The 72089-nt window shown below is 41.6% G+C and overlaps 1 protein-coding gene across 1 annotated transcript; it reads right to left on the bottom strand.

The window, feature by feature from the left end:
- Window positions 1-15981: 15981 nt before the first annotated feature.
- SH3BGRL2 (SH3 domain binding glutamate rich protein like 2) lies at window positions 15982-65782 on the bottom strand. The gene is made up of 4 exons (XM_074895952.1): window positions 65525-65782; window positions 41421-41606; window positions 23157-23237; window positions 15982-21088 (listed from the first exon to the last, which is right to left on the bottom strand). The coding sequence occupies exons 1-4, from the start codon at window positions 65567-65569 to the stop codon at window positions 21074-21076; spliced, it is 327 nt and encodes a 108-aa protein (XP_074752053.1). The 5' UTR covers window positions 65570-65782; the 3' UTR covers window positions 15982-21073.
- Between the last annotated feature and the right edge of the window lie 6307 nt (window positions 65783-72089).

Below are 72089 nucleotides of genomic sequence, written 5' to 3'. Positions count from 1 at the left end.
GATGGTTAATAGGGAACAGTTCCCTTTTTAGTTTACCAGCCAGCTCATAAATGATGAACACTACTCTGTCACTCTCTAAACGCATACATGTTTCATCATCATTCAATGTAAAGAGGAAAAGCCAAGTTAACTATATATCTGTCAACAAATATTTCACCTTAACTGCATGTGTATTAAGAAATGTCTGTTGAATGCAAAGATTATTTTTTTAGCAACAAAAAGGATGTTCAAAGCCTCATGAAAAAGATCTTATTTTTAGAATACCTGTTGTTAATTTTTTTATTATATTTATTTTTCAGAATGGGTGATAGCACTATGATTTTTCCAGTGATTGACTGAAGTTTTTTTCTATCCGTTTATGAGACAGAAGGCTCAATGGGAAAGTGTAACAGTCTGGCAGATCACGCCTTGGTCATTTCCCAAGGGTCCAAGCTCTGCCTCTCCTCCCCATGCCCTCCCACACCACGTGTTACTGCAATGCAGTTTCACCTCTCTTTGCTCTAACCTCCCACACAAGTCTTTTGGACATAGACCTGAGGGAGAGTCTGGTGGGTTATCCAGTGTTTCCACCAGCATCCCAGTGTGCTTGGGATGTGTCCATGAGCTTCAGCACTGTCTGTAGTGTCCATGCTCCTGCCAGCAAACATCCCACCTCCTGCTGTTCACTGACTGATTTCATGCTTTGTTGTCCTTTTTTTTTTTTTTTTTTTTCCGTTCCTGCTCTCTTTTTCACCACCTTTACCTCCCTTTCTCCACCCAGTATCCTTCCAAACAAACCCCTTTGTTATGCCTATTTTGCTACAACCATTTCCAAATTTGGTATTTCTGATACCATTACATATGCAGTCTCAGCGTTAAATGGCATTAATGATATGGCTTCCTAGGTACAGCTGCCCTTGCAAGGATCCATTCCTCAAAAGAGCCTCCAGACTCCCCTTGAACTATCCAGGTCATACTGGTTTGAGTTTGCTTACCTTACATGCTCATGTCTTGATTCCTTGATTCAGCTCCAGGTAAGCTCAAGCACTGTCTTTTCCCATATGCAAACTGTGTCAAAGCTTATCTTGTAATTCTCACTCTATTTTTGTGCTCACAGCACATCCTGCTCTCTGTTTTCTGCTAAGTTACAAATCATTAACCTGGACATATTCTTGGGACACAATCCCACTTCCATCAGAGTCACCATCTAGACACCATCCTGATCCTCTGCAACCCAGTGCCCTATGGTGATGCTTTCCTGATGCTGGAGGGACAACAAGTCTGATCACAACATCAGTCCAGGCACCACAGCAGTAGGACAATGGAGCAGATACAACCTCCTATTGACTGGAGGCTATGCAAAATGTCGCTGGGGCTCAGGTCTGACTGGATCTGTCACTGCTGGAGGGGGTTGATCTGCTTCAAGGTTTGCACTTGAGCGGATGCACACACTGCTGCTTCACTTCAGGGAGCAAACATGTTTTCTGGAGGATACACCTTTGATGAGAATTGACTAAGCCTGAATTTAGCTAAAAAATGGGGAGTAAAAAACCAAAACATTTTGCCATGTTACTTGACATCTGATGGGGCCAATGCAATTTTCCTTTGTAAGTATCTGAGAAAGATACTTTCTGTTGGCAGATGTTTTCCTTGGAGGTGATAAATCATTTATTATAGTAATCTTAGTAGGAACACAAGCTTTGGGTGACCTCTCTTGTCCCTCCAGCTGGTGAGTTACCTTCTCAGCCACTGGCTGTGAATTCAAGGCAAGCAATTATATGAAGCTGGAAATAGGATGTTATAATCAGGGCAGCCAATTAAATAGTAGAGGGAAATACAGAAGCAGCTTGGGCTTCCTTTGAAACAAAAGTACACTAAGAAAAAACAGGCAGTGATGTTTCACTTTCCAAGCATGGGTGAACAAGACTTAATTTCTATTTCTATCATTTATAAAAAACTTTATGAAGGGCGTTGGCCAGTGGGAAAGGAGTAACTTGTGCCTTTGCTTGATCTTCCTTCCCAACCTAAGCCAGGTGAAATGCCAGTTGAGTAGAAAAGTTTGAATGAGTATGGTCCATGTAAGATTTTTTTTTTCTATTATCTGGTATTAATAAAGACCTGATTATGTTCTCACCTGATCTTGGATAGATTGGATCAGTGAGCCAACGTTAACGGGATGAGCTTCAACAAGGCCAAGTGCCAGGTCCTGCCCTTGGGCCACAACGACCCCCTGCATGGCTACAGGCTTGGGGAGGTGTGGCTGGAGAGCTGTTTGGAAGAGAAGGATCTGGGGGTTCTAATGGACAAGCAGCTGAACATGATCCAGCAGTGTGCCCAGGTGGCCAAGAAAGCCAACGGCATCCTGGCTTGTGTCAGAAATAGTGTGAGCAGCAGAAGTAGGGAGGTCATAGTCCCCCTGCACTCTGAACTGGTGAGGCCACACCTGGAGTATTGTGTCCAGTTTTGGGCACCTCAGTACAAGAGAGATATCGAGGTGCTGGAGTGAGTGCAGAGGAGGGCAACGAAGCTGGTGAAGGGCCTGGAGAACAGATCCTATGAGGAGAGATTGAAAGAGCTGGGACTATTTAGTTTGAGGAGGAGAAGGCTGAGGGGAGACCTCATCACTCTCTACAGCTACCTGAAAGGACATTGTAGAGAGGTTGGTGCTGGTCTCTTCTCACAGGTGATTAGCGATAGAACAAGAGGGAACAGCTTTAAACTGCAACAGGGGAGGTTTAGATTGGACATTAGGAAAAAATTTTTCACAGAAAGAGTGGTCAGACAGTGGAATGGGTTGCCCAGGGAGGTGTTGGAGTCACCATCCCTGGATGTGTTTAAGGCTCGTTTAGATGAGATGTTGGGGGATATGGTGTAGGGGAGAACTTTGTAGAGTAGGGCTGATGGTTGGACTCAGTGATCCCAATGGTCTTTTCCAACCTGAATGATTCTATGATTCTATGATCTCCATTTCACAGGAAATATTCTTAAAGATTATAATTGCTTGTGTCAGTGATATTTCTGCTAAGCACTGTGCCTCTCCTGCTCCTTCCTGCTGCTGCCTCATCCCCAGTAATCTTATCTAAAAGGTCATTCTGTATTGTTTCTAGTTCAGTAATTTACTGTAGTAACAAGACACAGATAATGGTAGTATTTATAGAGGTAGTTAGAAGGATATTAATTAAAGGTCATTTTGAAAAGAAGATGGTCTCATTGCTTTGAAAAATAAAATCAAGACCATGCAGCTGTAACTGCTTTGGAAGGTTTACTTCCACTTTTAAAGCAGATGTCTCTGATGTCATCTAATTCTGAATAAATGGAATAGATGGATGCTATGGGAAATCTGTTGAAAAGGCAGATGTCAGCCAAATTGTTTCAGTTCATACAAAGCACTTGTAAACTCCAGAGGGTTATGGCCTCTTTTAGCTAAACTACAGAGCCTGTAACATATACTGCTTACCATTTATTAAATGCTGTTCATTAAAAGCAACTTCTTAGGGAATATTGACATCATCCCATTCCCTGACTTGTCCTTCCCTCAAGAGCAATTCAAAGATGTTCTGCTCTTTTTTGATACGTAAAATCAGGCACAACCACATTAGTACTTTATTGGCTATAAATATATTTTCAGTCAAAAAGAAATCCAGCCCTTTGCAGAGGGAAGCACACTCAGGATGTATTTTTTGGATTCCATATTAGCACTCAGAAGGTGGAACCTTTGTTGCCCACAGATGATACTGTGGCTTGTGTTTTGCACATGCTCATACATTGCTCATTCTGGTGTTAAGATGGCAGGAGGTGAAAGTCAGGGTTGGTCACTGCGTGGTGAGTATCTCTGATTCCAGGTGTTATGGGGTCAGTTTTGCTTCCAAATATCCTTCCTTAGACCATCTTTGTTTTTTAAGGATGTTTGAAGAAGATAACGGTATGTGGGACCTATTTATGAACCATCTTTGAGATATAGGTAGGCCAGTTAAAAGAAATATTTAATATTTTCTGAATTTGTGTTTACTGTGATCAGTGTAATGTAAACATAAAGGTTTGGAGAAAATCTTTTTAAGCACAGCTGAGACTATCAAAGTTCTTATAAGACTGAATTTGGTTTTGATTGGTCTTTCATTTTATGCTGAAATATGTTTTTTCTCTATACGACAACCACTATTAAATCACATCAAGCAGACTTTCTCTCATTTTCCTCCATCCCCAAAATCTTGTGTCACAGTGACTGTATTAAAGCTTTGGGCAATTGTAGTAGAACAAGCAGGAAGAAAATGCATCCCCAGACATCTGGGAGCTGTGACAGCTGGAACATCAGAGATGGGCATAAAATATGGAGATTCATTGTCTTTTCCAGAGAAGGCAGGATTTGGGTCTAGGCTGAAATACCCAAATGCCTACATTCAGGCAGCTGAACTGAGCCTTCCCTAGATGTCCATGTGCAGTCATGTTCACATAAGAACATGTATTTGGATATCTTAAATGGAGCTAAATCACATCCCCATGTTTGTAAGTTTTCTAAACTGGATAAAATATCACAAAGCCAAAGGATTCATTGAGTTGGGCTGTGATAAATGTCAAAAAAATTATGACGTATTTATTCAGTGAGAAAGCCAACTGATGAGGTAGAGGTGTTGAGAAGGTATTTATAGAGTTGCTATGATCTTGATGACATCATCAATGTTGAAGGGTTGTTACCAATATATAAACAATTGAAAATTATTTGCTTTAACAGAATTTCTACTTTAGGTGGCTTATGTTGTAAGAAAGCACATAGCTGCTTTCAAAATATACCTGTAACATACGTCGGTCACTTTGGCTGTCCAGCCAAGCAAACATGCAGGGACACCATTGCCAGCAAACTTCTGCTTTCTGTGAGTGCTTCTCTGAACCCAGCAATAAGGAGAGCTAACTTTACCCCACAAATTTTGGTGAACTTGTGTCACTCTATTTAATTTCAGTCTGACTGTTCAGAAACACATCTAAGCAGAAGCAACACATTTTCACAGGGGCCTGTCTAATCTCAGCCTAATTTACTGTCTGACAACAGCAGCACTGGAATCCTCTGAAGGGTTTTTCCCATTTCTGTGTACCTGTTCAAGGAGAGACATTTCACTCTGACTGTCCCCAGGCAGCACAGAGCTCCTGTCAGCCTCAGTGAAACAGCTGCTTCCCTGGAGAAACCACTCCTAGGTATGCAGATACTGCTGTGGAGCATCAACTCTTCTAAAACTGGTTTAAAATTACATTTTTTATTTAAAACATGTATGCAGTAAATATTTTGCTCTGCATATCATTATTAATCTGTATTTCTGCTTCGCTTTAATCTATTTCTAGGCAAAGTAGGGATGAAAATAGGACTTTTTATAACCCTGATGAAAGCATCTGTCAACTAATGGGAAAGAAATAAGTACAAGAGACTTGTTAATAAAACAGTAAAAATATCTAGAGACACAGCATTACAATGAGGGAGCCTGGTGCTCTAATTAAACCATCTGCTTTTAAAATTGATTTCCTTTAGCAACCAGTTTAAGTGCTGGGGCATCTCTGCACAGCACTGAGCTGAGCCCCCCAGACCCGTGTCAATCATACCCCTGGGCACACAGGCACTGTCCTCCACTCCAGCTCCCTCAGATGGTGTAAAACAGACCCCAAAGCCATTGTCCTCATGCAAAAATGCACCAGAGAGGTGGATCCTGTGTCGGGGAGTGCTGTCCCCTGAGGTCAGGGCATTTTTGCTTTGTCCATATCTCTTCTTTGCCAAGGTCCATGCTGACAGCCCCTCATTTGGAGGAAGTAGGTAGAAGGAATAAAATAACCTTTCTCTTTCCATCCATTGACAAAATTTCTCTTCATCTAAGGACGGCAGCTACTGGATGGTTTGTAAAGTGAAACAATAAAGATTTGGGTGTTTTGTCCCAGAGCACAATGGGAAGAACTTTGCAATCTTAAAGCTTTGTGAAGTCAATTCCTGTGTCATCCAGCTCTACTGAAACACTGTCAGGTGTCCACTGCCCAATTTATTTTCTACACATAACACATTTTCATTGCAGATGAACAGGTTTTCCTGCTTTCTTCTGGTTGTATTTGTCTACTGTTCCTGGCATGGTGTGCAGGGGCATCAGAAAGGCCACCTCTGACACCACAGTCATGGGGACCATGCTCACTGATGATTTCTTTCTACTGGAGATCCTTCATCAGTCCAAAGTATCAGCCACTGAGGTCCACTGCTTGCAAAAGCAAATGAGTAGGAGTCATTCCAGCTGCAAAGTAAGCAGCAATAGGGGTGGCTGGTGGGAGTGCTGCTCAGTCAACATGCGGAGCTGCTGAGAAGCAGAGGCACAGGTTACACCTACTGCGTTACCTGCCCTCACTGACCTCAGCCCTGTAAATCCAAAGGGAAAAGCTGAAAGCATGGGAAAAGCTAATTAAATGCAGCACTCAATTAAAAACCCTCTAAATACTGTTATTAGCTTTGTGCAAAAGTTTACTCATCCTTTTATTATTCTGCTGACAGTCTCTTTATGATAACAGCCTGCTCAGGAGTGCTGGAAAACCAACGTGTGTGGTAATCTGCTGATCCTGAGAAACTGTCCCGTTCAGTGCTGATTTGGCATGGTCCAAACAGGGTGACGAGCTGTTGTGCACATGCTCAGCCACCCTGAGAGGAATCTTAGAATACCGGGTTGGAAGGGACCTCAGGGGTCATCTGGTTCAACCTGTCTTGGCAAAAGCACGGTCTAGACAAGATGGCCCAGCACCCTGTCCAGCTGAATCTTAGACGTGTCCAACATTGAGGAATCCACCACTTCCCTGGGGAGATTATTCAGTGGCTGATTGTTCTCATTGTGAAAAATTTTCCTCCTGTGTCCATTTGGAATCTCCCCCTGGAGTAACTTGTACCCATTACCCCTTGTCTTTTCCATGTGACCCCCTGTAAAAAGAGAGTCTCCATCTTCTTTGTAACCACCCTTTAAATACTGGCACATGGTGATAAAGTCTCCCCTAAGCCTTCTCTTCTCAAGGCTGAACAAACATGGTTCACTCATTCTTTCCTCATCTGGCAGGCTTCCCAGCCCTTTGATCATCTTTGTGGCCCTTCTTTGGACCCTCTCCAGCCTGTCCACATCTGTTTTGCACAGCAGGGACCAAAACTGCACACAGTATTCCAGCTGTGGCCTGAGAAGTGTTAAGTAGAGTGGGATAATGACTTCTTTATCTCTGCTGGTGATGCCCTTGTTGATACAGAAGCAACAGCTCCTTGGCTTGAAGTGATTACTGATCATTTCCTGTGGCAAAAGAATCTAGCCCAGCCCAAAGAGCTGCAAACAGTTTAAAATAATCCCACTAAAGCTTTCTGGAAATGGTATGAATTGCTGGTTCAGCCTCTTCAGTTGTTTTCTACATCTTCAAAAGCTTGGTGCTGACAGAAAGACATGGAGAAGGTGGCCTGTCTGTAATAACTTTCATCTTCATCCTCTTCAGCTGTGCCAGGAAGAGGTGCCTACTGTGAAAATATGTCTCTAAAATAAAACCTACTTTCCCAGGAGCCTCCCTACTTATTTTCTTTCAATTAAAAAGCTGGATTACCTTGCATTAACAGGGGCTTGAACAACATATATTTTATAGGCAGGTGTGAAATATTCATAATACAAATGGATGACAACAGGATCTCGTAATGCTGCTAGTTGCTCCTCCAACCTGAGGGACCCCATCCAGCCTCCCAGCCCCGGTACAGTGGAGCAGCAGACACACCTTGTAGCAGGGCTTATACCACACAGCACCTGGCAGCACCTCACAGTGTCCTGCCAACACCTTTCTCACCACAAGCTGCCAAACAGTCACCCATGGACCCCAGCATCGGAGCCACAGGGGCTCCGCTGGTGCCTGGCCTCCTTCACCTGGTCAGATAAAGCCTGTGGGCTTCACAGTCATGGTGAGTGATGACAGTGTGTGGAGTTACTGGCATGTTCCCCATTAGGAAATGTTCATCAGTGCCAGCCAGCTTGGTCCATCTCAAATTTTGTGTGTTTGCTGGGGAGAGGAAGATGAGAAGACCCCCGTAGCAGACAGCAGTTCTGGTGACTCACCAACAATGAACAATGCAATGTCGGTGTCCAAACTGGGTAAAATGCTGAGAAACAGCCTGAGCACCAGTTTGGAAAGCCAGCACCTTTCACATGTGAGGGCTGCTGTGCCTGTGAGCAGTGCCAAGGCAAAGGAAGACTCATCATGTCCCAGGTTTGGTTACTTTTTAATGCTTCAGAATACACATACTGTCAGCGCTGTGCTCTAGATACCAGTGACAGACAGTGCCTCCCAACTCCCTGCTCCCACCCGCACCCCCTCATGTCTGGGACAGACTCTTCCCTCCTTCCCCTTCCCTGGCTTCATTGTCTCAGTTACAGAACTGACCCTTCATGACAGCACCAAAGGAGATGGTCCTCCAAACCAAGCTGAGATGCAAATCTGTGACCTTTTTTTTTTTTTAAAGGCCAGTCTCCAAATTTCCCATGGGTTAGCAATGGTTGGTAATACGGTTTCTCATTATGCGTTGATAGGACCAGGCCATCCAGGTCTCCAGACTAACACAGGGGTGCTTTCCCATAGGCAGTATGCTGTCCTCAGAGGTGAGCGGAGGAGGATTCTGATCATCATGCCAGAGTGTGCTGACAGTTCTACAGGAGGATCTTCAACAGCAGATAGATAAGGATGTGCAGGAGAAAAAAAAAAAAAAGAAAAAAAAAAAAAGGCTATTTAATAACTTGCTATGCTAATTTATATGAGGATGAACTTCTTTTTAATGGAGCTGCTGGTAAAAGAATTTTCCATCAAAGCCTTTCTCAGTGAAAAATGAGGTGGGTGAAAGTGCATTAAAAATGGTCGACATACCTACTCTCTTGGGGATTTTATCTTTTAAGGAGAATGTGAGAAAGAATTCATTCATTTATTGTGTGGGCTTGTTTTCCATCATTTTATTCTACGAGGGATGCGGACAATGTTTTTCTAAACTTTTCTAAATCTTCAGTCAGCACAGTGGGAAGACCATACTCACTACAGAACTCATTTTCTAACTTCACCATCTTTTCATCCCCCCCCATCTTTTTATTCCCCCAGGATGTCAAAAAGGTCTTCAAGAAGGTGTAATCATCATGTAGTCTCCCTCTATTGATCCCCTACAGTGTCTATAAGAGGATCTTTTATAAGGACTGCTGTTTCTGACCGGTTGAAGACATTGCGAAGAAGCAGATATCATTATGCATGGTTGGCATAGTTGGCTAGCATAGAGGAAGTTATGAAAATTTGGAATGCACTTCTAGTTTCAATCATCACCATCCCTAAACACTGATTAATTTAAGTTTTAGGTCATGTGTAACCCTGAGAGGATGTCAAGCACACCTTAACAGTAAAGAAGATCCTGTAAAGTTACAGTGTTCAAAACTCTACCCAGTCTGTAGATGGGAAAAACTGCTGAAGTTGTCAACATTTCATATTTTATTCTCAATGGTTTTAGGACATATGCAACACTGTTGTTATTATTATTATTATTATTATTATTATTATTATTATTATTATTAACCATGAGAGCATCTGTCCCATTGGGGTTTGGAGAGCATAAAATCCATATCATCCCTTGGGGCAGTGATGCAACTGCTCTGTGGGGTTTTGGCTAACACAGTAAGAGGTGCTTTCTGATATAATAGCAATTGATTATCCTGGGAAGAATATAATAAAGATGTTTGTTACATTTACCCTTATCACTATCTCAAAATATCTCACATATTTCATAGCCTCTTAGTTGGTGGTGCAAGGCAGGGGGACTGACGTGAAGTTGGGGAGGAAGGCAAAGGGGAGAGGCCACCGTCACAGAGGTTGTATTTGAAGACCCAACAAGGTGTAAAGCGAGAAGACTGGAAAATACACTGATAAATGTGCTGGAAGTCCAGCTAGGATGGTAAGACAGGGAGGAAGAATTCAGTTGTGGGAGATTACTGAGGGATGCATACAGGCAACAGGTTGATGCAAACACACAATAGTGATTTTGTAGGCAAACACAGTGATTTTGGCTTGACATGCAGGAAAGCCAGGCAGCAGGGTTGCACTGGGATGTGAAGGAGAGAGCAGCAAGAGCCTACAGAGGAGCGGGAAGGGGGAGAGCCTGAGCCCCATGCAGCCACAGCAGGCAGCATTTGGCTGCTGAAAGGCAGGAGACAGACTGTGTACAAGCTCTGGGAAAAGTGTCCTTTGCCCTTATCCCGCTCACCACAGCACATACAAATAAAACCACAACCACAACAGGTCTCCAGCCCCTCATAGTTTTTATGCCAGGGTAACTGCTGTCTGACGTGGAGAATTATGTTCCTTGTTCATATTAGTGGGGAATTAGGATCTACCTTTACCAACTTCTTTTAATATATGTCTATATATTAAACTGAAATAAATTTTAAAGAGATAGCTGGCTACTCACAGTCTTTCCAAAGTCTGTATTTCACTCCTGCAGCTGGTGTAAGTTCAAGGAGTACATCCCCAGATATTGATTTTTCTGACACCTTTCAATTAATCAAAGGTTAAAGTCTGCCAAGAGAATGTTTAATTCATGTATTTAGCAAGTGCAGTTCTTTCATCTGCCCACACAATATGCCCAGAAAATATGCTAAATTGGAGCAATAGCTCAGTCAGGGCTAAAATGAGAAACTGTTAAATGGCAACACTTCTGCCAAGACACTGAAAGCAAGTATCAGGATCATCTCTAAATTATGAATTCTGCTAGCTGAAGTAATTAAAGAGTTCGTTCTTGACTTGCTTCATGGAGTTATGCTACTGTATAGAGGAGATCTTCTCGTCCTAGGGAATCTCAGTTGTCCCTGGACATCTATGGCACCAGCAGCAGAACCAGACTCTGCACTGGCTCAGCTGCTTCTTCCACCTGACAAACGCATAGCTAAGGCAGTAATGGAAACTGCTATGGAAGCACATATGACAGGTAATTCCTGTGAGGGAGACTTATTTAAATGAAAGGACAACAAGGGTGATGGAGATAAGCTGGCCATGAATAAAATTCCACTGAAATTTCAAAGGTTTATTTTTTGATGCAAGAGAAGTGCAATTTTAAGACAACCTTCCAACCAGCACAGCAGAGACAAAAACAAACAAACAAACAAACAAACAGGAAAACCCAGACAATTTGGTGCTCTGTAAACCAAAGGATCTTCTCTAGGTTGACAATGTAATACAGACCATGAAATTTTGTTGCACTGAAATGCCAACACCTCTGTAGCTTTCTCTAGGTGTAAAAGGATTTGATGGATACCCACACCTTGCTCAGAGCAAGAATGCTCCAAAGGACTTGAAATGGCCTCTTAGGGCTTACGTATTATAGCCCTGCTGGAACAGTGCTGATGCTACGGCAATTTACCTTAATCACTCAGGAGTGTATTTCACAGCAGTGCTGTATAACTATCTTGACCTAAAAGCCCTCTCGTGGCTTAAACTCAAATTTATGCCACTCACAGAAGATACCTAAAGGAAAAAGTATATCCAACAAAACCAGGAAGAAAACTGGAAGAGTGTAAACCTATGAAAACTCAGAGAAGAAAATGTGTTGAAGGAAAATTATACCACTGGTGCCAACAACTATAAAAGTCTCGTAGTAGGAAGACCATTATCTTGGGGGTCAACTGTGAGAGCCACTATCCGTCATTACAGGGCACAGCACGGCAGGATGGCAGCAGGATGCCCAGCCTCCGTGGGTCATGGCACTGGCCAGGGGCAGTGCTCAGGAAGCTACAGCCAGCTCAGCAAGCAGCTTTCCTGTCTTTTGGAGTTGACATATGGCCACATCGCTGCCGCAGACAGGTGACAACACCAAAGTGCTCTGCAAGGGCCGTTCCCAGCAGAGACAGTCATCAGACAGTAGCCAGGAGAGGACAATATGGGTGTGTTGGCAAAGGAAGCTGAGGCACAAAGAATTGGACTCCTGTCGACATACAGCTTTAACTAGAAAAATTGTAATTAAATTATAAAAGTTATGTATTTGAACATGTTAGTAGGCTGCTCATATCATGCTAAAGGGTGATTCAGCTTTATTAGTTCTCACATCTGAATGGCTGGTCAGTACATCAGCCATCTCTGCCTCTTCACACCTACATTCTAACCTTCTCCCCCATTAAGCACATAAAATGGTCAAAATAAGAGAAGCTGAGGAAAAAAAGAAGGGAAGAGCTGTTAGCAGTATTTCATCCCCAGCTGCAGGCTCTGTGAGATGGATTTTGCAAAGAGAGGGAGGACAAGCCGGTATTAATGTGCTTCAAGACCGGGACCCTGCAGCAGCTGTGCACACACTGACTTCAGCACTGTGGAGCTTTGCCCTGTGGAAGAGAAGTTTGCACACAGATTTACAAGGGAGAAAGAATATTGTCTGACGTTATCTTGGAAATGTACGCAAAAGACAACAAATTCAGTAATTACTGTTTTCCTAACGAGAAGGTGTAAGCTGGAAATATTTAACGAAGAGAAGAGGAGGGATGGGCTAGCAGCGGCTGGAGAAGCAGGCTGGGACAGACCTGAGCTGTGATCTTCAGCAACACTCACCCGCTACAGACTCGTACTCTTCACCTGAGCTTGCCACAGGCATCTGATCATCCGCTGCAGGTTTCTCTCCCTGCCAGTGCTGATCTGCGTCTTACTCCTTCAGTCACACATCAGTGAAACAAATCCTTTGTGCATAGGTGCAGCTGGTGGTGGCCTGGTCCTTTTGGGAGGCATAGGGAAAAGCAGTCATGGCTTTTGTTTGGCAGGCGTGGCTGTAAGTCCTGCTACACTCTCAGCTCTGGCACTTCACAGTGGGGTGTTTGAAAAACCTCACTGATCTTTGAAGTGCTTCACCCAAAGAAACAAGGCAAAAACCCAAGCTACTACTGATTTTTTTTTTTCTGTTTGTTCCCAGCAGAACAACTTATTCTGCCAAGTATTTTGATGGAAGGTGCTGTAATGCAGAGACAAATAGGCTCAGTTCTTGTTTTACACATCTTGGTGTTCATTGATTTCAGCGGAATTACTCTTGATCTCCAAAGAGTACAAAGTTTGCTGTGCAGCACAGTTACGGGAGATAGCATGTGGACCTGGAAGAGGTGTATGATCTTTGGGACTCAAGAGGCACCAAATCAGTGTTCTGTTTATTTTTGCTGTGTGAAAAATACCTTCTCTCTCATGCACCAAGGAGCAGGAAGCATGCTCAGGGCTGCTGCATGTGAGGTGTCTTCTGAGGATGGCAGTAACTGCATGTAACGGCTCTGTCCCTTCCAGAGTGACCCCACTGGGGCCATCCTGGAGTGCAGGGAGAGGGATGGGGTGTTCAGGGTCTGCCTGCTTCCCCAGACACAAAGGAAGGAATTTCTCCAACTGCACCTACCTCTGTTGGCTCTGATCTCTGTATGGGGCAACCAAGCAGCTAGAGATTGGCACACATTTCTCAAGGACTTTGCTCCTGAACTCTCTTTTTGCATGACAGAATCTAACAATTTGTTTCTTGCCTTCCGAACACAGTTTTTCAAGGCTGCGGTTGCCCTTTTATGAGGGTGCTAGCTCCTTAATCCTATAATTTTCTAATGTTTCCCAAAATCATCGGGGGATTGAATTATGTGCAATGGTCACATTTAAAGTAATCAATGTATGGAGGACTTGCCCCCAAACCCACATTTACCTGTGCTGCATCATGCAGCCTGAGAGAGGTTACTTCAGATGAGAGAATGAAGGCACCTTCAGTGACAGCTTGATAAGTCTATGGAAATAAAAAGAAAGTCCTTCTGGCACCTAAAAAGCAAATCAAGTGAATTTTCCAATTCAGGAGACCCTTCTCACAGTCCAGACCGACTGACTGCTCTGGAGTAGGAGATGTAGACAGACTGACAGACACGCATATGCACGTATGCATGCAAAGACAGAGATGACTTTAAAATACTTTCACCCATTGATGCTTGCCTGGCACAGGGAGCACACGCAGAGCTGGGGACCCATGGGAGGATGACAGCAAAGCATCTCACATCGTGTGACCTCCACCCGCTGAATGCCCTTGGTGTATCCTCTGGCAGCCACGCAGAAGAAATCACACCATCACAGGTCTACGCACAGAGTGCAGGCAGTGATGCTACACGAGCAAAGTGATATAGAATATCTCTCCATCTTCCTCTCTGGCAATCCAGTTTCCACCCACCCCTGCAGCAAAATCTGGCTGCCTCTACCCAGCGTGACACAACAGATCTGCTGCTACAGCTCCGCTCACTTCACATGGATGCCTCTGATCCTCCATCAGCTGAGGATCTCATTTCAGGCATCTCAGGCTTGCCTTCCTCATCTGTATCTCTTTTACTTGTCCTGTCTTAGAGCAGGTGGCACAGAACTTTGCTCCAGGGTACAGAAAACACAGGTAGGTAGAGTTTTCATAGCAGTGTTCATGATGAAGATAATGGGCAAGTCTCAAGGTATTAATAATTACATATTATACTGAATCAAGGGAAGACTGCAATGATATTAAACTGTTCCTTTGGCCAGACACTTAACTTCATAAAACATATTGAAATACAGATTGGCAAACTGGATAGGCAAAACAGGAACTCACATTCGACCACTGTTTAACATCTTCGCTGGAAACATGGACAGTGGGATTGAGTGCACCCTCAGCAAGTTTGCTGGTGACACCAAGCTGTGTGGTGCGGTCAACACGCTGGAGGGAAGGGATGTCATCCAGAGGGACCTGGACAGGCTGGAGAGGTGGGTCTGTGCAAACCTCATGAAGTTCAGCAAAGCCAAATCCTGCATGTGGGTCAGGGCAATCCTAAGCACAAATATAGGCTGGGCAATGAGTGGGTTGCAAGCAGCCATGCACAGAAGGACTTGCGTTTGAAAAACTGACTGTGAGCCAGCACGGTGCGCTCACAGCCCACAAACCCAACTATACCCTGGGATGCATCAAGAGAAATGTGGCCAGCAGGTTGAGGGAAGTGATTCTTCTCCCCCTTGCACTGCTCTTGTGAAACCCCACCTGGAGTACTGTGTCCAGCTCCGGGGCCCCCAACATAAGAAAGACATGGACCTGCTCAAGCAGGTCCAGAGGGGGCCCATGAAGATGATCAGGGGGCTGGAGCACCTCCCTTATGAGGACAGGCTGAGAGATGATAGAGTTGGGGTTGTTCAGCCTGGAGAAGAGAAGGCTCTGGGGAGACCTTATAGCAGCCTTCCAGTACTTAAAGGGGACTACAGGAAAGATGGGGAGGGACTCTTTGCCAGGGAGTGTAGTGATAAGATGAGGGGTAATGGTTTTAAACTGAAAGAGGGGAGATTTTGATATGATGTAAGGAAGTTCTTCACTGTGAGGGTGGTGAGACACTGGCACAGGTTGCCCAGAGAAGCTGTGGCTGCCCCCTCCCTGGCAGTGTTCAAGGCCAGGCTGGACGGGGCTTTGAGCAACCTGGTCTAGTGGAAGGTGTCCCTGCCCATGGCAGGGGGTTGGAACTAGATGATCTTTGGGGTCCCTTCCAACCCAAAACATTCTATGATTCTGATTTCTTTCAGTCAAGAAAAAGGAGTGCTCCTTAATATTTTAGCCCTAGGAGAAAAACTTCAGTATATGAAAACTTCCTGGCCCCACTTCCCAAGTCACCCCAGAGGATCTGGCCTTTATTTCCTCAGTATTTATCAACTAAACAAAGCACAAAAATGGAAGACAATAAATCACCTTTTTTTTTTTTTTTTTTTTTTTTACTGCTATTTATCTGGGGAGGACCTAGACCTTAACCCTCACTGCAGTTCCCATGAATCAACAGGGATCAGAGGTGCTTAGCATCTTACAGAATCAGGTTCACCCATCCCAGGCAAAGAGCTCTGCAGTGCTTCCACCTGCAGGGGCTGCCCGAGCCAAAGCACCAGGCTGCCACCAGAGGGAGCTGCAGCAAGAATAAAGACTTCTATTTCCTATTTTCTTTGCACACAAAACAGAGTCCAAATGTCTTTTTTGAAATACACTTTTTATTAGATGAACATGGTTTTAATATATAATTTAAAACTCCACGTGTACACAGCCTAGGATGCAACGTGCTCCCTCTCCCATTGAGTTACGAAACACTGACGCTGTGAAGGTGAACACCAGCTCTGCATTTGCAGCCTCACAGGTATGTTACAAATGGCCGGGAGTGGAAGCTTTGCACGCAGGTGGGTCTACACAGGACAGGACAGAGCACATTAGGAAGAGGTAAAGAATAGGAAGAAGGGAGTAAGCAGGATCTGCCCTGGCTGAAGGACTGCTCTCAAGAAGCTGTTCTCCATTTTCCCTCCTGGATTTCTCAGGGAGCAAGAGGATGAAGGATAGGCCACGATGCAACTGGAGTCCTGTGGAGGGTGGCACTGTGTGGTTTCACACACAGTGCTGCCAGCCAAGGGGCCCTGTGAGAACCACTGCTCAGGCTGCCAACAACAAGCCATGGGCCATTCCACACCATGTCTTCCACTCCCGCTCTCTGTGCAGGGCAAACGTGGGGCTCCCTCCTCCTCCCACCGCTTGCACCAAGATCTAGTGAAATCAGTGGACAAGTCACTGAAGACTAATGGGATTTGGCACTTTCCTGGTGATGACCCCACTCTTGCACTCCTGTAAAGTGTCTCAAGGCACTGCCTAAAATCTCAGTGTTCTGAATCACGGTACTCCCTGAATTGGACTCCCTAAATAAATGGCCTGACAGAGGGACAAGGGCAGGGAGGGACAACCAAGAAATCGACTGAGAGCTTGGTAGCAACTCTTCATTTCAGTGATAGCACTTGGGCTGCTCAACACTTTGAGTCAGTTATTTTAAAGTGTAATCATGGATTTAGGGGCTTTACTCCAGGTCCACTTCCCTTGGAAGGTTTGATTCTAGACAGTCAAAAACAAAAGAGAAAGCCACACTACGAAAAATCACGCATTCAGAAGACTTATTAAGAACTGTTTCAACCTTCCAAAGCATGTGTCTTTTGACTCAGGCCTCCAAATCAATTTACTGCATTATTAAAAAAATAGCAATATAGACACTATCCTTTTCTCAGTTCAAAGTTTAAGCTGTCTAAGAAGACCCTACAGAAACAGTCCTCTTTCTAGCAAGGCACTATCCAGTAGTGTGTGGCACAAATAATATCACCTCTGTCAAAGCCACTGATACAGTGAATGTGCAGGTGCACGTCAGCCCACACAGCAACTTCAGCTAGGTACAAACATTTACAGTTTAATTCACACTGCTCTCCCTTTTTAAAAGTTGGGTAGTTACAAGTATTAGCTAAAGATTGGGATCATTTGGTTCTCAAGATACTTTGTATCCAAGTATTTGAAACAGAATTAAGAATTTGCTATTTCTTTCAATAAATGGCTCTAGTTTCCACAGACCTTTTCAGTTACCTGACAGTTACATTCCATTATTAGAAAACTGGTTTAAAAAATTCCGGATCACCTTGTGTAACAAACTAGAACTCTACTGGCTTTAATTACAAAAATAAGGCTGTTGCACAACAGACCAAATTTATACTCAAGCAACATATATGCTTTTTTTAAAAAAAACCTAGCCACTTATTATTCAAAAGCACATATTCTAAGGGACTTACACTGCCAATCCATGCAAGCAAGCAGGATATCTTTGGAGCTAGTGTTGTCCTCCATACAACTGATTATGTCCACATGCATGCTCTGAAATAAGCTAGGTTTACCTAACAGCTGTAACAGCACTAGCTCTCCACTGAATGGGAGGCTTCTATTCTACAATTACCAAAATTCAAGATGAGTTTTGTGAAAATAATTTCATCCCTGGAGAAATCAGTGTGCCTTTCAGAACATCAGTAAACCTGGGATTTCACCCAGGATTACTCATGTGTATATACTTACACACTTAGGTAGGTTTTTAGAAACTGGGACTTCAGGGAGTTCTCAAAGTTTACAACATATCAAGTACATGATAAATCCAGGATGGCTTCTCTATAATCAACTGCATAATTATATAAATTTATATCCGTATTCATTTGCAAAGTTAAATATTTAACTTTTTTTTTAGGAATAGTTATACTGAATTTGGTGAAGTTAACAACATACAGCTCCACCTCGCATCCCATTCCCTTCCTATAGTGAGGTTCAAGTCTCATGAAAATATGGGATCATTGACAAAGAATGTCACAACAACTTACCACAGACAACGTAAGTTTTAAAAATGCACATATATATATGTATACACATATATGTATATGCATGTTAACAACTCCCATTCAGGATTCCTCTAGAGAAGGTGCTGTAGCTAAGGTTTTGACCAGTAAATACAACACAGACTTGAAATCTGTGTGTGCTCTTACTCCATCTAGCCCTTTATCTGAGCTGAGGAGGCACTAGAGGATCCAGAGAGAAACTGATTTATGGACGGACTCCTTTAACATCTCCTTTTTAAAAGATTTCTTGGCTTTGTACTAGAGGGAAAAGCCACACAGCTGTAAGCAATTTGTAGCTGAGACAACACAGACAGGAAGGTAACCTGCTCTTTACTCCAGCAAACAGTAGTCATGAACATTGTTCATGTCATACTTCTGTAGTCATGAGTATGCTACTGTCCAACATCTGAGAGGCTACAGTTCTACTGTTCAGCATCTTCAGCAGGGACTTGGATGATGACGTAGGGTGCACCCTCAGCAAATTTGTAAACAACACCTGAACCTGGTTCAGTGGTTGGTAACATCTGGTAGAGCTTCAGTCCAGTGGCATCTCAATAACCTTGAGGACTGGGCTAACAGAAACCTCGTGAAGTTTGATAAGAACAAGTAGAAAGTTCTGCTCTTGAGGGTGGCAAAGCATCAGTATGGGCTGGGAAGCGACTGACAGAGTAATACCCTGCTGAAGAGACCTTGGGATGTTAGTGAATGCCAGGTCAGCAATGTACTCACTGCAAATAGGGGAAAGCATGCAGTGCACTACTTCAGAAGAAGTGTGGCCTGCAGGCTGAGGAAAGTTATTATTCCACTCAGCGCTGGTGAGGCCACGTCCAAAATATTGTTTTGGGACCTCCTCCCAATTCAAGAGGGATGTAGACAAACTGGAAAGAGTACTCATCCACCAAAGCAAAGCAGCCAGGGGCCTGAAGCACACAGCCTGTGAAGAGAGGTTGAGGAAGCCAGGTTTGCATGATCTGGTAAGAAGATGGCTAAGAGGTGTTCTGATGGTAGCCTACAACTATCTTGAGGGCAATTACAAAAAGGATGGTGCCAATGAGTGTCAGAAAACATAGCAAAGGCAACAGCCACAAATTACAGCCTAGGAGTTAAGGCTGGACATTAAAAGAAAGTTTTTGCCAGGAGACTACTGCAGCACTGGCACAGGTTACCTAGCAGGTTATGAGATCTTCATCTCTGGATATTTTTAAGATTCTGCTAGACAAACCCATATCTGATCCAAGCTAGTGTTGGCGTTAGCCCCCATTTTGACAGTGCTGGACCAGATGACCTCCAGGTGTCCCTTTCAACTAACATGTCTTGGATACCATGGTTACTGATTTTAACAGATGTGATCTGTTGCACAGACAGTGCTGTTTCCTGACACTTTTTACAAGTTTTGCTTCCTTCAAGACACAGTCTGAGTGACGCTGTGATTGCAAAGAAACTTTCCCACATAATGCTTGTCTTCCATTTAGCCAAAGACATAAGGACATTTAGTGGAATGGCACTACCCTGTCATTATAAAATCACTTGAGCAAAAGCCACATAACAGCGTAGTTGTTATTTTCATAGCCAGACTTGATTCAAAATGCATAATGCAATTTAACTTCTGTCTAGAATGCATTTTGTAATGGTTATTGGCAAGTGACGAGCCTAAGTTCTGCTATGTGCATCAATACAGTCCCACTGGAATAATCTCCACTTCCTTCACTTGGCTCCTGTTCCTCGGCTGAGCTGACCACTGTGGCCTCATCCAGCAAAGCACACACTCAGCTTTCTCACTGTCTGTGAGGCACCTTCACATTTCCACACCTGGGGTTATAACCAGGACAACAGCTGGGCAAGTTAGGTGTGCTCTTGGTAGACTGATGGTAGACTGTTTAACCATCCATGGCACTGATCCCTGCCTCTCAAAGTATCCCCTGTCTCTCATGTGGCTAATGGTGGAGCTGTGTGTTACGGAAGGTAAACCTCAAGGTTTTGGCAAAATTTCATTTTAAGACAGTCCAACTACAGAGTTCTGACTTTGGGTGTTAAACCTTTGTTGGTTAAGAGATAACTTAGTATTATCATTAGCTATGAAACCTCTTCTTCTGAACTACTCAGTTATTTTCCACCAAGTGTTTTCCTGCACATTTCACCTGCATTTGGAACAGGAACCATGTCAAAACATTATTCTGTGATTCTGTATTCTGTGACAATTCTGTGATTCTGTTATTTCACTTTGGCACCTCCTCCATGGTAACAACTGTTTTTAAACATTCAATTGCAGTGTGCATCATTAGACAAATCAAGTTTTCATGAACAAGGTTATCAGCCCATGGCTCTTACAATAAACATGATCAAGCAAAACAGCACAATAAACAAATGTACATCAAAAAATGGCAGTTATTGGCTTAGACTGAGATTTTATGACTGACGTTTTTCACCTTTTGGATCATAGCCAGCACAAACATTCTAGTAACCACCAGAACTTTAACTATCATGATGAGCTAATTTCAACTAACAGTAGCTGGAAGAATTAAAAAAGGTAAGGAATCTGACTATGTAAGTATATTCATGAATGACAGAAGCCCTTCACTTTCAGTCCTTATTCTCAAACATATGTGTTTGTTAGAATACCAGTGCCAGTTGCAAAAACCATCCAAAGACAAAAGTAAAACACCAGCAATGAGTATTTTTAAAAAGGAAGATGAGTAGCCCGGCCTTAATCCTGTTTCATATATGTGTTATTAAGTCCACATTATTGGAGAGCACCGCCTCATGGCAAGCAGACTACTACTAATGATGCATGTTTGCTCTATCACAGTGATCCATTAGGGAAGCTGTTGTGTGCTGAAGAACAGGGTCGTTCATCCAGGAGATGTGCTTGTCGATACTTCAGATAGGCTTTCTAGGGTTCTGACTCCTATTTAAAACAAAAAAGAACCAAAATAAATGACAAAAAAATATCTTATTAATGTTATGAAAATACATTTTCACAGAGTCACAGAATCATCTAGGTTGGAAAAGACCTTGAAGATCATCCAGTCCATCCATTGACCTAACACTGACAGTTCCCAACTACACCATATCCCTCAGTGCTGTGCCAACCCTGAGACAGGGATTCCACCACTGCCCTGGGCAGCCCATTCCAACACACAACAACCCATTCTGTAAAGAAATGCTTCCTATTATCTAGTCTAAACCTTCCCTGATACAACTTGAGGCCATTCCCTCTTGTCCTATCTCTTGTTATTTGGTTGAAGAGACTCATCCCCAGCTCTCTGCACCCTCCTTTCAGGGAGCTGTAGAGGGCGATGAGGTCTCCCCTCAGCCTCCTCTTCTCCAGACTAAACACCCCCAGTTCCCTCAGCCGCTCCTCCTACGACCTGTGCTCCAGACCCTGCACCAGCTTTGTTGCCCTTCTCTGGACACGCTCGAGTCATTCAATGTCCTTTTTGGAGTGAGGGGCCCAAAACTGAACACAAGAATCGAGGGGCGGCCTCACCAGTGCTGAGGACAGGGGTAAGATCCCTTCCCTGTCCCTGCTGGCCACGCTATTGCTGACACAAGCCAGGATGCCATTGGCCTTCTTGGCCACCTGGGCACACTGCTGGCTCCTGTTCAGCCGGCTGTCAATCAACACCCCCAGGTCCCTCTCTGACTGGCAGCTCTCCAGCCACTCCTCCCCAAGCCTGTAGCGCTGCTGGGGGTTGTTGTGGCCCAAGGGCAGCCCCCGGCATTTGGCCTCATTGAAACTCCTCCAGTTGGCCTCAGCCCATGGCTCCGGCCTGTCCAGGTCTCTCTGCAGAGCCTCCCTACCCTCGAGCAGATCAACACTCCCACCCAACTTGGGGTCATCTGCAAACTGACTGAGGGTGCACTTGATCCCCTTGTCTATATCATCAGTAAAGATAAATAAAGATTTTAATCTCCTGTGTCTGTGACCTTTGCATACAAGGAGATCCTAGCCCTGGTCCACACAGCAGCTGAGGATGCATCCCTCTGAAGTACTACCAGACTGAAGCAGTGATCTGGCCAAGTTTATAGAGACACTCCTTCAGGCCTACAGCAGGTTATTTCTCAGGAACAGAGCTGCACAAAGCTGCTATTTTTGATTGCAGTAAGACATCATCTTTTTCCTGGGACTAGTTCTTCAAGCTACGAAGAGAGGCAGGCTGCCAAAATAACCTGCTTTTGTGATTCCCTTTTGAGGTTCTCTGTCACTCATGGGGTTCAGAAATAAATTGAATTCCTGGCAGAAGAGGAACTTTGTAGATACCCAAGCCTGAAACAGTGCTACTACCAACCACTATATATACAGCAGTCAAAGGAAGAAAAATTCTCCCCTCTTTGTCTGATCTACTGCTCAAAGGTACACCATAGTCTCTTTGAACAAGTGTCCAGGCTTCCATATGTCAATAAAATCTCCTCTATTAAACTGCCCTCAACAGAAAGATGTTATCTGGCTTTGTGTTCTGATCTGTATATATATGTATTTGTAAAAACCAAATTCTTACCCAAAAAGTTGATATAACTCCTGACTGCTCCAGCATTTCAGCATTTAAAAAACAACAACTAATGCCTAACGAATAAATGGTGTCCTGGTTGAACCATTGTCAGGCTGGCTCAGTAAGACGATGTTTTGGTGACATAAGCTGCAGATATTCCAATGATAAAGATCCTAGTTCTGTCTCCTGTTACAATTAAATCAGTTGTTTTCAATTTAGATTGATAACGTGAAGCAGAATGTATTCTTTAAACTTCATTTATCTGCTGTCTCAAATTAACTCCCATGTATATCCTTGGTTTCATTTAAAATGCTTTGCTTTTCATGGCAACCATTTCAATTACCTCATTAGCATGAAGTTGATATGGACAAGGTATGGATTAGGGCAGTGGTGCATCCAAATACACAGAGTTCTTTCAGCTCAAAAAAAATTCTGTCTCAGTATTTCAAGAATTCCATGAAAAGTCTGCAACACTACACTGACCTTTGATGCCAAAGTAGGTTTCAGTCCAAGAAAGGAGAAAACAGTGTTGCTTTCCTTTGATTCAAAAAAGCCGTCGTAATCCTAGAGAGAAAAAAAAAAAAAAAAAAAGATGAGTCAACATTTGTATTCATTTCCTGATTGATCTTACCACACTGTGTATTAGTCTGAGGGGTGATATGTAATAATGCTCAGGAAAATACTGATACGTACCCATGTACTCCTATGCAAACCTAAAAGCTATTCTAAATTCAATGATATCACCAACTACAACATCAAAGAAAAACACATAAATTCTCGAACTACACCACCTTTCATTAACTTATTTGAGAGGAAAATATAAACATAGACTTGTATTAAAAGGAAATCTATTGTGGGTATATTTTAAAGGCATTTAAGTGCCCAACAATGCAAATAAGTTTCTGACCATGTTTTCAATTTGCATTTTAGCAAACAAAATACTTCCTAACATGGAAACCTCCAAGAAGTCCTAAGGCATCTGAACTTCTTATTTCTTCTGTGGTGGAATAGGGACTTCATCATTATTGTATCCTTTGAAATCAGCAATCATATCTCAGCCTTGGACAACCACATAGTTAAATACAAAATGTTAGCATAAAGAAACTTGTTTTATAGAAAGATAAAAAACAAGCTTCATGATCATGATTAAGTTCCTTTTAGGTTTCATCTGCTTAAGGTCAGGTTCTGACCTCCAGGGGTTACTGCTACTTTTACCGATTTGTTTATTTCATTGGACACCTGCTACTCTTCTATCATCAGATAAGCTGACAATATTCAGCTTACAAGGGAAAAAGAGAAAAACAGAGCAGTTAGTGAATGGATTTGGTATATGGCAAGAAGTCAAGAAGTTTCAGGTCTTGTTCGTGGTTTCACAAGATTTCCTCTATGACCACTAGCAAACAATAAAGCACCCAGTTCAGACTCTTTTCCTTCACCACATAGCTGCAAAATGGAAATATTAATCCTTACTTAACCACTTCTGACATGTAAAATACTCTGCAAATGACAGGAAATTTCAGGCATGTGCTTATCGCTACATAGCAATTATCTTTAAATATCTAATATTAGTAGTTACACTTAACTTGAAAGCATTCAGCAAGAGAAATGCCTTTAAATATTGACTGTGCACATACATGCTTTCAATATAGAATAGTAACAGGCGGTCTCCGTGCATCCACATGCTTCCCATCTGTGTAACAGTCATTCCCAATACACCTGAGCCCCAAAGTGAGCACTTCTTTGACTCCTAACCTCTGATTTCATTACTTTTTGAGAGCTCATCTCTGATTGTTACAGTTTCAGGTACTTTCCCTGAAATTGGACCTCAATTTTTCCCCAGCAGCAGCTGTTTTGCCCACTTGTCTCCTTCCGCTCCTGCCTTCCCTTGAACTTCTAACCTCACAAGCCACCCCACAATCACAGGGGACCATGTAAGATAAACAGAAGAAGCCCTAATTGAAAAGCAGAAATCTTTCTCTGACCTGGGTACCACTGGAAGGCCATGACTGGATATACAAAGATGAGGAACCTTCTTTTATCTTCTAACCAGAGTTTACTCATGCCTAGCCAATATCCATTTGTGCTTACATTTTTGGCTTCTCAGATCCTAAGCAGGAAGAAAAAAAGGTCTGGGCAAGCATTCTGCTTCCCAGTATTTCTCTGGGTCTTCACAATGCAGTGTGAATCCCTGAATAGCCCTTCATCCCACCTGCCAGACACAGTTATAAGATATACCCAATTATATCCTTGCAGAAGGATGGTTGATATTTTGTGAAATAACTTTGTAAGGAAAGAGTGTGGTTGTAGATGAAGACTTTACTTCTCTTCATTCTTTTTTTTTCTCTCCACCAACGTAAAAGAAAAGATTTTTTGGACAGAAAATACGTAGTCACTGTAGCAAGGATAATACCTCCCACGAGATCCATAATCATCTTGCAGATGTGCAGAATTTCTCTTAAAACCTTTACGGTGCACTAGACAAAGATGCTTTACTAGCATTTCCATAATGATATATACTGCTATACCAATGTGAACACAACTGTCCTAGCAAAGTGATACTTCACATAATCATTCAAATGCCCTCAGCCCAGAAAAAGACATATCTGCACAAAGACAGTTTCCCAGCTTAACTCTCTATACTATCAGCCCTGAAAGACATAGAGAGGCCATCAGGAGTGTATGATGGTCATCAGGCCTCAGGCATATTAGCTGACCTAAGTAGAAACAGTAAACCTTCTTAAGGTGGCTTTTTGTCATCATCTTTGTAAAACATGGCACACTGCTGTGCTATAGACTAGGATGATAAATCAGCATTGCAGGACTAACCTTTGTGTCCACTGATCTTTTCAGCTTTCATACGTATGTGTATATCTATGTGTATACAGAGAGAGACAGCACACACATTTCTTCTATCTGGTTTGCAGTTCCATGGTTGTCTCTATGTGTGATACATAATTTCTAATGAATACCATCTACCCACTTCACTCTATGGGAAGAGTCAAGTTGATTTGTTTTCACTGCCAGGGGAATGAAACACTTCAAGGAATAAAGCAGTTCTGGAGCAAAGGAAGGTAGAATCTCCTGCAATGCTCAGCATCATAGACGGGAAAACAGACTTGCAGGCAGATGCTGCTTATCATTATGAGAACAGAACTATCACCATTAGTGTTTAAAATGCTAACATATGAAGATATTAGACATAGTTTTAAGTTCCCTCACTGTTAATTTTAGGTATGATCTCTTCTATGTAACTTTGAAATTAAGCATACAATTAAATAGGGGAAATAGACACTTTTACACCCATTTAAAAAATCATTAAAGGTGATGAACTGATGGTCATTTCTGAATTATCATAAATTTATAATTAATAGCCAGAAAGTAAATCCAAATAAAATAGACAGATCTCACAAGTAACCCACGGCATAAACTGAAACAGTACTGAAAGCATCCCCAACCATGCCATGGATTAAAAAGGGACAATGTAATCACTGAATAGCTGGAGGAGTAAAAAGTAATACTGAAACTCTGCGGAAGGATGTTTGATTAAATCCTTGACCTCTGCGAATGAGACTTGAAAAACTGCATGGACACTGTTCAACCTGAAGAAGGTCCAGCCTGACTCTGCTAAAGCAGATGAAAAGCCATGAGAGACACAAGCTATATAAGCAATCACATGTGAAGAAAGCACCTGATCTAACTTGAGATATAACCTTCATTTCCTCCACTGGGTTCTACAAGTGAGTCACACTGACTCTGGAGCTGAAGGTAGGGGAGCAGTGGATGAATACAACCCATGGTGAGAAGAACAAGGGCACCCCCCCTCCCCTTCAATATCAGGGCAGGTTTAAATTGCCTTGAGCTGCTCATTACAGCCCTGTAAACTGTAAGCAGCCAACCTGTGGGCAGGCAGCTACTGAGAGCATTTCTACAGCAGCATGGCTCAAGGCAGACATTTTCAGTTCCCACTAGGAGCACCCTTTCCTTCTAAGCACAAAGGCAGTTTTCACAAAGCCCCAGACACCTGTTCATCTCAACAGTTTGTCCAAGGACGGTTCTCTGTTTGTGTTAGTCATCATCTCTTACCACCGTTTTCAAATTTTGGGGTTCTCCTGAAGTGTCTTAATGCAGTTAGCTCTAGAACCATCACTACTCCAAGACGATGTTTTTTTCACTCTTTGTCAGTAAATTGGGAAGAAAAACAGGGCAGGGAAGGGTTCACAGCCTGAAAATAATGTCATAAGAAGGGTGCATTCCTGGCTCTGACAATGACTTTATAACTCAGCTAATCCACCAATATCTATGAACCTCTGTTTACCTTAACTTCTGTAAAGTAATTTAGTACTTATTCGTAAAAAGCTTTCTTCAAGTGCTAGTTATTAATTTTTACTTCCAGAGGTATCCAGGCCTAATTTAGTATGCCTTTTCCACATTTTTATGATTATCAAACCTAGATTCACTTACTGAAAAAAAAATCATGAAGGTTAGACAATGAGCTAAACTGAATAAGTGTATGCTTAAAAGAGCACAAAGCCCAACGGATTGATCCATTTTAAAAGGAGCATAATAGTTACTAACCACAAGAGATTATCCACCAGAAGCAATCTCCCTGATGTTATGAAGTATCTGCATTGCAAAACATATTGAAATGCTATTGACACTTTCATACTTTTGTGGGGGATGCAGGGAAGAAGCATGATGCTTTCAGATAAAGTAGCAGTAAAACTTTAAATAGGAGAATTTTCCTACTAATCTCTGCAATGAAAACATATGATCCAAAAATATTCAAATGTGAAAAAAATGTTACAAAAATGCATAATAGTGCTATAAAAGTTGAAAGAAATCATTTTAGTGTGGTAGTTTCTTAAGAGATTTTTGAGAAGCATGATCTCAAGGAACACAATCTCAAGGACTCATCGGTTGTGCTTTGGAATGTGGTAGGAGTTCAAAGTGGACATTCCTGGCTTTCCCTGTAATACAGGTGAGATAACAGATGTTCCAAAAACATTCTGCCTTTGACCTTACCTTTATAAGGAAAGAAAGTCTGTGCAAATTTGGGCCACATGTAAAGACACTAAATGCATGGGTGAGAACATGAAAATTCTTGTCTCGCATAAAGAACATCCCACTGCTATCGGCAGTAGATGCAGAGGCTGAAGAAGGAAAATGGTGCCAAGCTCAGCAGAAGCTGAGAGCTTCATGCACAGGCAAGAGCCCGACTTGCTTGTGAGCCAACAGGTTCCACTTGGAAAAACTCTGTGGGACACTGCCTCCCACAGAGGAAGAACACTACCATCCACTGGTTTTGGCAAGGCACTAGTTCCATGTTTCTGCACCAGGCTTCACCACCGGTAGCAAGTTACTACAGTCCTCTTGTTGCTGTCCCAAGCAGCTCTACCAAGGCAGAGGACACTGCAACTTTGCTGGGTGGAAGGAAGTGGCTGCCACTGATGCCCTGGAGGCGTTCAGAAAGCAGCTGTTAACCTAAAAATATACAAGCACAGCAAACTGCCACCCACTGCCGCACTTCAAAAGGCAACTATGTGCACAAATATAATTTTGACTGTATCGCTTTAAATTATGATCCTTGGTGCTTTCCATAGCTGCTAATTACACATTATTAACATATAAAATTCTGGCAACATCAGTAGCCGATTAAGGCTACTAAAACTAAGGGGACACAGAAGCAGTTGACATGAATCATCAGTGACTCAGAGACACCCAATCCCTCAGGAAAAGTTGAAAAGCCGAAAATACAGGTGATAAATCACAGAGAGGAAGGTATGAAAGGTTACCAAGAATGACAAATGCCAGTTAGGAAAAAAAAATATATCTCAGGATGGTTTGAGGGGATAGAGAAGTGACAAGATAAGTAAAAAGCTATTTCAAGTCAGAACAGGTTTCTTAACAGGATAACAGCCATCTAAAGGCTGTAGGCCTGGCTCCTCACCCTTAAAGTCAATGGCAGCTTGATCACCCATTAAGCAGTCTGAGCAAGATACAGCCGGTCTGTTTTACCACCAGAACAATTACTGCATCAAAGATGCTCTAAGTGCTACTGGGGAATGGATTAGCTGTCCTAATAAGCTCTTGCTTTGTTGAAAATAAACAAAGCTAACTGTACTGAAGTTTCAACAGCTCACCCACAGACAAGCAAAATCTTGCTTGGCCTTGCATGGCATAAAGCTCTTCTTTGCTTTCCCTCTTCCTGCAGTGACTCTCAACAGGATAGAGAGGCAGGCCGCGGCTGCAAATGTCTCCAGGAGCAAAGTTACCCCAGGTGGTAATGGGAGGAAGGCTGTGAAGCTCACTGTGGTGGCAGGACGGTTGGTAGTAGATGTAGAGCTCAGTGGAGCCATGGAGCACATTGCCAGAGCACACTAAAGATGATAAATGTTTACATGGCTTCACCAGAAAGCTGAAGTTCATGAAAGAGAAATGTAGTAAGAATTACTAAATATATTAAAGTGAGAAAAATAGCTAGAGACAGGGAAAATACTCAACAGAAGTATTTTATATGTTTGACTTTCTTGTATACTTTCCTAGGCATATGCTCATGGCCACTGCCAGGGCAAAACTGAGCTAGATGGACCTTCAGTCTCACACATTTAAGGCAACTTATGTCGTCTTGGGGTGCACCTTACACAGTTTTAAGATAATCAGCAAGGTCAGGCAATATTGTCCACTTAGTATGCTGGTAAAAGCCTCACACTTACATAGTTTTGTTTTCAAAATCTGAATCCTTGCAGTTTATCCTGAAACTAAAAGGTGCTGTCGTTGCTTTGCACCTCTTTAAAATCAGATTAATCAAAGACATCACTTTTTTAATGTCTACATTATGAAGAAATTCTGCAAGGTTTTATGACAATTTACCCAGTAGGAAAATTGTTGGTCCTTGGGAATTCTCTCCTCTTTAGAAATCCCACTTCCAGTGTAGCTTCTCCTCTCAACAGCAACTACCAAGTTCAAAAAACTAACTTAGCTACAACAGGACCTGTATCCCATCTGCGATGTGGAGACCTTAAGTGCGCTGTATTCCTGGTGCTAGGAAACCAGATCACTGTAGTGATGTGATTACAGACACTGCCATAATTAATTTGTCTGAGCATCTTGTTAAGCAGGTACACTGGGGCTTGTTTAAACACTGTCACTGCTGACAGAAACTATTTACTGCACACCAAAGTTAAAATTGGCAGTACTGCAGATCAGCATAAATAATTATTTGTGCTTCAAGAAACATAACACAAGGGTGATGGCACTGGGTCAAAGTAAAACATTAACACAAAGTAGATTTCATTTACATTTAGCAATGATACAGACACTGTCTATCCATTACTGCAACTGAGATTAGGAGAACATTATATCTAATGAAGTTTCAAAGACAGTAATTGTGAATAAAATTCCTCCCAGTAAGTTTATTTAAACGAGCAAGCTGGCTTTGTTGCTTTTACCTTGCAGCAAGAGAAAGAGTGAGCTTGTAGACAAACACTTACTGCTTACCACACCAGGAAGCAGATAAACAAGGCACCTGCCCATATGTAGCTTGCACTGCTTTTCATACATATTTTTTGAAATGCACTGGTTATTGGGCAGCACTTAAAAGATTAGTCTATTGGCATGCTGTTTGAATTTGTTTCTCTTTGTCAATATTTTTTAATATATTATTATGATCTCGTCAGTCTTATAAAAGGGGCAACATAATTGCTCTTACAAGTAATAGTGGGGAACTCATAATTTAAATGCATTAATCAGCACTTTGCTACTGAGTCCATACTATATGCCATGAAGAATGAGCTCTTAGCATCCTTCCTGAAAAGGGCAGTTCAGTTCTCTAAAACAGATGACATTCATTTACTGATCTGATTAGGATTACAATGGAAAGCCCTTATGCAGCACAGATCTCCTTGGAGAATGAGTGTGTGTGCATGTGTGAGTCTTTTTTAATATTATATAAATATACAAAAATAAGAAGATCTTGTCTGCACAACACAGGACAATCTAAACATGACCGTTTTCAATTACCCAACTTTCCAATAATACCTCTGCACAGGATTTTTAAAGAGCTTATACAACTGACCACAAAGCAACCTGTTACTCCTCTCCTAAAGGCCAGATGTTTATTTCAATAATCGCTTTAGTCATAGGCTTCCAGAAACAAAGGCTTTAATAAAAGGGAGCAGATGTGAGCTACAGCTCTATTATCTGGACAGTACATGACAAACTCAGGCTGATGTGATGTCTGCCATTCATTCAGCAATTGTCACAGGGTACACAAACATCAACTATCTAAGAACCAACATCCCTCACCTCTAAGACAGGAAGCCCAAGGGCTTCCCCCAGGCAAGCACTGAAGACCTCAAACTGGCATAATGCCCACCTGGGCCAGGGGAATATTCAGGGGAGTCCCTGACAGAATCAGTAAGTACTATGAATGATAACAGGTGCCACCTCCCCCTTTTGTGCACCTTCCAGCTCATCATGTTATTTCACAAATCACACAAGCTCTGCATGCACAGAATTTAACTTGGCCATGTTTTAAGGTAGCTGTAACTTTACAGGGTCATGACAACCACATGTTGGTTGGTTTTCCTCTTAGAGAATTTTAGTCATACCAATATTAGGTGGCATCTCAGAGCACCAAATGAAATATGGATTTCCCCCTTCCATTTGTTTATTTTAGGAATCTGACACTGGCAGAGTCATCTTTCAACATTTCCTTTGTTTTCTGTGGTTCTTTCAGAGAGAAACAGAAATGGGAAGCTACTAAAGAAAGAAAAAAGCCATACTAACTGTAATAGCATTGTTACTGATTTTATTATCAACTGAAATTAAATTGTGTTTGATTTTAATATAAGTATAGAATTAAGGGATATTTTAGTAAAAATCATTTATTTTATTGTATTTTGAATCTAGCAACTGACTGCTACTCTAAAATTCCCTGTACAGCCCTGTACCAAGGCTGAAGGGATTGGTCATAATTGTTTAGTAGGAATGGTTAGAACCTAGGTAACAAAACACAAGGTGATTTGTAAACTGATTTATAATACATACATAGGACTAGAAGAATGCAAGTAGTTGTCAAGGTCCAGGATTAATGGGAACTGAGGGAAGTAACTGTAACAGCTTGCAGGTACCTGCCAAGAAAACTGTGTCCTTAAACAGAAGGTAATTCCGGCAGGGGGAGATCGCGACCACCGACTCATGGACCACCTACTCACATTACACCCCAGACCCATTTCTGGACATTTCTAACCTTTACTGCGCAGAATCGGAAATGGGAGGAGAATATGTTAATGATTTCTTAGAAATTGTATGCTTATGTATGAAGACTTAATGAATATGTATGAGTAAGTTCTATATAAGATGTATGACCTTGGTGCCTGGCACGTGTTGTTGGTGAGAGCACTCCCCTACACGTCCAGCCATCAATAAAGAAGTGTCTGCTTATCTACATCAAATTGGTGTCGATAAGTTATTTTTATCCCGGATTTCGGTGACAGCATTGCAATGTATTAACACCATTTTTACTTATAAATTGATTATAACTTTGCTATATCTTCAAAGTGTTTCTTAGAATATAATCATATTAGCATAATCACAAGTGGAACAGTGGTGCACTGAATTACATATATCATTCTGGTTGTTCTCTGACAACAGCCATGGCCTTCTTTAGATACTGTTCCAACATACTGCTACATCCACATTCTGAGCAATATTATGTGCCCTCAGAGTATTACCGCCACTTAGTAAGCTTTCCTGTCCTTTCATCATATATACCATATATTCTATATTTTAGTAGAACTGACCCTTTATAAAAGGCTTTAACCAAAGTAGTCATGACACCTTCAAGAACAAACTCCTTTTCTTCAAGAAAATGGCATAACAGGAAGTTTCCATTTCTGCAAAGAAGAATTAGGATCCCCCCAAAAATCATTAGTAATTATGTCACACTTACTGATTTGCCGTAAATTCTGCAGAGCATCAATGTAATAAATATAAAAATCAAAAAGCAAAAAAAAATGCAGTATTTTCTACTATATCCTGTAAAGGTGACAATTCTAATTTTATACTGGTCACCTTTAAGTGTTTTAAAATACATAAACACCCTATATTATTATAGCTAGGAAATAGAGTCTGCAAACAGAATAAGGTATCTCCAGAGACGTGTCAAATCTTTGACAGCTATCATCTTTATGTGGTGGGATGGCTTACAAAATACCTGCTATTTCACTTTGAATCAGCTTTCATGAAGCTTAGAATGGAGAGAGGAAAGAGTCCAAATGACAATTGCGGTGCCTCCACTGAACGTACTCTCTCTATTTCAGGCTAAACTGCAGCACTACAACACATTACTGATATCAGTTCTAACTGCTCTGAGGAGGATAAAATTCTTGGGTTATTTTATTTTTACTGAGTTGCTGAGATTCTAATTTTTAAGCCCTAACACTGGGCAGGCTGGCTACTCTACACTTTGCCTCTGGTACCACACTCCCCTTTATTAAGTACATATCACATGGAATTAAAGCTCTTTGCCTCAGGACACAGAAAAGCAGTAGAGAAGTGGATAGCAAAAGCATAGGCATAGCCTGTAAGTTATAACCATACAGCCCCTGTGAATGGTCTGAACAGTATCTTGCCAACATGGAGAAGACACATTGGCAGGGATTGCTTTCTAACACTAGCCCTTCTATATTCCTTTATTGAGAAAAGGGCTTAATCAGGAAGATAAACAGTGCTGTGTCACTAGCCTCAAGTCACTCACATTCAGCCTAGGGTCTGTGGACACCTGTGAGCCACAAACTACTCCAATGTAACTGCAAGAGTTAATTAAAACCAAACTGCTTACATTGACCATACAGGAAACTCTACCTCTGATGGCAAAAATAATTTATCAGGAAAGTTTCAGCATCATCAAACATTAACAGCTGTTATATGATCTCTGAGCAGTTCACACTAACTTTTATCTAGTGAGATTATCCCTCTTCTTTCTAAAGACAGACCCAGACCACCAAGATGCTAAGTGAGTCAAGTAAGACATCTCCTGAGGTGCAGGGAACTGAACATAGACTTCCTGAATACCAAATTAGCCTCACAACTGCCCTAGCTCCCAAAGTAAACACACTATAGCCAGCATGATAAGATGAATTCGACCATGTTGCTTGAGGATCTAGAGAGACAGAGTTCATGTTCTCTGTGTCTGTAGGCACAAGAATAATGACAAACTCCCCAGTGACAAGCCAGGGCAGAAATTCTGAGGTGGCCTCTATCTAGCCAGTTTTCTTAAATTCTCTCTTTCCTCTTCTCTTATTATTGAGTAGTTACTGATTTATCATTTGACACATATAAAAAAGAAAAAAAAAATGTGTATGAATCTTTCCAGGATCTTTAAAAAAAACAGAAGAGACTGATACTTAACAGTCCAAGGAAATCAGTGACACAGTAATTGCCTGTGCGCTGAATAGTTTCTCGAGAACACTGCACCTCTGTCACCAGCCTATTTTATTTCTTTATTGTCTATAGGCTTTCACTGTTTTGATGGAGTTGATACCCATATATTACATTTCAGGGAAGGACAATAAATATCACATATCTCCGTCTCTATTGCTGCCCACTAGGCACTCTAACAGGACTTACCCTAACACTCTAAACCATATGAACAGCTTCCAAGGGAAAAAAAAAAAAAAAAGAGTCAGCCTGCTATGTAAATATTTTCCCTTCAGCTCAAACTCCCACCTGGAAACAGATTTCCTTTTCATTTTGGTTGGCCTAAATTTCAGGCGATCTCACATCAGTGGCAGATTTCTGCATATAAAACTGTCACTGTTTCAAAGTGCTAACTTGCAGCTTTGTAAGGTTAAAATTAGAATGCTGCTTTACTGGGAAGTGGAGATTTCCACTCCTCTGAAAGATTTGGGAGTCACTTCTAGTCTAAGAAGAGTTGTGCATTCAATTGTGGAGATTTCAGAGAAAGCAGAAGAGGGAGGTATGAGGCACAGGCCTAATTTCAGACATCACATTTCCAGAATTTCTTACTCTCTGCTTTAAGAGCTCTCTGTGTCCAGTGTTCTGGATACTGAAGATCCTGTTTGGATACATGTACCTGTGGCTCCTCACCTGCCACGTGAAGAAGCTAGAGCCCTAGCTGGGGGCTGCTAATTCCACTCCGGAAGCCACCTGCCCAAAATTCAGGCATTTCAGTGCTTGGCATCATGTTATAGCTCCTCTGTGAATCTGGCCCTAATGCACCAATCTGCAGTGACCTCTCCATCTGTCTGGACTTTCCTTGGTCTGTGTAAATAATGTAACAGTAAGTAATAAGTAAGTAAGGGTAAGTAATTATTTGTTCATTCTTTTAAATAGTGTTTTTAATAGCTAGTACAATGTTGGATCCTACCAGCAGTGCTTTAGAAAAATCTGAATAATTCAATATGCAGAATCACAGAACTGTCTGGGTAAAATAAATTCACAGTGGTTGGGTAAAATAAATTCACAGTGGTAGGTAGAGCATTTAGAAATTTTTCTGTTACCTTGAAAGTAAACGATTTAGTTAGTGAAAACTTAGAAAATGAACTCCTCTTCACGTTTTTACTGGTCCAGCTGGGATGGAGTTAACTTTTTTCACAGTAGTTCCTATGGTGCTGCGTTTTGGATATGTGTCTAAAACGGCCTTGATAGCACACCAATGTTCCAGCTATTGCCAAGCAGTGCTTACACAGCAATCAAGGCCACCTCCGTTTCTCACTCTGCTTCCCCCTGCCACCCTGAGAGGAGGCTGGGAGTGGGCAAGAGGTTGGGAGAAGACACAGCTGGGACAGCTGACCCCAGTTGGCCAAAGGGATGTTCCACACTATATAACGTCATGCTCATAAAAGCTGAAGAGTGTTTGTCTTGCAAGATAGCCATTGTGCAGAGACTGGCTGGGCATTGGTCTGCTCTTGGCAGATGGTGAGTGATTGCGTTTGCATCACAGTTTTTTCTCCCTTTCCTTCATTTATTAAACTGTCTTTATCTCAACTCATGGGTTCTCTTGCTTTTGCTCTTCCTATTTTCTTCACCATCCTGCTAGAGGAGTGGAGGGGGAGCAAGCAGCTGTGTGGTGCTGTCTGGGGTCAACCCACAACAGTCCTTTTTGGCTCCTGAACAGGGACTCAAAAAGGTTCAAGATAATGACAGATTTGATCAGTGCGAGACTGAATTTACAGCTGTAATATCTGTTTAGCTGTTACTTCACGTTAGTGGTCACCACATTAACTTGTTGTTCTTGATGCTGATTTGTTTTTCCCCTCAGTTGCTCTGTCACTTGCTCCCATTCTTCCTGTACATCAAACTCAAGAGTTTGTTAATAGCTGTTTTCAGCTTTTGCTCTTTGCCATGTTGTTTATCACTTTATTTTGCTTTGCCTGGGAGAGCCATGATAAAAGCATTGGCCTTGAGCCTCATCTGGTATTTGGCTCCTACGTGTGCTGCCATCCCAGAACTCTGGGAACCATCTCGTGGAGACAATTAGCAATTACATCTTTCTCCTGCAGGACCCACTTTGTGGAGGAAGTGAAGAATGGCATCTTCCTCTTCTCCAGGACAGAGATTTCCACCCTTGTTGCAATGGCCCTGCAGTTTATTGAACATCCCAATGTAACCAGAAGGTTGTATCAGTGTGTGCAGTGACACTGACTGGCTTTTTGTAAGCTTAACCAACCAGTAGGGAATGACACACAGTAATGTGCCCTGAGGCAACCAACTCCTGGACGGCAAAGGTGTCTGGGAGAAGTAAAATGCTAAAGCTTGGACAGCTGGCCCAAGCCAGAGTTGACCTATAGATGAATCCTGTATATTTTATAACTGATAACCATTGTGCTAGTAGGTATTGTGCTAGGTTATAACAACCCACTTATGCTGATGTAAAAAGTGCTAAAGCATTGAAATACTGAAGTCTGAACAAAAGGCCACAAGCCGAAGCTGCTAACTTAGTATGTCATCATTAACAAAGTATGTAAGCCCACTAGTGAAAGACACAGCTTAGACAGAATATAATCAGAAGTGAGGACAAAATGCTGAGAGAATGTATCCAACTTCCCTTGTTTAGCCTTGTTCAAGGCTGAGAACCCAAGTGTTTGGCCTTGTTAGAAACTCCCTTGGTCTCCCCCCACGAGCCCTGGCCAGGCTTTGGGTGGAATCCAACAGGAGAATGAAACCAGAAATTCTTTGCTCAAAACAAAGGTGCCAGCTATTCTGGCTTGTCAATCTCTGGTATATAAGGCTGGACCCGCTCACAGCGACTCTGGCAGCCTCACCTGAGGGTGGATGCCCCCGCGTAGGATTTCCCCCTTGCCGGGACAGGCTCTGCAAACCCTCGCTGTAACCGGGGCTGCCCAGCCACTGCGGGGCTGGGTGATGGCAACGTGTGCAAGTGGTGAGGGATCTTTCTTAATCACTATTGTCTCTCTCGTGTAGTAATGATTTGATGCATTACCCCGTATTCTCCTATTTGTTGCTTTATGTGCACTATTCTGCTTTTTCTTACTGCATGTTTTCTGCATTACTGTTACATTACTTGGTTATCATCAGTAAAATACACCTACTCTTTTCATTCTGGTGTCTGAATTTAATCGGTATACTTAATCAGCAAAACAAGAAGTCACAGAAACTGTCACAGGCAAATCAAGAGAAAAGTGGCCAGTACTCTATCTCTACACTGGACTCATGGATGATGGCCCTGTGGGGTGGCTACAGCAACAGAGGTTTACTAAGTAGCAACAGAGGTAAGCCCATCTGGGCTGCTGCATTGTGGCAAGGCATTGCTGCCTGGGTAGAGCAGCAGTGCTGTAAAAGTACGTTACGTAGATACTCACGTGCCCAAGAGCCATACCACCAAAGAACATGGAAACAAGAAGCAGGTAGACCAGGCTGCCAAAACTGAAATGGCCAAGGTGGACTTGGACTGGGAACCTAAGGGTGAGCTATTCATAGCTTAGCATGACACATTGGGACACCTAGGAAGAGATGCAATGTATAGATGGGCTCATGATACAGGGGTGGACTTGGCCATTGAAGACACTGAACAGGTAATCCATGACTGCAAAACATGTGCCATGATCAAACAAGCTCAAGTGGGTAAAACCTCTCTGCTGTGGAGAACAGTGGCTGGGAAAGACAGTGTGGGTTGCTCCTCTCACAGGAAAAGGCAAACCCATTTGTAGGGTTCCTTTTTCTCAAGGGCAAGGGTGTATTTGGTGGGTAACGCAGGAGGATGGGGAAACCCGGTGTGTACCTCAAGGAGATTAAATCTTGGGGGAAAACAATCCATGATTTGAGTTGTATGCCATAACTGTATGTCAAAGTACTACAGAGGAGCCACTAAAACTAACTGAGGATGAGCCTTGTAAGGAACCAGGCAAGACACAACCAGTTTCAATGCCCAACAACCCAATACAACACACCAGCTCCTATTAAGGCTCTACTTGTCCTTTTTTTTTTTTTATCTTTTCCAAATTATCTCCACTTTACTTTTCTTTATGCAAAGTGCATTAGTTCCCTCTTGGAACATACACTAGGCACTAGAATTTCTTTACTCTTACATAGCACTAACTAGGGCAAGATAACTGTAATAATTTCAGATTTATACTACTGTAAATTAGAAGAGCAGGTCCATGTTTTGTCTGAAATGTAGACTCTCTTCTCACACACTTACAATGTTATGACAATGTCACTAAGATGAAACAACAGATTGTAAAGTCATAAAAATATGTAAATTATCATAGTGTTAGTGTTATGACACAGCAGTGGATTATCAGTAAAATTATTTCTGTTCTTGTGTGCTCACAGCTCTTATCTTGCTCGCAGGAAATAAAAATGGTTCTTGCAGAGTACTTTATTTCAAAATCCATTAGCAGAACTTGTTACTGAAAAATTGGGGAGCATATCTCAGGAGACTGAGAAAAGGAGAAGATAAAATTAATGGTCATATTTGTGATTACATAGACACAGAAAAATTTCAAGGTCTCACTCACACTTCAAAACATGGAGTTTGTCTGTTGGTACCAGAAGGATCCCTCCCACTGTGGTACAAGACATTTTGTCACAATGTAAGCATTGGTCAAATTTTTATATCTTTCCCCCCTCTTACACCAGCTATCATGTGTTCAAAAGGCTGACACTAATCCATTTTGGATACATATTGAAAACACTGAAGAAAAGCTTCCTCTACATTGCAGTTACATTCTGAAAAGTGATTATTTCGAATGGGAATGTCCTAGCCAGAAAAATCTATTCTGAGATAATACCCTTGTGCGTATTCTACTAAAGAAAAAAATGGGGAGAAAAAAATCCCCAAAACTATTAGTGTTTTTACTAACATAGAAAAACCAGTATGGCTATGAACATGACATTGAGTCATGGCTCATACACCATATGCTTGTGAACCTTTACTGAAATAACATGAACAAAATAAAAACTGGAGCTATTTTGATTTGCTTTGTGTAGCCCTCATACATTTAGAACAGCAACAGGACTGACCAGTTTGTATTGTAAGTCTGTATTGTCAGTAACAATGTATAAGCCAGAATAAGTACATAAACTCTTTCCTGGTGAGACTGTACAACTGGCAGGCAGAAAACCAGACAATGTTTGTTATTAGAGCAAATTAGATTAGAAACTGCCTGGACATAAATCAGGAATGATAAACTACAATTTTCAGCAACTCATCTAACAGAAAACTCAGTGGGTATTTTTTCAGTTTAAGTTATTTAATAGTGATTTTTTGAGTTATTTATGTCAAGATAAAGATATGAAAACACTCACTGTGGAAAGACAAAGAGAAACAAGATGTGCAATGTCTGCTGACTTCATCTGATTGTGATGTTTTAAACCCCTTTCCAGCACTGACCTCCTTTGCCCCCTGCCTGATGTTTTGCCTCCACTCTATTACCCAAGAACTTCATTAACTAATGCAGCAGGCTAACTGATGAATGTTAGAGATCCTACACATACTTCTTCCTTTTTCCTAGAAAATACAGTTTCTTTCTAAGTATGTTTGCTCTTTAAAGATGTTCATGCAGACAGTGAGGTCTAGTAATGGGATTAACTCTGCTGACCAAAATCAGGCTATCAGCTGAGCAGACAGATTAACAAAATCATCTCACGTGTTGCACAACATCTTCTTCCTTGCTAATCCCAAACAGCAATATCTAAGACTAAGTTAAAACATGATACAAAGACAAGCTGAAAGGGTAGAAACAACAGCTTAAAACATTGTATTTCCCAGGCAAACTAAAATCACACCGAACGAGTAAATGTTATTTGTAAGTGAGGGTCAAAATCCTTGCCATGTCCCAGATACATTTCTTTAACTGACATTTCTTACCTGGAAGTAGGAAGATATGAGTTATACTGCTGAGACAAACAAGTAAGGCCAATACAAATCATATGTGATGGATGGATGTTAAATACCTTGCTTCAAGAAGCCAGTTAGCTGCTGCATCATACCCAATATCTGTTGCAGAGGATCCTAAATCACTTCTTCTGTGCTTCCTACATTAAACTAACAATTGCACTGCAGTTGACAGGTTATCAGGAGATATCAGTGATCTATCAGCCTGAAGCAGCTTTGCTACAGCACTGTTGAGTCTGGTAGGGAATAAATTAGAACCGGCCTGGATGTATCTTTACCACACTGTAGTCAGAAACCCACACAATACCCACATTTACTCTGGTCCAGCTATTATAACCACAGAGAACATCTTCCCCATTTTATTCTTCTGCTGAATTCACAGACAAACCTTACCCAATCGCCTCCTGATGCAGCCAGGGTGGCACATCAAACCTCCCTTTCCCCCACCAGCTATTCTAACAGGTACCTCAAACATGCATCCTAAAGGATGTACAAGTCACATGGTTGAAGTATGAAAAGATGAAGCAAGGCAAAGAGAGCCCAGCTTTGGTCTTTTTACAACATTTTATTCAAAGGTGAGTAAAAGTTCTGGGAAGATTCCCCCACAATAAAACACTGCCCAAGACTCAGAGTTGCAGCCTACCATGCTGGATAAGCAGGAGAGTAAAACATTCATATGGTGCCATTCTTAACATATGAAAGCCTACCACTTCAGCTTGCACTAGCGGATGGAGAAATTATTGCAATTTACACCATCAGAGAAATCATCTAAACCTGTTGTCAGATTCACAGGCTCTCATGCTTAGCAGACTTTCAGCAGAGGAAGACATGTCTCAAGCTGCTTTGCTATAGGGAAAAATAAACCTATTCTACAATTCAATCAACAAATAGTTTTCATTTAACCTAGAGACTCTGACTGCATAAAGGCTCTCTGAGCATAAATTAAATTTATGCTATGAGAGCAGCAAAGAAGGAGCTTAATTACAATAACAATATAACTCAATCTAGCCAATGTTCTCATTTACTGTGCCAAAGATATCCTTCTGAATTTTTATGCTTGGACTAGAAGACGGAAATCCCCAGCTTATACTGGTCTCTTTACCATCAACAGGTTGTACATGAAGCATTTGACATTACGAATTCTTACATTCATGGAGGGAATCCACTAGCTGAAGACAACATTAGGATTTACAGATGAATGATCTGAATTTTCACTTTACGATCATTATCTGATCCTATTGCCCCAAACTATCACCATTAATTCAGATACTGTTAGAGAAAGCTCAACAGCAAGTCCCAGCTTTTTAAATGGCCAACAGGGTATACCGATATATCATCCATTGACAACCGTAACAACTACTTACTCCACAGTACCGATCATCACTGAATATCTGTGGTGGCAGTGGATTGCCTTGTGCAGGCTGCCTATCCTCAGGAATATTTTTATACATCCATTGTCTTTTCTCCTCTGACATTGTGATATCCACTTCTTCAAACTCTATGCGATTGGCTTCCAGAAACCTCACCACATCTTGTTGCCTCTTCTTTATCTAGATGAAAGAAAGAAAACAAAACCCAACACTCAGAGCAAGTCCACCATAACCCAGATGTGCTTACAAACATGAGAAATTTCTTCCTCTCTTACCCCACTTTCATGGGATGGGAAGTCACAAACTCAGGAAGAGAAAGGAGAAAATATTTTTCAGTTTTAAATTCATTAAAGTTAAACACTGCTGTTTCTTTACAAGTTGGCAAATGTTATACTTCTTCATTTCTAGAAGGCTCTCTCTTTAGTTCAACTCTAGGAATTTCAGTCTTTACCCTCTAAAGATGATTTAAAGAAAAATAATCTGTATGGGACTCTTCAAAAGTAGGACTTAAAAGAAGCAGCTCATTTTCAAAGTCATTAGGAGCTACATTTTTAAATATGCAGGCACCTAGAAATGCAAGGTAAGCAACCTGGCAAGTCCCAGAAGAATCTACTCCTGTATGTGTTCATTGAGATAAACATGTCAGTATATCTGAAAAAAAAACATTCCAGCTACACACATTTTTGTTTTCCTAGACACCTACACATCTTTTAAAATGCAGCTCAACAGTTCCCTGAACAAGGTCTGTTGAATCTTTAATTAAGAGTGTCTGTCTGCATAATACACATGCCTAAAAATAAACATGATCTTATCTCTTGAAAATTAACTTCACTGCAAAAAAAATGCATGAGGTTTGTATTATGGGGGTTCTGCCCCTCAAAGAGATTATCATCTTTATACAGAAGCATAACAGAGGTAGAACACTGGCAGTTTTTAGATCATTGTAGCTAACTATCATCAACCCTTAACAGCTAGCTGGGCTTCAAGCAGATACACTCAGGTGAAGACTACTCTGTCTCAAACAGGACTTGATATCAAAATAGCAACCTCTGAAATAAAAGTCTGTAGGGCTGAGGAAAGGTACCTGAGCTCATGCAGCTAGGTCTGCTCTGCATTCTCTTCAGTCCATACTGTACTTTTTGCATCTGCTTATGAAATTAATTATTTCAGAAATGAACTATAAATTATATGCTGTATTTTTTACAGCTATCATCAACAGCATTATCTGAAGAAAGAAAATACAGCTTTAATAATTCTACAGTACTCCTGGAGTGTCAGATCCACGCAGTTGCTGACTGGCATAAAGCCCAGGTGGATGAATCATGCCTGTGGGTATCATATGACCTAGATACTATTTGGAAATCAGAGGATTTTTAAAGTGTATGTGCTAGTTGTTCTTGTCACACAACCCAGTCTGTCTATTTAAATGCACCACGAAAATACATAACCTTTGGAGGTAATGCTGATGGAATCATTGTTTCATTGAAATAAGAGGGTACCCATCCCAAGAAACTCCAAAGAAAAAGCTCTTAAATGATTACTGTCTTTATTGAGAAGTGGGTTGCACAGTACATTTGTACATCAGTGCCTTAATCTCTTTCCCATTCTTACATATACTGGTGGGGGTTTTTAGGCATATATGAATGGATCACTTTTTCATATAGAAGGCACCTCCTAAAATTGTGTGCAAATAATGCATTATCAACAACAGCAAAATTACCGCATCATCATCACTGCTGGTACCAACAATAACATGCCTTTTACTATCTCCCTAAAAATTGCAAAGACAAATTCTGTTGTCAATGTAGAAGTGAAAGACAAAAATAATTTCCTCTGTTGCAAGAGAGGCCCAAAAGAGACAGACACTGAGATTTTCTTAACAAGAATATTAAGTATTTCACAGAATTCTAGAACGGTTTGGGTTGGAAAGGACGTTAAAGATCATCTAGTTCCAACCCCCTGCCATGGGCAGGGACACCTTCCACTAGGCCAAGTTGCTCAAAGCCCCGTCCAGCCTGGCCTTGAACACTGCCAGGGAGGGGGCAGCCACAGCTTCTCTGGGCAACCTGTGCCAGTGTCTCACCACTTTCACAGCAAATAACTTTTTCCTTACATCTAATCTAAATCTTCCCTCTTTCAGTTTAAAGCCATTACCCCTTGTCCTATCACTACATGCTCATGTAAAATGTCCCTCTCTGGCTTTCTTGTGAGTACTGGAAGGCCACTATAAGGTCTTCCTGGAGCCTCTCTTCTCCAGGCTGAACAACCCCAACCATCTCAGCCTGTCCTCATAGGGGAGGTGCTCCAGTCCCCCAGTCATCTTCGTGGCCTCCTCTGGACTTGCTCCAACAGGTCCATGCCCTTTTGTTTAAACAGAAATGAGATGTCTAAAATGATGTGTGGGAGAGGTCATTTCCTTATAGTGGAGTACTGCTAAAACCACATGAACTCCCCCCTACATTGGTCAGAGCAACTAGCAAACCACAGAGTGCCTGGGCAGCCATCCGGCCCTGAGGCCAAATGGCATCATCTGGCCAAGTCTATTAAACCTGCACCCTCTCAGAGTGGCTGCATGCAAACTTAGGATATATTAGGATATAAAAATATTAGGAACGATCCCTGGGAAACTGTAACATCTAAATCATATCCATGAACGCTTATGAGACTGTAAGTTAGCCTTGGCCAAAGCTCTCTTTGCCTGCGACCATTTTTCTAACAGTTTCACAGTACCAGAGCTCTCCACTGCTCAGACCCAGGCCACATACCAGTACGCATGTACCTACATGCACCCATTTTCATCTGTTGTCTTCCAGTAGTCTGTACACTGGGCACAATTTTAACTGCAACTTAGATTTAATCAGATCCCTAATACTTTATTGTTCACACCATAAGACTTCTCCCACAAACCCCCATTTCCTAATCTCTCCTTTTTATTTTTATAAAACTAATTAAGATGTTGAAGTGAAATAAATTGTGGGTGGGTTTTTTTTAGCCAGAAGCCTTGCAATTCTCCATATGACATCTGCATGAGTTATCAGCTGTGGATGTGCCAGCTGCATAAATTTAAACAAAATGCCTTGAAAATTTTTAACAAAAAACTAGCATCTTCTCCTCCCCCAAGTGATTTGATTCAAGCCTCTAAACTGAAACAAGAGCTTTAGTTACATTTAAAATCCTATTAAATTATGCTTTGTTGTTTAAGATGCATCTCAGAGCATCTGCCACAACAGAAGCCAGCTGATTATTCCCCAAGAAAACCACAGGACCTTTGTCTTCCTCTACAACTGGATTTGTGCCGCAGGAGTGCGTCAGCCTCACAATCCTGCCTGCAGCTCTCATCTGTGGTTACTCTAAGCCCTAAAAACTTCCAGCATTTGACCACATGAAATACTGAGCAAACACAACACAGCACAAAGAGCAATGCCACTTCTCCCTTTCTCACTAGCCCATGCAGAGGATCTGAGCTCCTGTCAAGAGCCTGAAGTGCTAGGGCTTGGACTACAGGCCCAAGCCAGAGTTGACCTATAGATGAATCCTGTATATTTTATAACTGATAACCATTGTTCTAGTAGGTATTGTGCTAGGTTATAACAAACCACTTATGCTGATGTAAAAAGTGCTAACGTGTTGAAGTATTGAAGCCTGAACAACAGGCCCTGAGCCAAAACTGCTAACTTAGTGAGTAATCATTAGCGAAATATGTATAGTCATTAATGAAAGATGCAGCTTAGATATCATATACTCATTACTGGTGATGAATGTAATGAAAACTTGTCTATCTTAAATGTATTTTTTATCCTTCTCTGTGTAGGGGTAAGTTAACAAGGCCATGGAGCCAGCTGTCCAGCCTTGTGACCAGATGTGTGACCTTGCTCATAAATAAATTAAATAAGCAGAGAAATTCCCTTCGCTTCCTCCTTGAGCCCTGACCAGGTTCTAAAGGAATCTAATTGGAGAGTGAAACCAGATGTTTCCACTCAAAACAAGGGTGCCAGCTATTCTGGCTTGTCTGGTATATAAGGCTGTACCCGCTCACAGCGACTTTGGCAGCCTCACCTGTGGGTGGACGCCCCGCGTAGGATTTCCCCCTTGCCGGGACAGGCTCTGCAAACCCTCGCTGTCACCGGGGCTGCCCAGCCACTGCAGGGCTGGGTGATGGTGACGTGTGCGAGTGGTGAGGGATCTGTCTTAATCACTATTGTCTCTCTCGTGTAGTAATGATTTGATGCGTTACCCTTTATTTTCCTATTTGTTGCTTTAAGTGCATTATTCTGCCTTTTCTTACTGCACCTTTTCTGTATTACACTGTTACATTACTTAGATATCCCCAGTAAAATACGCCTACTCTTTTCATTCTGGTGTCCGAGTTTAATTGGTATCCTTAATCAGCAAAACAGAGCCCAGTGGAGAAAAAAAATCCTCATTTGACAAGCTATGGAGGCGGATAATTTAGTCCTCTTTGTGAAAGTTAGCCTTGTACCTTACTTCTTCCAAGGTTTCCAGAGTGTGATACAACTGAAAGGAACCTGAAAAGAGTATTCAAATAATCAGAGATACTATGTTTCAAAAAACTCATTTCGTGGCTATTCATACACCACTTCAAGAAAGCACCTGTATTCTTACAGGATAGACTGTTTCAGTATCAAAATATTTTGGTTTTAATGTTTTCAGCACACCACGATACACTGCAAGATATAACATCAAAATATATATCCATTGTGAAGTTTCACAGGAAAATCTTTATACGATATGACACTAATCTATCTTTAACACAGTGAAGAAAATTCTGATAGAGCTAATAGTCTACTATTATAATTTGATGTTTGTCTCCCATATCTTTAGCAGAGTGATTGTTTCCTGAACATCATCTCTCTGGTTTGTTGGTTTTTATTTTTTTTTTTACTGTTAATCTATATTTCTATTCACAAGACAGAAAATCCCCAGAGACATCTCCATTTTATCCCGGTATTTATATCTGGTCTCCTTATTAGGATTAAAAAGCAGCAAAAATAGGATGTCCATTTTGATATACAAAACTGTTAAAATGAGCTAATCGCTCATTCAGTAGCCTGATTTAGAAAGAAAAGTCTATCACAGCTAAAGTATCCAGTCTTTCTGCCCTAGTTTTCATTTCTTTGTACTGATTTGCAACAGGTAACAGGAGGATACGCTTTCAGACTGCTTTAGAGAAATAACTTCAAAGACATACTCAGGCCTGGCCAGGTGGGACCACTGGGATTATCTGTTCTGACCTTCAGCATCCCTGAATTAATTCCTTGTGGGAGTAAAGAGTTTCTCTGGTTTTTTTTTTCCCCCTCAGCTCCATTCTTGAACTGATAATAACAGAGAATCTGCTAGTCTTTGCAAATTGTTCCCATAGTTAGATAACTGCCTTCACTTAAAATATTTGCTTGCTTCTGTTCAGAATTCACCTCACTTCCAGCTTGCTTTTTATATCTTTGGCTAGACTCAAAACTCTTCTGTTATAAGATTTCTGTTTCCCACACAATATGGAGGAGAAACAGATCTCCCAGCAAACCTGAATAGTGATCTCTGGTAATAAGAGAAATCTTATTGCTTGTTTTACAGCAGAATGACAAAATGAGGATGTTACCATCATAAATCAGCTCTGGACTGAAGCAGAAGTTTAGCAAAATCAGATCACATCCTCTGCCCAAAATTCCCTGGAAGCTTCTCATTACTTCCAACAGGTCACAATTTCCTTCTTTTGTCCTTCTCTATGCTTCCTGAACCTGTTTTCAGAAGATCTTCTGTACTAGAAAGGCTTGCCTACAGACAGCTGCTGAACCAGAGGAGCATAACATGTGGTCTCTCCATTACTAAATGGCAGCAGCATCTCTTTATTCTATACTATTTTAACCAAGATATTCAATACTGCAAAAATCTCACTAGTCCAGGATTTATCTAACCCAGATAGGATAAATGAACATTAGTTCTACTACACTATAGGCAAGATGACTCAAGCAGCTGTATTAATAGGAACTGTAAAATAACCATGATTAAAGATAACTTCTTTGCCTTATTTCATTAGCCCAGTTAATATAACTGGGACAAAGCAGACACATTCTCAGTTTCAGATCTTCACAGTGTCAGCAGGCATGTTGCTGAGTATCTGGTGCCCACAAAGTGGATGCAGGAGGTTGGTCTTCTGCTCTGGACTGTACCCCCCACCTTCTAGAGACAAGGCATTCATTGGGCTTCCGTCCCCCTGCCTGCAAGTGGAGGGAATGGCAGGTACCATTCAGTGCATTGGCTGGTGAGTGAGATGTGTAGCATCTGACTGTCCTACGGCCTCTTCAACCTGGAACTCAAGGGACCAAATGCCTAACTTGCACTGTCCACTCATTCCACAGATCCCAGGAACAAATAGCCTGCTTTCTAACACAAAATCTCACCCCAAAAAATATTCAGACCACAGGTGCCGAGAACAAGGCCTTATGATTAGTATCTTCTAAACTGGTTTGACAGATCACAGACATTTTAGAAGTCTGACATTTATACAAACAAAACAGAACGCATGTCTCAGTCCACCTCAAAGACTTGTTTCACAGACTGGCATATGTCTATCTAGATCTGTACCTCTAAAGATGGAGATGGTCCTGCTGGGTGCTTTCCTTCTCTTTCAATCTGGTTATTCTTCCCTGATCCCTGCCCTTACTCCAAAACTGCAGCGGTCACGTTATCCGCTCACTGACTCAGCTGAAAACTGAATGTATTGTATTTGGCAGAGGCACCTTCAGGGTGCAGTTTGATGATACAGCTATGCAGATCTCACCGCTGGCTGTCACTGAGACAACACAATGTTCCTCCCTCCTGCCAAGCAGCTTCTGCAGCTTTCCTTACACAAGCATAATGCAGGAACCAGGGGAACAAGGGAAGGAGCATCAATAATGTCAGCACCACAATCTTGTTGGTTTATATCAGTAGCAAAACTGCACCCTAAGAAAATGGCTCAGCAGAAGCTGAAGCATGACCAGCTACAGGTATCTGAAATATGAACTGCATAAACAGCATCTGTGTTACATAAACACAAACTCCAGCTCATTCCCACAGCTGAAAATACCCAACAGGAGCCTCTGCCTTTGCAGCTCATGCAAACATGATCAAAGGGACTGTTGCAGTGTAAAACACAGATGTAATATAGTTACTGCAGAGGATTACTAATCCTCAATTTCTCATACAGATGAGGTTTAACACATATTCGCAGATAATGAGATACTGTGCTCTAACAGAGGTGCAAGCCCTAACCCCACCAAGTTAACAGAACTTCAGTGTTAACTGCAAACCTACACATACCTTCCTCAAAAAAGCAAGGAGGAGGCAATGCCTCCTACAGACACACTCAACATCTGCATTCTTTTATTCTGTTTCCGCTCTGTTTCTGCTTTCACATAGAACCAGTGAAAAACAATTTCACACATTCACAAGGCTGACATGCAAATCCTCGTGGTCCTGCTACATTTGCAACCTGTTTTAAGAGAGACTTTCTGCCGAATTTCTCCTTTGCCTGGTTTAGAAAAGGAGAGCGCAACTGACCCCTGGCAATTTTTATGGCAGAGAGATAGCAGTGCTGTGACAGACCTTTACAAAAGTTCGTATGATTAATTCATTGTTCTTGGCACAGGAAAATACAACTCAGCTATGTACACAGGGAAAAAAGGAGATGAGAAGCTATGGTGTGGTGAAGGAGGGTAATGAAGAAATTTTAAAAATAAAAATTAAAAAAAATCAGCGCTGTATAACTATTCCCAAAAGTAAAATAAGTGGCTACCTGCTGTGGCAAATATTGCATTACATGTGATAGAAGGAAAATACGTCTCCTCAGAACAGTCTTCCAAATAGCTAAAAACATCTTTAATGCTTCTTCCTCAAGAAAATGTTTCAATATCCTAAAAACTGACCACAGAACTTTTTAATCAGAAAAGAAATAGAACAGTCTCTGAAGAGTGGCCACATCCAGCCTGCACTGCCCTGGTCTCCTGCTAGCAGCAATCTTACACTTGCACACAGACATAATTAAGGACATGCCGAATGAAATACTCTACTGAACTGGGAGGACAATCTGTTCAGCTTTATGCAAAATAAGTTTGCAAGTCCCTGGGAGCTGCTGAGACACAGCTTTGCCAGGCAATTTGCACACCTTTACCTCTGTGCTATATGGTTGGTATTTTTGAAAGAGTCCAGTATTTCAGAAATGCAATTAAAATTTGAGCCAGGTTTGTTTTTTAAAAGACTCCTAATCACAAGCAGTCAGCCAAGGAAAACACATTATTTTCTTTTTCTGAAAAGCTACAGAAGACAGTAAGCTGCTCCATGCCCAATGACTGCTAACCTCCTATTTTCCTTGTCAGATGTTGCAGTATGATAAAACGCATTTACATCTATTTCTGTGTATGCATGTCCATTACAAGCTGAAGAGGGAAGTTTCTTATTTAAGACAGCTTGTAACAAACCATTGCTCTCTGTGCAAGTAACAAGGTAACACGCAAACACAGAAGAGTCTTTAGCACAAATGCATCTATCACTGAACAAAACAAGAGGTGATGGGAGTTTGCTCAGGGGTTTACTTGGGATTATTTCAGTAAGCATAAAGGGAAAAGGAGAGACAGAAATGGAACAAACAGAAAAAAGGGAAAGACCAAGAAGGGAAAATGAGAAGGTTCTACAGAAAGACCAGCTACAGGCAGTGCCATGCAGGGTGCCTTTGAGCTGTCTGCAGCTGAGAAAGCCTCTAAAGTCTCTCCCAAATCTACTTCTTTCGATTTCTTCTGTATTTCAGGAAACAAGACTTGCCAATGATGTACACAAATGAAGTAAGTGATTCTATCATCATTTTCTTCTTGCAGTAGGAACAATGTGTTCCTAGAGTGTTGAAAATCCACTTACATGTGAGTCTCTGATGGACTGAAGGAAACCAGATGCTATGAGACCCATCAAAAGAATAATAAGAATACCACTGAGGCTGGATCTATCTTCCAATTAATGACATGAATTTGTATTCTGTTGCACCAATGTGAAACCAAAAAACCAGCATTGCTTGTGGAAATAAAAAAAAAAAAAAAAAAAAAAAAAAAGGCTAAAATAAAGTAAAACTTGAAGACTTTGCAACAGGAACTGAACCAGAACTTGGAAGTCCCACTGAGTGTACAGGCAGGCAGCTGCAAATGAGAGAGACCTTGACAAACTAGCAGCAAGAGGACTCCGTGCAGACTGAGAAACGTAGCGAGAGGATTCCCAGCCTAGCCTGGCAAGCAGCAGGCGACTGACAGATTGAAGGTCAGGATGCACTGTTGGTTGTTCTAGTAGAGAAGCTTGCAAAACCTACTGCCAGTTTGGATTGTAACCTTCAGAAAGAGCTCCATTCTGTGGAATTACATTATCCTGAAAACTGTTACATTTTTATTTGACAAAATGCACCCTGAAATTATATTTGTGCTACAGATACAGGATCTTTCCTAGTCATAGTATTTTCTTGTGAGGACACTGGAGAGGCGTACTGGTTCTTCTTCAGCTGGGCCTATAGCTAAAACAGAGGACAGACTCCCAGAGCATACTGGTAACTTGGGCTGGTTTTAAAAATGTCTCAGCCAACAGTGAGCCAAGAAGTTTCAAAATTGTTAGAATTACGTGGTAGGACTTTTTTGGAGGTTTTTTTAAACAAGGTTGGGGATCCTAGTGGCTAGCACAAAAGACAAGAGAAACTCTGCACAGCCTGGAACATCTCAGGGACTCAAAGCATATTCTCAGCTATCAAAAACTTCTGATGCAACCATCCTGCAGGACTAGAATAATTCATTTCAAAAGACTAACAATTCAAATCCTAGCTGGCAGCTAACTTCTTGCGATGGATAGATGGTTTTGTTTGTAATTTACCATATGTTTCAGTAATTCAAGAGAGTGCTTAAAAAGAAATTGTTATTTTCATGCATTTTTCCAACAGAAACCTCTCAAAGATGCCAGAGAATAATTTAAATCTCCTGCTTAGCATTCTACATTTAACTCCTCCTCATACTATTCTCTTTTGTCAAAGTGGCATATTTATAGCAAGCATTTTGCATCATGAAAGAAACCCTTTTAACAAGCTACATCTATCTTCCTTTTCGAAATGTATACTACACATAAATACAAGTATGATAACTGCAACCCTTATTAATTCAGCTATTCTTTAGTACCTCCTAATTAAATGCAAGTTGTTTTCTTTGATCTCCATGCTATATTATGTTTATTCATATGTTCATTTCTTTTGATTTCTCTAAGTTATTTGATTCTGAAGAATATTCTTTGCAACCCAGTAAAGTCCCAGTTCAGGAAGGTAGTTGAGAACTGTCAAGTTCTGAACTATTGGAAACTCAGTACTCAGTCCTGCAGAAATTAACAGAAAGTTGATCTTTGAATTTCACAGTTCCTCCTGCAGAGTTAGGAGAGCAGGGAATAGTTTGGTGTCTTGCACATGGATGTCCAATACTGCTATAGCTGAAAATCTGCAGGGATTTAGAGATATCACTTTGTTAATATGACTCAAGTTTGCTTGGTAGAATTATGATTTTGTGGAGGGAAGAAAAGCACAATAACTATATTTTGTTTATTTTTTTAATGTGTTAAATATTTGGTAATTGTTTCAAGTTCACTGAAATAGCACTGAAGAGGGAAGTTCTACAAGGAGGTTTTGGTTAAGTAAGAAAATGCTCTAATACTCGTACGAGTCAGCAGCGTGCCCTGGCAGCCAAGAGGGCAGATCGCATCCTGGGGTGCATCAAACACAGCATAACCAGCCAGTCAGAGAGGTGACTATCCTGCTGTATTCAGCCTTGGTGCAGCCTCACCTTGAGTACTCTGTGCAGTTCTGGGCACCACGATGTAAGAAGGATGTGAAGGTCCTTGAATGCATCCAGAGGAGGGCAAAGCTGGTGAAAGGGTTGGAAGGAATGTCTTTTGAGGAGCAGCTAAGTACTCTGGGTTTGTCTAGTTTGGAGAAGAGGAGTCTGAAAGGCAACCTCATTGCTCTCTACAGCTTCTGGAGGAGAGAAAGGGGAGAGGGACGTGCTGATATCTTCTCCCTGGTAACCAGTGATAGGATGCAAGATAGCTGTGTCAGGGGAGGTTCAGACTTGATACTAGGAAGTATTTCCTTATGGGTGGTCAAACACTGAAAAAGGCTTTCTAGAGAGGTGGTTGACGCCCCAAGCCTGCCAGTGTTTAAGCAGCATTTGGACAATTCCCTTAATACCATGCTTTAACTTTTGGTCAGACCTGAAGTGGTCAGATAGTTGAACTAGATGATTGTTGTAGGTTCCTTCCAACTGAAATATTCTATTCTATTCTAAATTCTGCAAAGAAAAACAGAAGTTTAAAACCAAAAAATCTACCTAGCAAGAAATACACACACATTTTCTATTATGTAATATGTTTATCACCTAAACTTTTAAGATGAAAACACACAATTGTCTTTTTTTTGGTGATGTGGTGAGTCAGCAGAGCACTGAAAGTGTTGTGAACTAGTTCTATGTATTTATCACATTGTTTTGTCAAAATGAATAAAGCATCCCCAGCTGTATTTTCTGTACTTACTGCAAATGAGATATAAAAGCAAATTTCTTGGCATTAAAAAAAATAGGTCATGTTTCTTCCTTCTCATTAGTTTTATGCATCAAACCCCAGTGGTATAGGAATATTTATCTATTAGAATGGATAAAAACACCTAGCAACCCATGAGACATAAAAGTAATTAGCTGTATTTCATCTGGGTGGGGTCTCAGTTCCGTTAGCTCAAGATGTAAGTCCTGCTGGCCATCTCCTACCTTACCCATGAGGCTGCAGCCTCTGTATTTTGTCACTCAGGACCCATAGCCCAACACCCAGTTACACCCAACTGTGACCCCTTGGACACCTGGAAAAAACATCTGGCCTTTCCCTAAGAAGGACTATGCTTGCATTTATTTGTTTGCTCATCCTGAAGGATCAGAGACATTATGATTCAAAAAGGCTACAAAGAATTTGAAAAACAAGTTTAGTGAAAGTATTGACAGCTTTATTTCACATTTTCTCCTGACAGCTACTATCCGCACAGCACAGATGTGTCATTCTGCCAACTATAGATATACACACCCCTGATAATGCACTTTAAAATAACAGCAGTAACAGCAGTGCAAGTCATTCAGAATTTGTTGTGCCAAGTTTTTACGGATATTTACAAGTTCTCCCAGCAGTATATGAAACAGCAACAGAAAAATGCATTTGTGGCTTGAGACAGATGTCATATTTCAGATAAAATTAGACTATATTACTGCAAAATTCTATAAGTATGTTTTTGTAAGGCTAGGATGATGGATTTTGTTCATATAATCCTCTAAATCTGGGCTGACTGCCACTGCTATTATTCAGATCAATAACAAAATTACCTTTGACTCAACTGAGAGCAGAATGAAGCTTCTAACTTTATTAACAAAAGTCAATGTTATTTCTCTTTCAACAAATGCAACTATACCCGTGTAGCTTGTGCGTTCTTGCAGCTCCATATGTGCAAATTACCCTTTGTTTTATACTTCCGCAGACCCATTTCTTAGTGACTAGCTGCATCTCCAAATACAGCAGCCATCTGACTTTTATCCCATAAACTGCAGAGACATCTCCTGTAAGGTCAACAGGAGTCACCTCCACATAGCCAAAGGTATCACTGAATGCCATGCTGAATAAACCATAGATTTTCAGACTTCCCTAGGGCATGATGCTGGAAACCTTTACTAGAAAACAGACCTCACTGCAGGCAAGCCAGTTTCGCAGAGAAGGAAGGGACTGCTTGCACATCAGGGTCTTCATGGCAGCTGTCTTCTCTGATCAAAGACTAGTTTTGTATCTCCTTTCTAACTAATTTTAGCTTCCTAGCAGGTTCCTACCAAAGAATGTCTAAATCCTTCAAATGCCACTCCTGTATATCAGATCACTCAATTAGAGATGCTTCAGGAAGATTGTCTGACCTTAGGAAATGCAGATCCAGATCAAAGGTTTAATGCATACTTGAATTGTGTTTCTTTAGATTAGACAGGGATGATAATTTCACTAACCCTGCAGCAACATAATGACAGGTTTCAGTTGCTCATGCTCTATTGTTCATCAGATCAAAGGAAGCTTTCTTTCAAATGAAGACACACCAAAATTCACTTGCCTTTCTCTGAAAAACACAGACCCCAATTCCATGATTAAAAAAAATAGTCTTCAAATGTTTTGTAATGTTACTATTAAATTATTCCAGATAATTACTCATAAAGGTTTTAATAGCACAGATAATACCCAGTATCATCCTCTGCAGCACATGAAAATGTCAGGAAACAAAAACAAATTTGTGAAAGTTGTGATGGAATTTCCACCATTAAATTCTGATGTATTTTTTTTCTGAGTCATTTTCTCTTGCTTCAACTGTGAATTCAGGGAACCTGTGTTACACAGCAGATTGGTGAAAAGGATCACAATGGGGCCTATCTCCTAGCATGTGAAGGTAAACAAAGTTCTGTCTTTTTGTAAAAGCATAAAAAGCCAAAAGCCAACAGGAAAAACCTATAAGCATGTGTGAAGGGAACACACAATATCATGTTTTGATTTGCATTTAATATGGAGTACAAGTTCATGGTTTCAGGGCTCTGCCTACAAAAAAAAGCTCTGAGCATAATCCTGCTGGCAGAGTTTGCAACCCAACACTCCCATGAAATGGGACGTTCAGAAACCCAGAAACTGTGGCTCTTTAAGGCTTTGTCACAAGCAGAAGCTTGCCAAAAGTTATCATCATCCCTGCAACAGTGGCAAAACTGGATGTGTCCTGGTGCCGCAGACGCTCAGTTTCACAGCCTAACGCATTACTAGCCCACCTTCAGCACCCATGAAGGCAAACACACAAGGCTGCAAGTGAAGAGGCTAGAATGCAGGCAAATGTTCTGTCCTGGAGCTCTGCAACAGGCAGAAGAGCAATTTTGAAATTATCAGCAGTAAGGTCTTCAAACTGCCACTACTAGCCCTCTCAGAGCTCTCAGATAAAAATCTTCATAACATTGTTTACACTGATGTTAGCTCTCTCCTAGGTAGGAAGGGAAATATTTATGCCCCTGTATGTGCCCATTAGCCAGCATAATTATATTGGTGGATACCTTATATTGTTATAACTATTTTGATGTTTTGTAAGTACTTCATTTTCTGAAATGTTACATAAGTAAAGCTCTAAAGTATAGGCCAGACACATGGAATAACAGAGACAGCTGAGCAAGCACCATGATTTTAGGACTCTATCTTATACAGAAGACAAGACATCCAATGGTTACAATTCCATAAGGTCCAGCCATTAGAATAAAGGAGCAGTCACTTTTGACAGGGCCCTGACAGATGCCGACAGATCTCGAGCAACCAATGTGAGGCACCAGGACGTTATCATTATTTCTCTTCTGGGGATACAAAAATCAGTGGTTTATTTTTATCAAGTGATAATTAGCATCTACTGGTGATTCCAAGGTTAAGAAACACACACACAGATATAAATATACATAACATATACAAACTATATATATACACATATGTGTGTATGCAAAAATACACATCTACATATGTATATTCAAACAAAAGGCAGGTTGATACATATGCAAATGTCACTCCCAGCCATTAACTTCTGCAAGTTTATTCCTTGCAGCAAAATGAGAAACAACTTGCAGTTTTCCACACTGTCTTACCAGGAATGGTGTGGAATAGTTATCCAGAGGTAAAAAACCAAAATCAAAACCAACAAATCCTGGAACTCTTAACTGTCAAGACAAGCTGTATCCTACCCAAGGGAGATGGACAACAACAGAAGGGCATACTGTTATCGATGATACTGTAGTACAATATTAAATTTAGACTCAATAAGCTTGTTTACTGTTGTAAAACCCAGTAGTTTTTCTCTTCTCCCACTAATGAGACAGAAATAACTTGTAATGAGATAGAAATAACTTGTTTTAAGAAGGTTCATCATCGTGATAGCTCTTACCACTCCAAAAGAAGGATATCCACATGCTTTAGACTCAGCCCCTTCAGAGTGGTGACAAATAACTCTTACAGTAAAGTAGCACACCTGAATGGAAGGACTGCAACAGCCTTGAACAGAAGAATCAAAAGATTTCACCCCAAAATACTTCAAAGATGGAGGCGTAAAGCCCAAGGAAGACAAGAAAGTTTTGTAACCATGTTTCCTTACTATGTTAAATGAGTTGCCCGCACAATATTTGCATATCAGTCACTCCTTCCTCCCAGTCAAAGCATCTTAAGTTCACCAATTTTGAGTCTGTCCTTGAAAGATCATGTCACACTTTGCTCAACAACATCAGTCCCACTAAAATGAATCTGACGTTTGTTTTTAGAAATGAGAGTCAATAGTAACTTAGGCTTCTGAATTGACGCCATCTGCCCATCCGACAAGTGCTGACTAAACAATGTACCAACCTCAGGAGAGAAGATCAAGGAAACAATCTCATGGCTACTGAGGAACTCAGAAGCTCTTCCAAGCTATTGCAGAGCTAACTGCAGACTGCTTCCATTAACAGACACAGGTAAGAAACACTACCACCACCTCCACATTTCCCCTCACCTTGTCAAGAAGGAAATCCACCAACTTAAGGGACTTGCAAAATGTTAACTGTCTTCTGTAAAACTTATCAAAACATTAAGCTGATAAAAACCACTTGACATACTGGAATATGATCATGATTTTGGATACAGTAAATTTCAACTAAGACTAGATTACAAGGACTATAGCATTCATGTGTTCATTACTCTTCTTGTCAAGTTTTCACACTACAAGCAAAACAAAGATTGCAGTATTTCTGTCTGGATAGACTTCCTTAGGAGGCCAGCACTTGAGGCTGAAGGTGAGGAAACTGTTGCCCTTAGCGTACTTTCTACTAAAATGATACACTCTGGGTTACCAGCTTAGTGACAACTCTTTATCTCCAAGTTGCACTCATACTGATAAAGACACAGATGGTACTGATTTTATACAACAAAGAACTTCCTTAAATGCTGACTGTTTTTCCACAAATCCTCATTTTTCTACATCTCCCTCTTAGGCTAAACAGAAGTATAAACTGTGTGAAATAATTAAATTGAAAGATAGATTGTAGACAAGGGTACCAGAAAGAATCTAACACAGTTTAACTGAAACTTGTTGCACTGTAGACTTAATTTTTGCTTGGATTTTAATTAAAATAAAAAGCATTCATATAGCAAGTGAAATGGACTTATTCAGCAGTATACTTCACCTTTGACAAGACTATTAAAACCAGAATTTTCAACATATCAGTTAAAATATGGTATTTTTTTAAAGCTCTTACAACTACTGAGAAAGGTAATTTACATGGAATAAATATATCCCGTTATATTGGCAAGCTTTGTTGGGCTTTGGTACTATTAGGTAACTTTGACTAGTACACTTTCACATTTGCTATGTCTTCACAGTTTCTTGAATTTTATCTATAAGTCCTTAGATTTTAAAAATGGCATTCAGGAATAGAAGAGAGGCATAACTTTGCAAGAGCTAGTTATTTGTTTCTAGTCTCACTGTCCACCAGAATGGTGGAGATTCCGGAAACTCAGCTCTTTTGCCTACTATGTGGCCTGTAAGTCATGCAACTGGTACTTACTTGCTGTCGTTTGTCCAAGGACAGAGGCTTAGGAGTCCAATACAACCCTTCTATCAACAACTCACCTGTTTCATTTTAGGTAGAAGATTATATTCTGAGGTTCATTTCTCCTTACTGCTAATGAGGACATGTTTGCAAACATTAGTCAAGCAATTCCAAATTGGAGGCAGCAGCATTGTATCATTTAAATGCATGAATAAAAACACTTAGAACAAAACACGTTAATAAAGTCCTGAACCTTTCACACACACGAGATACCATTTAGGTTTAATGGTAATCATGGAAGCCATCTGGCTTGGATGAAATCCCAGTCAGTCAATGAAGATGTTTTCACCAGTTTCAAGGAACCTTGGATCACATCTTACATGAATTTACTACACTAGACACCACATCCCAGTAAATGACTGCAGATCACAGCATTCGCATTAATCCATCAGTGACTTTAATTCAACATCTTCTTTTAATATCTCTTTTTACAAAGGTACTTACCTCCAAGAGGAAAAAAAAAAAACCAAAACACTGATACTCTGGTGCTTAGCATATTTTGCCCAAATAAGACTTCTTGGAAAAAATGTAAAACTCTAGAGAGGAAGTGAATATCTGACCTAGGTTTACAGAAGAATAGCCAAACAAATTTTGGGAAAGCAGTTCTGTGATGCCCAAACATAATGGAATTCAGTTCATTGTCCCTTGGCTAAGCAACCTTTGTAGTGACAAGAAACAAGACACCCAGCCTGCAGTAGACTGCATACGGAAAACATGCTGCTTTCAGTTTGAATTCACCAGATGTAAGTTGCTGGTATCAAGGCCTCCAGTTCAGCAGCACTGAAGTGAGCAGTTGCAGTGACCCAATGTGTTACAGCACGAGAGCTGACTGCCTTGCCCCTCTGATGGAGTTTCTTTCTGCAGGAACAATGTTGGCAGAGAATAATGTGACGAAGACAACTGTAAATGTGCAGTTTATATGTTGGTTTACTAGTGCCAGACAACAAAATGGAGACAACCAAAGAATGGCATATCCTTCATTCCTTGCCTTTCCTCCTGGGTTGTACCCACTAGAAAACAGACAGGTGAGTTAAGTGCCCAAATTCATTTTGATTTCACAAAACAATGTGGAAAATAAAAGTAATCCAAAAGTAATTTGTAGAAATAAATTCCATACAAGTTAGCTATTACTTCTTTTTTTTTTCATTAATGTAATCAAATTCACTTATAGGTGACCTCCTGCGACTGCTGACACTATGACCAGAGTTAGGAAGAAGAATTTCTAGGCTTTGATGATATGGATGGAAGATTAAGAAGAACAGGTCACCATTAGTGAAGTACGTCCATTCAGGGACTTGCATTTTGACACTGCTGTACTCTATAGAAAAACAGAGGGGAAAAACCTTCTCAAAATAAACAAATTGCCTTTTATTACTCATTTTATTCTTTCCAACCCATGTGAATATATTCAAAATAGAGGACTAAATCTTTAATGAAAATGTCACTGCATAGTCGTTAGAGACATTGAACCATATGTCTGTACAAAGCAGATCAGTATACAGAGAGTCAAAATGCACACTCCAGTCTTCGGAAACCCGGTCAGAACACCAGCTCCTTTGAAGTTTTATTGCAGCAACAACTGTAATCTAAGGTCAGTAATGGTCTTACTGCCCATGACATTATGTAGTCTAAAGCATGTTCTTCGAGGTAGCATTATTTCTGACACAATCTATCTGCCAAGAAGAAATGTAAATATTTGAAAAGTGCTAGAGCATACAAGAATGGTGCAACAGTTAGGTACTGAATACCATACACAGATGGTCTAAATTCCACCTGTATCCTTGTGACTACAGTCCTCACCCAGCTCCCTCCTGAAGACATTCCTTAATCTGTACTGCTGTTCAGAGACTCTTAGTTCTCTCCATCACAAGTCACTATAATTTAGACTTCTTTGGAATACAGATTTGAGAGCTGGATCCACAGAGGGCCCCCTTAGGGTGAAAAATAGCTAAAGCCTTCAGTGCTGGCTGCTCTCTGCCTCGTAGAATTCACAGTAGCGAGTGAGGCTCTCAGGCTCCTTCTGCCACATGAACCCTGCGAAACAGGACTGACAGAAGCCAGCAAAGGTAAGTATGAGCCACCTGACCTGAAATAAGAAACTTGAGGAAGGATGAGGGGACTAATTCTGTCAGCAAAAGGAACTAGATCCAGAAAGCCCCCAAATCTCTCCTATGGGTACAATATAATTGCTAAGGTCCAAGACATGGATACACGATGTGTCCTGTGACTGAGCGGGGATCAAACTTTTCTTCCAGTATTGCTGCCATTGCTACAGCACTACTCTGTAGGTGCACAACCAAAAGCACCACTACCTTGACCAAGTGAAGTGACACAGTATGATGTTCATATGAGATGCATAAATCAGACTTTGAGGATCCAATCCTCAGCATGCTGACAGATGTTAGCAATATTTTAAATGCATAAACACAGTATTGTCTATTTCCCATGTAAATATTGGAGGATCACTTCTAATTGTAAAGATTATAGTCTCATTTCTGAAGAGCTAATTTACCTGCTGCTATGATCTGATTTTACAAGCTTCTAATATTAAAAAATCATAATGTTTGTAATTTGCAAAGCCTAATATTTTATATCATAGTAGCTGACTTTCTGTAAATCACATGCAACAAGTTATAAATCCCTCCAAATGACCACCATTTCAAGTTTTCACAGAAAGCACTTGTATCACTCAACCAAATCAGTTTCAGTTTTGAATGTTGTATTTTTGGGGTACAGAGAGGCAAAAAAACCTGTTAGATGGTGGATATTCTAGAAGTGACTGAATCTAAACTAATTTATTCCACACCTCTCAGCAAGAAGCACATTGTTCCTGAGAAGTGCTGTCAGAAATGCTGAGTTGCAATGACTTTGTACAAACAAGGGTGGAGCTGAAATTCATCATTATCGCTAGGAGACAAGCTTAGCCTTAAGAATGCTAGCATTGTATTTGTCTTCATGACATTATTGAACAACATGTGAACCAAACAAACATGCATGGAATTATTCTGGCATTCTGATGTCTTATACTGTGATTTAGTCACTCCAGGAAACAAAAATTCCAACTGTTTTGACCTCCATAATATGCTTAAACAAAAGCAGAGGTTTGGTCTCATAAAACCAATATTTGCTATAGAAACAATTTCATTACAACTGCACCTATCTTATCAAGCTTCCTGGTAAAAAAAAATCCATAATTCTCTTCAGTAGCAAGAATCAAAGTCCAAGTTTTGGTCATTTAAAAAAGTCTATTCATTTCAAGTTGGTGCTGTTCTCACCAAACCCTCTTGTCCCCCTAAATACATTTTCATAGAGAATGCGACTGAGCAGCCCTTGCCCTTGTACACTAAACGGAATTCACTTCAGATATGTGTTTTACACATCTCGTGAACACACAAAAATTTCAGTAGGAAAGTGTTTCACATCTCTCACTGGTCAGAGGAGATTCTACCTACTGTTATTTCAGTAACTCTCCTACAATATCTGTTCAGTTTAACAGATGAAGCTCCAAGACAATAATTTATTATCACAGAGGAGAAAACACAAGTGAGACAATTGTTTGAAGGTTCTCCATTATTTGAAAGCTCTTCAATGACATTCCCCTTACCTGATCTTCAGTACTCTGACTGCAAGAAGACTGAAGTCTCCTCTGTAATTTCTAGATAACTACAGGAATTCCAGGCATAGAGTTACTTAGTTCATGCTACCAGCTTCCTGTCAAAAGTAGAGCTGCTTTAAAACATCAAAAACCATTTAACTGAGTCGGTATGTATTACAGTAGCAATTTTTATTGATAGACTGGGAAATATGAATCAGATTAAATCACAGTTACCTTGGAATAATTTGGTGAAAAATGAGGACATAAACTATTTCCTGAAAACAGTGAAGCTGAGGTAGAAAAGTAAACGCTAATTTTGAAGTCGCCTTTCTCCTAAGTACAAAAGAACACTGATTGTCCTTATCAGGTAGAAGTAGTAAAGCCTGCCTCCCCAGTTCTACAAAGAAGTGCTTGGAATTCGAGACACAGCTTACCAACAACAAGTAGAAATTCAGGTCAGAAAAAGTAGGAGACAGTAAGGCTTGTAGAAACATGCCTGTCTGCCTATTCAGCGATTTCCCATTGTGATTCAATTGGATCTGCCTAATGCATGCTTAAAACAACACGAGGTTTTTTAGAAATGTACACATATACACAATGCCACTCTCCTCCCTTCCCTCAAGAAGGTCCCAGGAACTTGTCTAAAGCATCCCTATGGGGTAAACCCACAGTTCCATAAACACTGAAGATGAAAAAAAGCAACAGCTAGGTTTTGGGATCTGTGAGCTCTTTTAAGCTCATAGGGCATTCATATTCACAAGTATTGTTTTTAAAAACAACAAAACATAGTTACTACCATTACATCTCAGGGGTCTAAGAACCTTAAGGTTTTAGGAAGATGCTGCAGGGGGAAGTCCAAGACCAAATGCAAGGAAGGGTCATGTTGGTCTTTGCTTTTTCTCCTCCACTCCAATTATTTCTTTTTCTCATTCTCCAGAATGACCCCCAAAACATTTTATGTGCTAAACTATAAATTATGTATGACTATTACATATTTTTTTTCATCTTTAGCACAAAATAAATTACACCAAGTATCAGGATCGACAAACATTTCAAAAGTTCCCAGGGAAAGTTGTATTTATGCAAACTGAAGCCTTTGCTGACTACACTAACACTATCTTTCTCAGGAATGTTTCAGCCTATCATTCCCTGAGTATTCCAAAGATTTCAAAAGGATTCGTATACAAAGAGTTTAGCTCATATTTGCTTGTAATATCATCTCTTTCACCAGTTAACATATGGAAATTGATGCATATTTTTTTATTTAAACAAATCGTTGTCTTCATCCCTCCCTCTCTGCAAACTCAAACCAGCCTTACTCCAGGCACAAAGAGGAAAGAGGACTAAGAAGCATCCCTGCTTTAACAGCACACGGTTGGTGAGGTAACAAACAAAACTGAAAGCTTACTCTAGAGACTACACGTCATTTTAAAATAAAACGGAATTTAATAAAGTATCTCTAGTGAGATTAGGAAAGTGAATCATGTCACTATGAGAGTGATTTTAGTTTATCAGCAAATATTACATATAGACAGTTTTGGTCAATTACCGGTCGGATACAAACCTCAGCCACATCCACTCTCACAAGCAGCTAGCCTACAATCTGACTCAAAGCTGACCTACAGGTGGAAATTAAACCATGGATTCTGACACTGTTTTTAGCAGAGGACTGAGTAGGATCTGTAAGGGGTACTCGTTTCTCTTGACAAGGAAACCATCCTGTCTCATGAACTGCACAGGATCCCAAAAAGTACTTGATGCAGTTGTGCTGAAGGCTGGTGGAGACGGCAAGGATTTACATGACTCAAACACTTTTTGTTGCCTTTCACTAATGTTTAGTTCTAGGAGGATGAAAATAAGTTTAAAACTTCCCTGTTTAGAGACCTGAAATACAGTAATCACCCTTTTCTCCAGATGCAGATTCTCACATAACCAGCTGATAATAATTTTTTCTTGTCCTTTTCCTCAATAGCCCTGATATATATGGACACCCCCTGCAAAGCCCACAGAAAAAAGCCTCAGTGATGCACACTGAGCACAGCAGGAACCTAGCCCATAACAAAGATTCTTAAATGGTGTGACAACACAGGTGAAGAAAAACTGACAGAAAAGTGATGACACAGTTCTGGTCCCATGTAACAGTACCTTTAATCACTAAATTATCTCTGTCTAGGCTGTACTTGGAGGTACTGCTGTCTAGATGAAAAAAGTTGACTCAACAGTATGCAAACTGTTATCCATATAATATGTCATCTTGTCCAACAAAGAAAAAAGTCAGCAAATGAACTGATGTGCAAATTAAATTGCTTGTCTACCCAGATTTGGTTTCCTGGGTTAATAGATAGTCAAGAGGGTGATATTGCTGCTGCTGATGGGGTATGTACCTTGCAGGCAGAGACAGGGGAAGGAGAGGACAGAATCAAAAACGATCATCAGTAACCTATTTGCAGACTGGTCAGAACAGGAGATTTGGGTGAGCTAATTATGTAGCCCTTTCGCCCCCCTACCACAAAAACTAAATCTAAAACTATGCATTACTGTTTAAGCTATGAAGCACATAACAGAAAGCAAATCTAGCAATACTGAGCTACCACAGCATAAACCAACTGCCCATGTGGGGAAGGAGCTGTTTCTACTATGGATGCTTTGATGAACATGGGTTAGAGAGTCCTGAAGACGCTCTGTCGTTACGCAGGTGGCTACTGAAATGGATAATTAGTTTTTATTAGCTGTAATGCAACCACTAAGCATTTTTGAACACTGCATGCCAAAACATATCAGAACACATACCTGTCACCATGCCACTGAACTGAAAACACATATCATAAAGTAAAAGGCTGAAGGAAGTAAATACACAATAAACCTTCAGATGGGAAAATACAGTGCTATGTCCTTCTGCAATGCAAAACCGATGCTGCTTTCACTGATGAAGCATAAAGAATAGCAATCATATCTAAAGCCTTCTGATGTTTTTCTTAAAGAACAATTTCAGTAGGACACTTATGCTCAGATTGATTTAACAGAAAACAGGGCTGTCACTTTATATGAAAATATGAAAATTCATAGGTCACATGCATAATTAATTCAACAAGAGAAAGCTATATATGTGCTTCAATCAAGCAGAGGACGCAGTGATGCCTTTCAAAACCGACTTGGAAAGGAGTTATACCTTTTCTAGAGTATTTCTTAATTCAAAGCGGTGCTAGTGGCCTGAAGTTTGGCTCTAGACTCCCCTTTTATTTATTTTTTAAACCTGCAGTAGTTGGCACGCACCGAGGCACCGCACCCGGAGGGTTCGGCATGCCCAGGGTGGGCTCCCCCTGCATCAAGGAGCTGAAACCCTCTCCCAGGCGGGCAAGTCTAGCCCACTTTAATCCCCTTTAAGACCCTTTAAACACACCCAATACTTGTCCCCTGTGAAGGGGTTTCAGGGGCGCTTGGTTTGCCAAAGGCAATTTAAGACCAAGTTACGCTTCGGCAGCCTTTCGGGAGGCGGCGGGGGAAGTTGTCATTTTTATTTTTTTTTCCCCAAATTTGCACACGCAACCCCGGCAAATTCAGACCCGCGTTTCACAACAGCCTTCTGACTCTCGGGTCCCTGCCGGCGGGCGGGCGGCAGTCTCGGAGCCGAGGGCAGGCTCGGCAACGACGGGGACGGCGGGCGGCGGTGACAACCACCGGGCAGCTTCGCCGGGCGCGCTCCCCGGCCGCGGAGGCTGAGCCCTGGCCGCGGCGGCCCCGGTCCCCGCTCCTCTCCCTTCTCCCCGCCGCTCGCCCCCACTCACCGCCACCGAGCCCGAGGAGGAGGCGACGAAGACGCGGATCACCATCTTCACCTCATGAGCCGCGCCGCGCCGCGCCGACGGGACCGGACGGGACGGGGCAGCGAGGCTGCGGGGACGCCGCTCCCCCGCACGGGACCGGGACGGGAACGGGGCTGGCGACGGGGCCGCCCCGCTCCACCCCGCCGCCGCCCCCCCCGCGGGCGGCCGCCCCCCGCAGCACCCCCGTTCCCCGCGGCGGCGGCAGCCCCTCTCGGGCGAGCCGGGTCGGGCTGCGCGCTGACAGGAGGCAGGCGGGGCGGCGGGAAGGTGGGGGCGGCGCGCAGGGGCCGACGGGCGCTGTAGTTCGTTGTCCCCGCGGCGGGGGCCGGCGCACCGGCGGTCAGGGCTCACCAGCACAGCCGAGCCGAGCGGGCAGCCGCCGTGCTCCCAGGTGCCGTGCCCCCAGCGCTGCCGAGTGCCACCATTCGCGTCCTAGAGGCTGAGGAGGGGTTTGTGCTGCCCTCCAGGTGCGCTGCCCGCAGGTCGAGGGGGCCCCAGCCTGTGATGAACAATGCGCCGAAATGCATCCCCTCCGCCAAAAGGGCTGCTCCTCCCTGGCCTGGCCACTCCTGGTCCTACCCTGTGTGGAGCCGCCACCTCTGCTCTGCCGGGCCCGGGTCCGGCCCCAGTGGCCACCATTTACAGTGGTGAAGGGGTGGAAAATGGCGCCATTCTGGACAGGCCACCCAGGCACGTTTCTGTCAGGGTGGGCAGCGGGGACAACGCCAAGGAGACGGGCCACCGGGCCAGAGGGCTCTCCTACACTGCGCGTCTGGCAGGAGTTAAATGGCGCTGACTGTTTTCACTCTCTGCTATGGACGTACAGTTCTCAATATTGTCAGCAGTGTAACAGATGTTATTAATCAACAGGATAAGCAGATAACCCCAAATAACCCTTCATCAGTCAGCTCATCTGCCACGGACTGAGGGGAATCCCTACAGCCCTCATCAGCTTGTGGGTCTGTGAGGACACGGCCTATCTTTACTTAAAGACTCAGAATCATGTAGCTGGCAGCCTTATATGTGTTACTACCATCGTAACCCTCATCCTCTTACTTCCCTACACACAGCCAGATGGTTACTCGTTGCCTCTGACTAAACCCTCCCTTCCCACCATTTCACCCCGATGGCGAAGTGTGTGGTGCCAGCCTCCTTCACACCTTTGTACCCACCACCCTCAGTGAACTTCCACCGTCCAGACTAAGTGCCGACCCTGACTCACTGCCAAGTATGTCCTTAAAGCTTTCTTTACATTTTAATATCGATCATTTATTTTTAAATTCTGCAGGTCTCATGGAAGGTACCTAGCAAGCTCCATAAAAAATAATCGGGACGCTCGGTGCTCATTTTGAGCTTGATTTACATCTTGTGGAAGTCACTGGGAGGCTTTCCACTGACTTCACTGTCCGCTGGAGCAGAGCTCAATACCATCAATATAAAGTCCAATCCTGCAATGGGAATTCAGTTACCAATCTTGCAAAGATTTATAACCATGCATTACTTTGCTTTCATGAGAGTGCTTGCTGAAAAGAGTAAACTTCATCAGAGTTAACTTAGGTACAAAGGTTAAGATTTTCTGGCTTCAGTGCTCCTGTCTTCATTTAAGCATATCTCTTACTGTGGGAACCACAAACCAGTGACCAACAAGGACTTACTGGTTAATTGCTGCTTAACAACCAGCAAAAGGGGCAAAGGAGGCAAACCTTTTTTTATGTTGGTTTGTATGGTAACTTGTTAAAATTCTATCATAGGTGAGCAATTATAGGAATTTGCTGGAAAATCCCCATTACCTTACTCAGTGAATTTCCTTCACATTGCAGGATTATTTCTGACAATATATTCTCCTGTGTTTCTCTAAGTTTTCTTTAAAAGACGGAGATGTTTACTTCCCTATTTACTGCCTACTAGAAAATATTGGTTTTAATGTTCTGGTTTGGCCATACTGTTATGATATGAAACAAATGGAATGATACGAAACAAGTGGCAACTCACTGCAGCTGGTTGTATTTGATTCTCTCACAGCATTAATATACAGCATAAAATGATAACATTAATAATTTCTACCTTCTAATATATTTCTTAAATACAGCAAAAGAGAAAAAAAGATAGCAAGATCTGATTCTGAAGGGTGCTGAACATCTTTAATTCTCACTAAACAAGAAGAGGATGCTCCTACTTCTCAGAGACAGCCTTGACACATAACCAGTAACCTAGAGAAACCAGTAGCAATGGCACTAACTGAAAAAAGCATGAGATGTAAGTAAGAAAATTAAGAAATTCAAATGAGACTGTGTCATGGTTTGAGCCCAGAGAGCAACTGAGCAGCTATTCACTCACCCCTTCCCCCCAGCTCTGGGAAGAAGAAAAATGAATCAGAAGGCTCAGGAATTGAGATAAGAACAGGGAGGGATCGCTCACCAATTTTACAAAAGACAGGTTCATTAGGGGAAGAAAATAAGAAAGTAACTTTAATTCAAACACTAATAAAACCAACACTTAACAGACAGAATGGGACAGCATGTTACCGTATCTTAAAACACCTCTCCCCACCACTCCCTTCTTCCTAGGCTCAGTTTTGTTCCCAGTATTTCTACCTCCTCCCCCAGGGGCAGGGGATGAAGGGTGCAGTCAGTCCACAACTTCCTCCCCCAAGGAGTGGGGAAGCACCCTTCTGCATTCTTCCCTCTGCTCCACATGGTGTCCCTCACACCGGAGACAGCCCTCCACAATCACCGTGACTCCTCCCCAAGGGATGCATTCTTCTCAAAATGCTCTGGTGTGGGTCACCTCCACATGTTGCAGTTCACCCAGTGCCAAACTACAACAGTGGGGGCTTCTTCCCACAGAGTCCCAGGCGTCCTCGACAGGCCACAGGCAGATCTCTGCTCCTCCCGTGACCTCCACGGGTGGCAGAGGGCGGCCCTGCAGTCTCACCATGGGATACAGAGGGGCCTTCTGTTTCGGCGCACCTCCTCCTCCTCTTCCTTCCTTCCACTGACCTCAGTGTTCACATAGGTGTCCTCCTCATAACTCATCCTCAAAGTCTCAACCCTTTCTCAGATTTCCCTTCTTAAATATGTTATCACAGAGTTGTGGCCGCCATCACTAATTGGCTTGGCCTTGGCCAGAGGTGGGTCCAACCTGGAGTCAGGGGAGCTTTCAAGAAGCTTCTTACAGGGGGCCACAGCTGTCATCCCCTCTCCTGCTACCAAAGACCTCGCCACACAAACCCATCACAGACTGTAAAAACTGTAACAAAGGTATTTTTAAGGTTGTTTCCTCTCCTTTTAAGAGTCCTCTACTTCGTCAGCTCCAAAAGCCACAAATCTAATCTCCATTCCCCTCTGGAAAACAAACAACTTTCATTTCAGTTCACCTGAAAGTGTAATTGAGCTGCATAAATTCTCAAAGGCTATGGGAAAAAAGAGGCAGTAGGAAATGTAAAACCAGGTAAAACCAGCAAGTGTTAGAAGAATCCAAACCCACTATTCCAATTCAGATGCCCCAAACTGATCCCCAAGCCAGCTAAGCCAATACACATGTTTCTTTTCATGGTTTTTAGAGTGTCCCTTTTGTTCCTATAGCCTTTGGGTCAGTATATTCCTACAGCTTGAACTTCAAAACAGTCTGAGTACAAAAACTCATGGCTAGAGTCAGTAAACTCGAATTGAGCCAGAGTGACAGAGCTCATGGAGATCTTCCATCCATCACACTTGACACAGCTTCTAGCCAACGCTTCAACATCCTTATTCCACACATATTTAGAGACACCATCAAAGACAGACAGAACAGGGGGCTTCCTGCCAGCATTCAACTACTTGACAATGAATGCAGCAACTTAATTAAAGTGGCCTTTCAAACACCTTTTGAAACAGATTTGGAATAATCTTATACTGTATTTCAATGAATTTTCTTATAAATCTCAATTTTTATAAGTAAATTTATAGTATTTTGGGCTAAAACTCTTGCACCTATAACTTCTCAGCACCAGCTTTGATGTAGCATGGGCATTGAGAATCCAGACAGCTTTTTCTTTTCTCTCTTTTGCTAGTGTTTCCATACACACTATGGCTAGTTCTGCTGTGGAAGTAATCCAGAAAGTTAGAAAAAATAAATATTACACTGAAAAGTTGAAAATTTCAAAGCTTCTAGAGCAGCCTCTGACTTTACATGGCTCTTAAGCAGAGAACTATTACTTTGTGGAGGGTAAAACCTATTGGACATCGCCATGTAACATTTTGCACTTTCAGGTGGTGTACAGGTTAAGAAGTGCCATCACCCTCCCTCGAGCAGCTGCTGCTGATAAATGTCCTGAGGCTATACTTTTAACTCCATTTCTATTGTGCAGTTCTAGAGGCTTGAAAACCAAATGGTACAAGCATTTAGTTAAGTAGAAGAAATCTAATAAATGAAAAACATTATTAACATTATTTATGAGCAGTTTTCCATGTTTACAGGAGTACAGAAACACTGCATTCTAAGACTGGAGTTGAAAATGTGAATTTAGGGAGGGAAGGGGGTAATTTCTAAAGATTTAATGGTAAGAATGATTAATTGTTATGCCAGATCTTCACAGAAGATTAAACAGAACTTTACTGCTGCTAAAGTAACAAAGAACACACAAAACCAAAGTACAACCTTGGACAAACAAGATTCTAATTATGATAAAAGATTATTTGTATAGCAAGATGCAACAGGCATAGGAGAAAAATCCTGGAGAAATGGAATATTACATTCAGGATTGAAAAAGTAGTTAAGATGGCTTCATCTCTCGCCTGAAAGGACCAGTCTGTCTGAGGCATTTTAGAAGGTTTCTAGTCTGTGGGCTGTTGGTACCCAGCAGTTATTTCCCTGGGTTCTTTGAAATGTTGCTAAGAAGTAGTAAAATCACATAGACTCTTCAACAATCCACATACCTGAAATTTCTAAAGAGGTCTTTAGCACTTTTAAAAAATTCTAAGTATAAAAACATGTTGACAATTACTCGTTTAGAGTGTCATTAAAAGCTCTGTCAGTACTGAGCAGTCTTCCTTGGTGGAAATGTGACCGTCATGATAGGGAGCAGCAAAAGAAGAATGTAAATAGTAAACAGAGTGCTCCAGCTTCAATAGAGCTACAGAGTATTACTAGCTGATCTCACACTGGAGACCCCAAGAGAAAGTAGATTACTTAAAGGCTCTAAAACAAAATGTACAAAGAAATCTGATCTAAGTACAGGATTGTTCCACTTGTTCAGTAATAGCACTTGGTGTGGTGGCTGGTAACCTATAAATATCTTGGCTAGACACAACCTGAAAGCATATGAGATAATGCTGTTTGGGGCCTGATTCTCCACATACATCCTAGAAGACATTGTATTTTTAAGGTATCAGTTTAATCACAAGAGGAACCTCCAGGGTACACTCTCTCAGTCGTGCATTAATGCCTGCAGTTGTGGGTTGTGCATACTATTATGACTCCCCTTCTACATGCACAACAGGTCAAGCAGCTCCTAGTCAAGATCACCTGGTTCCTTGTGAAAATGGCTTCAGAGGTTTTGTAAATCATACCGAAGTCTTCCAGTAACAAACTCCATTTCACACAGGACTCTCTTTACAGAACCTTGACTGAGGCCAGAGGTTTACATTCAGAGCATTTCACATCTTTCCCCACAGTCAAAATTTAACTAGAACATCCCAAGATAAAGCTTTTTCTCTTTTGACTTGAATTACTCTGAAACTACTACAAAGCGCAGGTGTTAAAGCAGGCTCTTGGGAAGACACAGAGCTGGAACAATTTTGAGAAAGGTTTTGATTGGTGCATTCACAAATTTGTGGTGTGTTGAGGAAAGCCAAAGGGTACAGCTGTTCTTGATTTCAGAATGATTTCTGTACCATCCCTTTATAACCAACAGAAGAAAAAAAACAAAAAAAAAAAAAAAACAAAAAAAACCACCAAAAAAACCCAAAACAAAAAACCCACAAACAAAAAAAATCAGAGACATGAGTAAACCTTTCATGCCATTTAAATCTATACATATATAATTCCAAAGCTACATAAAAGTCCTTTCTTCTCAGCTGCTGCCCTTTAGTCGAAGTCACAATCTGCTGCCCTTTAGTTGAAGCATGACTAGTTGTTAATAGCTGTGGCTGCTTTGGTTCCCTCCATGAATTCCTAATACTAAGGACCTTTGAAAAGAAAAACATTTCCCTGTGAAATTTATCACCTGATGTAGCTCAGTCATCTGACTTGCAATAACTGAACCTGGAGGTAAAAACATTTTTCATGCTCCGTATTAAATCATTCATCATTCCTTAAACTTACGGCTACATTGTGTAAGAAGTGCCAGCATTCATTTTCTACTCATGTCTTTAAAGATCCCACCATGGCTGAAGCCGGTGGCTCTGACTGAGGAACAGGAATCCAGGCAGGTTTCAGTCAGTGCCCAGCCTTCTGCTGCATCCGCTCTTTCAGCCCAAGATACTGCAAACAATTTAGGCTTAACAACGTCAAGCCTGGTAGGCTTGAACTTCCTGGTCAAACCAAA

This window comes from Athene noctua, chromosome 1 (genome assembly GCF_965140245.1).
Source record: "Athene noctua chromosome 1, bAthNoc1.hap1.1, whole genome shotgun sequence".
NCBI classification, from domain to species: Eukaryota; Metazoa; Chordata; class Aves; order Strigiformes; family Strigidae; genus Athene; species Athene noctua.
The sequence above is the reverse complement of the archived record's forward strand: the minus strand, read 5'-3'. Positions and strand labels throughout refer to the sequence as shown.

Coding starts and splice junctions, on each gene's coding strand:
- SH3BGRL2 (XM_074895952.1), bottom strand. CDS start 65,569: ATGGTGATCCGCGTCTTCGTCGCCTCCTCCTCGGGCTCGGTGGCG. Junction 41,607..65,524: donor CCTCCTCGGGCTCGGTGGCG/GTGAGTGGGGGC, acceptor TCTTTCATCTAG/ATAAAGAAGAGGCAACAAGA. Junction 23,238..41,420: donor GTGATGATCGGTACTGTGGA/GTAAGTAGTTGT, acceptor TTTTCTCTCTAG/GATTACGACGGCTTTTTTGA.